General features: G+C 41.7%; 1 protein-coding gene across 1 annotated transcript; it reads left to right on the forward strand.

Moving 5' to 3' along the window:
- Positions 1 to 8,768: 8,768 nt before the first annotated feature.
- LOC136503409 (glutathione synthetase, chloroplastic-like) lies at positions 8,769 to 37,728 on the forward strand. The gene is made up of 12 exons (XM_066498497.1): positions 8,769 to 8,783; positions 9,100 to 9,269; positions 9,659 to 9,734; positions 9,837 to 9,967; positions 35,916 to 36,020; positions 36,086 to 36,166; positions 36,312 to 36,404; positions 36,599 to 36,644; positions 36,791 to 36,912; positions 37,113 to 37,252; positions 37,334 to 37,526; positions 37,605 to 37,728. Exons 1-12 carry the CDS (start codon positions 8,769 to 8,771, stop codon positions 37,726 to 37,728), a joined length of 1,296 nt encoding a protein of 431 aa, XP_066354594.1.
- The last annotated feature ends 34,361 nt before the right edge of the window (positions 37,729 to 72,089 follow it).

Genomic DNA, 72,089 nt, shown 5'->3' on the forward strand with positions numbered 1-72,089 from the left:
TTTATTCTTCATGGCTCACATCTGGAGTACAATCTAAAAATACTTGGCATCCTTGATGATCTTTAATATAGTTTGTTTCACACAATCTGCAAGAAGGGAAATCATCTCATTTTGAATTTTGTGCCCAAGATAATGATGATGAATCTCACTATTTTGAATCCGCTTAATATGGTCTTGCATCATAGGATCAAATTCACCCATCATTTCAACTGTGCCCAGAAAGTTACCATTGTTATCTTGATATAGTTTCTCATTTTTTCGTCAAAAAGCCAAATTATGTTTAGCAAGAAACTTGACAACAGAAACAATTCTTACTAAAACTTGTCTCCAACGCTCACTCTCCTTTGCAATTTCCCATTGCAAATCATCAATTGTTTTATTTTTGCTCAACCTCAGCCTAAGTTCATTCCAAGTATTCATGTTTGTTATATGCTCAACACTATTCTCATGTTGCTTGAGTCTAAGACTAAGATGTCTCCAGTCCCTCAATCCATCATGTGTGTAGGAGCCTTGTTGGGTGACGGGGCCCTTGGTGGGTGGCGGCTAGGGTTTAGGGAGGTGTGGGCAGGGGCATAGGGAGAGGGCGGCGGCGCTGAGGAGAGAGAGGAGAGTCGGCATAGGGAGAGGGAGAGGTAGGCTAAGCCTGAGGCTGTTCTTTCTTGATTCTCAATGATTACATTGCCTCTGTATTTATACTCCTAAGTAGACTTGTATCCCAAGTAATCTAATGAGGGAAGTCCTTATAGATACGGACTCCTCCCAATCTATCTAATCATAACGAATCCTATTCCTAGTCTCTTTCTTTTATTGAAGATCGTCCTGATATGGATAGTGAAGTCTATGTTGGAGACCGTTGATAAAGAGGTGGACTTGCTGCAGGTTGCTGGTGATGCCAATGCGTATTGCGTATGCGGTGATGGCGTCGATGTAGTCGTTCAAGTCATCGTTTTGTCAGGGAGGAGCGAGGTCACGCCGCGCAACCTGGTCTACGGGGGGGGGGCGAAGTCACGGATGAGGCACCGTGTGAAGGTTGCCCACTCAGTTGTTGGCACCTCCTTTGTCATGCAGATATACTAGCGTTGCACTGCGTCAGTCAAATGAAAAGTTGCGTACCAAACCTGTCCATCTACTAGTGTGTGCTGCATCCTGGAGATCTAGGGTAGTGGATTTGTAGAGCCGTAAAATGTTGGGGTCGTCAATCGAGCCACAACGATTGGCTGGCGTGGAGCTGGATGTGGCGTTGGTTCTGGGATCGAGTCCTGCGGCGGCGGAGTGGGCGCCCGCTGCACTGGTGGCCAGTCATCGTGTAGGAGGGGGCGCTGGGTAGCCGAGATCGTTGGGTGCGTCGAAGGGGTGGTTGGGCACCATCCCTACGAGGACGAGCCCATCCATGGCTGTGTCTCCGATACTGGAAGCAGGGCGTCTGCTACCTTGCCAATGATCTGCGGGGTGTTGGATTGGGGTTCCTCCATCTTGCTCTTGAGGTAGGATCTACCGGCTACGATCATGACATTCTTTGTTTCCGTAGCGAGATCATCATTGATGGCTTCACGGTCCAATCTAGCTTGGATGCCGGTGATGGCTGCGTCCTGGATGCGTGCTTGCTCGATGTCGTGTAGGCAGGTGTTGAGGTAGACGAGCTGCTGGTGCATCTCATCGAAGTTCTTGAGGAGTTTGTCAGCGAAGTCCTGGAGCGGTTGTTGTACAATGCGGTGGTGGAAGTCATGGATCGTCTAGTCTCCAGATACTAGGTGTAGGAGCCCTATTGGGAGAGGGGACCCTTGGTGGGTGGCGGCTAGGGTTTAGGGAGCTGTGGGCGGAGGCATAGGGAGGGGGCGACGGTGATGAGGAGAGAGAGGAGAGTCAGCGCAGGGAGAGAGGGAGGGAGGGGTAGGCTAAGCCTAATGCTGTTCTTTCTTGATTCTCAATGATTACATTACCTCTGTATTTATAGTCCTGATTAGACTTGTATCCTAAGTAATCTAATGAGGGAAGTCCTTATAGATATGGACTCCTCCGAATCTATCTAATCATAACCAATACTATTGCTAGTCTCTTTCCTTTATTGAAGATCCTCCTGATATGGATAGTGGAGCAGCGGGAGATCGCTTCTGCATGCGCGCCATCCCTTTGCAGTGCGCGCCCCCTTCAGGCGGTGCCGCTGCTCCCTTTAGCGGCTGGGCTAGGTGGGCCACGAGCCCCTCTTGGGCCCTCTATCGAGCGTATGACAATGTGCTAGCAAAGTTTTGGTCCGACTTGATTTGAACAATTTGTAGCAAAAACAAAAAACTTTGTCCAAATGTTTAGAGTAAACCAACCATTTTCTATCGACCACCTCACCATTGCTTAACTTTCTGGAATAGTAAGCATATGAAAAACGTCTATTAAGAGCATCTAAAGGGAACTCAAGATTCAATTCTCTCACCTCGGAGCGACCCACTCAGCTATGGCTGCAGCACCCACGAGTGCTTATCGCCCCTATCTTCCCATCCCCTCCCCTCCCTGTGCGGGTGGTTCTTGCAGTTGTTGCGGTGCCTCGTCCTATCGCGGTTCAGGCCGACGTGGCGAGCACAAGAGTGGAATCAACAACGATTTAGTGGAACACTGGAGTCCACAATGAGCTGCCTGGATTGTTTTCATTGTTTTCACTGCACCAAACAAAAAAACAAAACATGACAGCACATTCCCAATCTATGGCAACCTCAATCAGAGAATGTATGATCAGTCCGAATAGCATGAAGATCAGTAGCTCACACAGATGCTATATTTTCCCTGGAATATAGTGCCAGAGAAGAACAAATTGATCAAAGTATCAGTATACAGACTATCTCTTATCACATCTATCCTTTCCTTCCGTGTGATCCTCTTCATGGCAATCTCATTGTTCCTGCCGCAGGTTGAGATAATTAACTCAGTATTTAATTACTTTGAAATTTAATATATATTTTTTTGCAACCCATATTGTTGTAGTACCAAGAACATTAAAGTGCCAAGTCCAGTTATTCGAAGACCACACCATACTGGAATTCTAGACACCATGTTCAGAGCAAAAGCAGCTCCAATTTCTACAAAGAATAAGCCTACATCTTAGCTGTAAAGTAAATTCAACATGGACCAGTAAGAGGTGACGAGGGAAAATGAGAAGGCAGAGCCACAAGGAAAAGTTGAAAGCATGGTTAAGCAAGAGAAAGGAAGAGTACCTAGCAAGAGTTACAGAGCAACCGAGTTCCAACAGCTGTCATGCTAAACAAGGTCATTGCAAAATTTCTGCATAGAAACAAATGTATTCTACTGTCCTATAGAATGGACAATAACTAAACAGATCACTCAAACATGTGAAACCATGACTCCCAGTGTCATCTATCAGTAATGGACAATAACTAAACAGATCACTCAAACATGTGAAACCTTTGTTGACAGAATCAGGAATGACTGATGAAAATGACTTGTCTAGCGACACTAAGAGTGTTCAGAACCCAATGTCTGCAAAACAAGACAACCCCACATGTTCTGATATTCAACTGGAGAATGAAGTAGATAAGAAAGAAGAGAAGCAGCGTGCAAACACAGGCAGAGATGAAGTTTCTGCAGAGAATGTAGACAGTTCACATGTAAATCTGCAGAAAATCACGAGCTCTGAAGTAACATCTAATGAGCTAGCAACTCAAATTACTGAACCAGTTTGTGACACTCAGACAATTTTGGCCCATTAAAAGAAAATATCTGAAGAAAACTTTCCAACAGCAGTCAAAATTCAGGCTGATGGTCCAAACATGCAGATCAACCAAGATAAGCAAGATGAAACTGCTGACAACGAAACTGCAATGGAGCCAGAAAATTAGGGGAATCTAGTTTTTAGGAACACTAGGAAATTGGTACTGATCAAAAATCTCCTAAAGAGATTGATGAAGGGGACCAGCAACTTTAGGCCAAGAAAGAGATTCTGACCCAAGAAGATTTATCACGAGAAGATAAAGGACATAAAGAACAGTTTGATGAAGCAACGATGAAAATTGAAGCACCAGGAGCAGCATAGAACGCACATAAAAACACCGCTTGTTGTCTAGCGTGGGATCAAAGGCAAAGCACCAACTCGCAAAAGTGAAGAGAGCCATTGTAGGCAAGCCTGGACACACAAAACCAGAATCACCGAAGGCATAAAACTGCACTCCTATTCTACAGAGCAAGAGCAATGACATGTAAAACACAAAACCATACACGAACACACCTTCTATTATACAGACAATGAAGATCTATTCAGCAACAGATGCAGTATGAGAAGTTACCTCACCCTTTTTAATCCATCTTGTATTTTTACTCACAAATTATGCATTTGCAAATATAAAAATCTTCAGCGAATCAGAGAAAGATACTGCTGGTGCTTTGAGATGGCCCAATTTTTGCAGCCCACCTTACTAGCACTTGCTGCTCTGCCTAACCAGCCTTGAGAAGAGCGAGACCGGCCGGCAGGAGCAATGCATCGAACAAGTGGTGAGCACGAAAAAGAGGGGAGGGGTATGAACCTACCAGGTGGTTCAGGGATTCATTGCTGCCATGGATGAGGGTGGCGGCCTGTCCACGTTGGGATCATCGTGGCCCAGCGTGCCGAAGGCGATGTCGAGGCACTCACGGCTGATTTCCGCCGTTCCGCGACACCACCATGCTCCTCCTCCCCAGCTTCTCGTGGCACATCTCCTCTGCTCCTCCTTGGTGCAGCTCCTCCTTCGTGCAGCTTCTAGATTGGGTGGGGGCGGATTGGAGGCTTGGGACGGAGCATTGGTGGGATTCAGGTAGCGGCGACTGGGTTTGGGCGAGCGAAACTTTGAGAAAGGGGACGAGTTTTGGCTGGCCGTGTAGAGCTTTGGGTGGGGGTGCAAGGGACGAGTTTTGGCTGGCGGGACCTTGAAATTTCATTTCGCGAATTTAGTCACCGCAGGTATGGGTCCCGGAAAATTTCACCTTCCGCCTAGCAGTCCGAACTCTGTCGACTCCCGTCACCGCATTTTCAACTTAAAAGAAAATAAAAAAGCAAAAGCAAAAGCAAGGGGATTTCAAATAAAAATTTTATACAACTATCTAATTTGAAAAATGATTAACATAACCCTTCTTTCCATATAAGTTAAATTTTACTTTTTCTTCTCTGCCGACATGCCTTCTCAATTCTCATTATCATCTAATTTCTCAGTTAAGATAATAGTGTGCGTTCTTGCCTAGTGATTCAATAAATGCTTGAGAAGGTTCTTAACTACCTATTATAGTTCTTATTATTGAAAATTATACCCGTCATATAATGGAAACTAATTTAGTTATTTTATTTATCAGGATATAGGGGGCTCATCTTTGTTTTGCTCCAGGGCCACAAATATTTTTCATACATTGAGTCTGATCCAAATTTGTTTTTTTTAACTTGTGTTATTAACAATAAAAATATTAACTAACAAAGAAAATAAGTTCTAAAACATCTGCACATTTCATAAAAAAAGGTAATATATTTATCTCTGTAAATCTTGTTTGCTAGAAGTGGAAAGATTTGTTGAATTTGGGAGCCAAAAACATTCTGGTCACGAGATTTGCTTTCCGGTGTATTTTATTGTTTTATTAGGCCCATTGGACATATGTTTGTACGTATTTGAGTGTCCTGTCCTCAGCATCAAAAAATTTGGCCGCACTTTGGTTATAAAAAATTCATTTGTTTCGCTTTCACGCATGTGCTCCACGGGAGTTACGTTTCGCTTTTCACGCTTCGTTTGGTACCGGTGGATTAGAAACAAAGGGAGTCTAGTGATCTGACAGCGACACTGATGGGCTCACAGTGACATAATAATTGAACAGATAAAATACAACTTATAGCCCGGTACCACACGGCCACTGATTGGCTGACATCGACACAAATGAGCAGTTAAAATAAAAAATAATTCACAGGGGACAATAAAAATTCAACAAGAAAATAAATCTATTCACATAGTTCAAAACTACAAGGAAAAATAAAATAGACATTCTGGAACACGCCATGAAGAATAGTATAAAGCTTTACTTGGGACAATTTGGAAATGTAGGAGCATCGTATCTCTGGACAATCATTTTCCTCGAGCTCTTCACTTAGTACCCTAATTGATAACTCGAAAATCATCACCACGTACACGAGACCAAAAATCTAGTGCGAGAACCCATAGCAATCATGTGCTATCTTCCTTTGTATGGAATTATCCTTCACTGCAACAACAATCAAATGTAAGCATACCTTGACCATGCTTGGTTCCTTGACGGCAAAGTTAGACGTTTGAGCACGCTAACTCGGTAACAAAGTCCTTGCTCAAGCAGGAGAGCCGATTTGGCTCTCTCACGCAAGCAAGGTTCACTCGCTGATATCTTCTTCCTCTTTCCAAGGCACGCATGTGTCCAAGCTGAAATCTGGACCTTCACGGTAGCCACTAGTTTAGGTCATCTAGTTGCCAAAATCGATTTCTAACATCTCTGAAATCAAGCATGCAGGAGGGTAAAACGGGTTCTAACGCCTTCAAAATTGAGCACAAATGAAGTCTAATGGAGCTCTAATGCTACCAAATCAAATCCACGAGATGCCCTATTCGAGCATTGCCACCATGAGATCAAACTTCATTGTCAAAATCTAAAGGGTAAAGTACACTTTACAACCCTCAACTTGCGCCAAAGTTCGATTTTCAACCTTCAACTCTGAAACCGGTCAAGAAACACCCTCCAACTATCAAAACCGGACGAATTTGGTCCTCGGCCGGTTTCAAAAGCGGTTTTCTATTTTCAGGAGACGCCGAAATTTTAAATTATTTTTTTTAAGCATCTTAACGTCCTCAAATGAAAAAACTCAAAACTACAAAGTTGTAGATCTCATTGAGGTCTACAATTTATATATAAAAATTATCTTCATCCGACATCGTATCGAATGATTTTCTATTTTTTGAAATTTGAGTCTCATCACGCGACAAAATATGGTGCTAAAGTTTTATATTATTTTTTCGAGCATCTTACTTTCCTCAAATGAAAAAAATTAAAACTATAAAGTTGTAGATCTCATCGAGGTCTACAATTTACATATAAAAATTATCTTCATCCGATATCGTATTGAAGGGTTTTCTATTTTTTGAAATTTGAGTCTCATCACGCGACAAAACAGTTTTGTCGCGTGATGAGACTCAAATTTCAAAAAATAGAAAACCCTTCAATACGATGTCGGATGAAGATCATTTTTATATGTAAATTGTAGACCTCGATGAGATCTACAACTTTATAGTTTTAATTTGTTTCATTTAAGGATAGTAAGATGCTCGAAAAAATAATATAAAATTTCAGCACCATATTTTGTCGCGTGATGAGACTCAAATTTCAAAAAATAGAAAACTCTTCGATACGATGTCGGATGAAGATAATTTTTATATGTAAATTGTAGATCTCAATGAGATCTACAACTTTATAGTTTTAAGTTTTTTCATTTGAGGACGTTAAGATGCTCAAAAAAATAATTTAAAATTTCGGCGCCTCCCGAAAATAGAAAACCGCTTTTGAAACCGGCCGAGAACCAAATTCGTCCGGTTTTGATAGTTGGAGGGTGTTTCTTGGCCGGTTTCATAGTTGAAGGTTGAAAATCGAACTTTGGTGCAAGTTGAGGGTTGTAAAGTGTACTTTACCCAAATCTAAATCGCTTGATTGTCAACCGCAACTCATATTGAGCTCGTGTCTAAGACAAAAACTCGTGCTTCCCGAACTGAGATTTGATTGCCCCCACCAAAAATCAGTTTGTGATGCCCTAATCGGGATTTCCCACATTCACACCAAGCTCGTATTCTCTGAATGGAGTTCTCACATAACAATTTAGTTATGCACCTGCATCCACCAACACGGCCCCCTCTCCGCAACGAAGGCCCCTTGCATAATTTTTTCTGGGTCCGTGCCCTTCAGCAGGTGACGGATTTGGTTCTCGAGTCTGTGAATTAGCACCTACATTAGAGATGCGTCTGAAGTATATATTATAGACACGTTTTCTTCATCCACGTCTGTGGTATATGCTCCCTAAAGAGTAAAGATCTACATTTACCAAGTTAACACATCAGAGAGACATTTCAACAGGACTCGCATGTGGTCGAACATTAGAGACACGTTTTATCTCCACGTCACTGAACTGGGTGTCTTGTTAGCTTTTTGCTGTTTTGGAATAGTGCTTGTTGCTATGGCAAAATTTCTAAATTTTTTATACATGAAAAAGTTGAATTATTATATTGAAACATACATGGAGAATTTTTTTTATTTTTAACACTTTTTGTAAACTAATTTTAAATCTAACACTGTTTGTTTTTTTTTTCAAAACTAACACTTTTAGCCATGCCTATTGCCATGGCGCAGCGAAACGCCTGTGCCGCGTCATGCATGGTGGCAGGAGGATGACGTGGCGACGACCGGGGCTGCTGACCAGTGACGTGGCAGGGTCTGCCGCGCCACCGATCTTTTTTTCTTGGTGCTGTTCTTTTTTTCTTGGTGCTCCCTGTTCCTGACTACTACTGTCGTTTTCATCTGGAGGTTCACTGAAATTGGATCTCTCCGGACACTATTTTCAAATATGAAAATACTATTTCAGTTTTGATGTTGAGTGTAAGTTATGGTGCTAGATGGATGGCCACAACCTGACTATTTTCATGTATGAGAATCTTGGGAGGTAGAGAGGGCAATTATGATTCCCATTTGAAGGTTCTATATATTAGCTAAGATGCCGTAAAATAAAGGGGCGACTTATTTAGTACATGGTCGGCAGCTTGGTGCATGCCGGAGATGATGTCCTATATATATTTTAGAATAAATAAGAAAGAACTGTTGATGGAGTGTATTTTTCTTTTTTTGGCGATTGCACAATACAACTTAGACACTCACAACACACGCACACTCACCCCTATGAACGCACACACGTATACCCTAACCCCCTAAGAGCATCTTCGCCGACTGGGCTGGTAAATCCTGGAGGATATCTAAAAAATTGAGTCCTAAAAGTCTAGTTTGGAACATTTCAGTTGAATACAATTTTATAATTGTGATCATGGCAAATTGTATTGATTATCGACAAACCGTGTGTTGCAGAGATCTGGAAAAGCACCCGGTGTTGGTCTACTACACGCTCCATTTTCTCTTTTGCCAATGTCATTTCCAAAATTTTATTGGGATCAGGCGCTTGAGTTGGCTCCTCTTTTCAACGAGCTTGTTGATCGTGTGAGCTTGGATGGGGAGTTCTTGCAACAGACTTTGGCAAGGTTATTCTCTTATGGACTTAAATGGTTAATCCCAACAATAAAAAATCTGCATAAAATGATTTATCTGAAACGTCAAATAGTTCAGTAATGATGGATGAAACTTCAAAATTTTTTGAATTGGATATAAGTTCAGTGCCAAATCAAAACATGATTACTTTTACCTGTTTTTATGTGTCAATGAAGTGCATTTTTTAGGAGAACAATGTAATCATAAAGTAGTCAAAAGATGTAATAACCTAGCATGCATGCTTTGTTTCAAGTGCCTGAAAACTCTGAAAGTTACCTAAAAGCCACCCTTCTCCCAAATAAAAAGGCCTTGAAACTGTTCTTTTGAAGATAGCAACTCTTTCAGTGCTACTCTGATTACTTGGAACTCACAATTCTTTCAGGACGAAAGAGGTCGATTTATTCACTAAAAGGCTTTTAGATATTCACTCGGAGATGATGGAACTGAAGAAGGAGGAGGTAAACATGGCCTTTTTCAGTTGCATTCATCAATTAACAGAAATTATTAATCTCGCATTCTTGCTAACTTAACAAATGGTTAATTATGTATAAATCTTTCAGGAAATACGTTTAGGTCTTACCAGGTCAGACTACATGGTAGATGGAGAAACTGGCTTGCTTCTTCAAGTGGAGCTCAACACCATTTCTACATCTTCCAATGGCCTTGCTTGTGGTGTATCAGAGCTTCACAGGTCTAATAAGAGAAGAACATCAAACACTACGTGAAAAACGGTTTGTAGCAACGGTACAATTTTTTTTTGTAGGGGCGGCTCATGATGGAGCCGCCCCTACAGTGGCGTGCTCGGGAGCCCAAAGACCAGCCGCCCCTACAAATGGAACAGCAGGGGCGGCTGGTGATACGAGCCGCCCCTACAAATGGGTCTGATTTGTAGGGACAGCTCACTCACCAGCCGCCCCTAGTGTTTCTATTTGTAGGGGGTGGCCGGTGATTGAACCGCCCCTACAAATGCCCGGCGTATAATTACCTGCTATTTGTAGGGGCGACTCAATCATCAGGCGCCCCTACAAATGACCCACATATAAAAAAATCTGCAGCACCTTCTTCCTCCTCGGGTCACTCACTCCAACCCGTGAAAGAAAGGTGGGAAGACCTTGGGCACCTCCCAAAAATTGCTCTACTAAGGGGGAAGGTTTTGGTCTCAAATCCTTTGGTGGAGAGATTGTAGAAGGTAAGAAAATGCTATTCCACACTTTTTTTTTAAAGTTTTAATAGTTGGTTAGTGAGTAATTAGAGTTTTGTTTCTCTCTCTCTTCTATGGTGCTTGAGCTACTTATGAAATAAATTAGACCTAAGTTTTAAATGTACTAGGGTAAATTAGGTAGGGGAACAAGATCATACCCTTATTTGGCCCATGTTTCTTGATTTTAATGAACAATTAGTTAATTTTATGGATGTTTCATGTGCATGTAGATCTAGATCTAGGGTTTGTTTTTTTTATTAATTTTGTTTTTGTAAATTTATGTTTGATGAAATTGGACTAGGGTTTGTATGAAAGATATTGGGTAAAATATAATTGTTGCCTTTGAAATTGTTTATTGTAATCAACAAATATGTATTTTAATTATTTATGGATAAATGGGCCATTAATTAATTTTCCTCTACCATGGTGTGTTTGTATGCTTCATGTAATTATATTTGATTTATATTCATATATATCTGAAGTATATGCAATTATTCTCAAGTAATTATTAATTTGATTCATTTTTATATATATCTGAATAAGTAGTCATTTAATGTTTGTTTTGTTATTATTGTAAAAGATGGAGTACATGAACTCTTGGATGTATGGTTCGTTAAGGTTCAAGGCAGATTTCCGTGAAGAGGTGGATAAATTTATTGAAGCCATAAAGAAGCATGCAACGACATTGACAGAGAATAAGGATATAATTATTTATCCCTGTAAAGATTGCAAGAACCGTATGGCATGGACAGATGTGACTATTATCAGATCACATTTGATTATGCGAGGATTTGTTGAGGACTACACAGTGTGGATTCATCATGATGAAACAGTTATTGTTAACGACAAGGATGAGGAGGAATATGACGACAAAACCCTAGAATCCCTGTCCCAATATTCAGCAGAGGTTGATGCACGAATGGATTCCGAGTTTGGCAATGAACAAGGTGGTGATGCTGGTGGTTGGGATGGTAATGACGAAGGTGGTGCCAATAATGATGGTGGAGCATGTGTCAGGGATGGAGATGATTTGAAGGACATGATTCGAGCCCTTGGACCAGAGACTTTACTAAATAGCCCAAAAGGTCTAAAAATTTTGGAAAGTGTGACAAAAACATCGAAGGAGACTGTGTATGGTGTTGAAAAGGGTTGTCCGACACATTGGACATTGCTACGTTTTGTGCTTGAGCTACTCATCCTGAAGGCTAAGTACTGCTACTCAGACTATAGTTTCAATGATCTATTGCATCTCCTGTCATGGGTGCTGCCACAACCAAACTCAGTTCCCGCCAACACATACCAAGCGAAGAAGGTCATAAGTCCATTGACAATGGGGGTTGAAAAAAATCCATGCATGCCCCAACCACTGTATACTTTTTCATGGCGAAACGTTCAAGTCACTAGATAAATGTCCCCGGTGTGGGGCCAGCCGGTACAAGAACAATGACCTTTACGGTGGGGATAAAGCCTCCACGAGGAAACAGAGGAATAAGAAGGGTACAAAAAGGTGGTATAAGAATCTCAGCCCTAGAGGACACTCCATTAGGCAATGATGCAAAGCAGAGAAGAATTCCTGCCTTGGTAATGTGGTACCTGCCAGTGACCGACCGCTTGAGACGTATCTTCCTAAACCCTAAATAAGCCGCACTCATGACATTGTGGGATGATGAGCGCAAGGTGGATGATGATAATATTGCACACCCGGGTGATTATAGTCAGTGGCAAAGGTTCGATGAGAAGCACAAAGAATTCAGTGATGACCCAAGGAATGTACGATTTGGCTTGAGCACCGATGGAATGAATCCCTTCAATGAGAGGATGAGTGACCATAGCACTTGGCCAGTGATCTTGACCATGTACAACATCCCAATGTGGTTGTGTCAGAAGAGAAAGTACCTTCTCCTCACTATTCTTAATTCTGGCCCTAAACAACCAGGCATTGATATAGACGTGTTCCTCGAGCATTTGATGCAAGAAATGGAGAGGCTATGGAGCATAGGGAGCCGATGTACGATGCGTTCTGAAAGGACTTCATATGTAGAGCAATAATATTTATTACTACCAATGATTACTCTGCGCTATTTGCTTTGTCTGGATAGATCAAAGGGAAGACAGGATGCTTGGTTTGCTTGGATGGTACTACATGGGTGTACCTGGATGCATCCAAGAAGATAGTTTACCTAAGGAACCGACGCTTCTTAAGGACAAGTCACAAGTACCGCAGCAAATTGTTCTTTAGATTTTATGACAACACCCTGGAGATTGAACCCCCTCCGAAGAGATGTCATAACGGAGAACACGTGTACAGAATGGTGAAAAACATACGCGTCGTCTATGGAAAGAAGAGTCCAGATGGGACGAACAAAGATAGAAGCACACCTCCTGTCGAAGGCGTACCTTTCAAGAAACAATCAATCTTCTTTCAGTATCTGCCTTATTGTCCATACTTGAAGGTCCCCCATGCCATTGATGCTATGCATGTACAAAAAAATATCTTTGAGGGTCTCATTGCTACCTTGATGGACACAGGCAAGTCAAAGGATGGTCTGAAAGCACGAAAAGACATGGTGCAGCTAAACGTGATGCCACAGCTTCACCCGGTACCTGAGGCTAATGGAAAATACACTCTGCCCATGGCGTGCTTCAACCTAACACCAGACGAAAAGAGAGCTATATGCACTTTCCTAAGGGAGGTCAAAGTCCCGACTGGGTTTTCAGCAAATGTGAAGAAGCTAGTGTCGATGAAGGACTTGTCAATAACACACTACAAGGCTCACGATTGTCATGTGATGCTGACAGTGTTTCTACCTATTGCAATCAGGGCTATAAAGCCAGAGTTCTTGAAAATAGCCATCACCCACATGTGCTACTTCTTTTCGAAGATCTCACAGAAGATGATTAGCAAGCAAGAGCTGAGTTACCTACATGAATTTGTGGTGGAGACACAAAACTAACAAGAGATGTGTTTACCTCCTGCTTTTTTGATATAATGCCACATCTCATGATTCATATGGTTCATCAGATACAGGCAATGGGCCCTTGCTACTTGCATAAAATGTGGTCCTACGAGCGGTTCATGTCAGTTCTAAGTTAATACGTGCATAATCGAGCATACCCAGAGGGCTCCATGATAGAGGGTTATAGTACCGAAGAAGTCGTCGAGTACTGTCAAGAGTACCTAAAAGTACAGAAAGGGATTGGTAAACTCGATTCTCGTCAAAAGGGTAGGCTGGCTGGGAAGGGCACCAGTGGTAGAAAAGTGTTCATCGACCATTGAAAGTGCATCTAGCCCTTTAGTGGGTTTTGGTTGATTGAATGACAACGTGATTAAAGGACTAACCCGTTTGCTAAGTGTGAACAGGTAATAGGTTATCTCACAGGTACTTAATGAAAGCCAAAATGATGTGTTGTTGTATAAACAATCTAGTTCAAGCACAAGACAACAATGCAAATGGAATTCATGTGGAGGCTTATTTCTTGTGGGATTTCCATGTACTATGTGAAAGCAAGCTTATGATTATTAGTTAATGAGACATGAGGGATTGCATATGGAATGGTCTCATATTTGAAGCTTGCTAAATTAAAATGAAAAAGATAACAATACATATGAATGGATGATTCAACACAAGATGTGACTTGATGGCTTGAGATGGTGAAGATAGCAAGGAAAGGCTTCGAGGTACTAAGCAAGGGTGAAGGGCAAGCGACGGCTTGGCGGCCGAAGAACCTAGCTAGGGTGAAGAAGAAAGTACTTGCATTTAGTTGAGGTACTAATCAAGCTAAGATGGTCATATTGATGTGAAGAATCAAATCTATAATGAAGTATTTGATGGAAGTGACTTGATACATTTGGGGTTATTCAAATTTGATGAATGGAATCAAGTCACATGCTCAAGATGGCTATGCTCAAGTGAAAAGATCAACATCAACTTGTTAGCACCCTTACTTGATGAAGATTGGAAGGGACGGCATCAATTCAAAAGAAATCAACTCAAGTGGTATAAATTCATTTTTCCTTTGATCTTGAGTTTAATAGGTATGCCATACTATTAAGAGGGATGCATCATGTTGATAGATAATGTTTCATAAGTGCTCAAGCCAACCCATGTGAGGTTTGATTATTTGAGCGACAAAAGTGCTAACTAATTTCTTGCTGGTCTGGCAATACTGGACGTGTCCGGTATTCATACCAGACGTGTCCGGTATTTGTCCAGCAGCTATAAAATTGTTGTTCTCGGGTTGGTTCGTCGGGAGTTCCGACGTAGGTTGGGAGTTCCGACGGTCGGGAATCCCGGCATGGGTCGAGAGTTCCGACGTCTCGCACTTCAACAGACTTGGAGGTTACACTGTCCTGGTCATACCGGATGTGTCTGGTATTCATACCGAACGTGTCCGGTATGGATGACCAGAAGCCAATGGCTAGTTTTCAAAAGCCTTGAGGGTCGGGAGTTCCGATGTGAGTCGGGAGTTCTGACGGTCGGGAGTTCCGACATACGTCGGGAGTTCCGACACCTCACTAACTTTAACTCAGTTACATGTTTTTCAAAATTGCTGAGGGTCGGGGGTTCCGACTTGAGTCGGGAGTTCCGACGGTCGAAAGTCCCGGCATACTTCGGGAGTTCCGACGCCTCACAACATCACTGTAACTTAGTTACCGTTAGCGCAGTGTGAGTCATACCAGACGTGTCCGGTATTGCAACGGCTAGTTTTTCAAGGGGGCTATAAATACCCCCAAGCCTCCACCTTTGGAGGCTGCTGATTCTGCTAAGATAGACACACGTTTTTGAGCCTTGCCAACTCTCCTAAACCCTCTCTTAGTGAGTGTGTGATCCAAATTACAAAATCAATTTGTGGGTTAAGAGAGAATTTGAAAAAGAGAGCAAGCCACCACTTGAGCACTTGTGCATATTGTCAATCTCGTGATTCGCATTTGTTACTCTTGGACTCTTCGGTCCTAGACGGCTAGGCGTCGCCGGAGAGCAACCGAGAGATTGTGGTTGCTTCGGAAAGTTTGTAACGGTCGATTCCGCCGCCTCGGAATCAAATTAGTGGAAGGAGGAAAAGGAGTTGGAAAAGACTCCGGCTAGAGTGACCTTCGTGGTACCCTCTAGGGCTGACCTTCGCTGGGTCGCCCGCAGCCCCCTCAACGGAGAGTAGGACTCGAACGAGTCCGAACTTCGGTAAAACAAATATCATGTCTAAATTCGCATTTCATTTGATATTTGTGTTGCTCTAGCTGTTCTGCAGGTTCTCTGTGTATATTGTCATCTCCACTAGGTGCCTGCAGCTTGGTTTGAAGATAGAAATCGAAAGGAGCAAGTTCGGGGCTGATCTGCAGAAATCGTGTATACCGGACACGTCCGGTATTCATACCGGACACGTCCGGTATTTCCTGCCTGCACTGAAATATTTATTCTCTGTTCTAACTTGGTGTTGCAGGGTTGTAGCTTCTAGATATATTCTTTATACCTTGTTTTACTTTGTGGCTAACTTGCGAGGGGTGGTAGTACTCTTAATTTGGAGTTTCCATTTTGGAAACTCCCCTTTCTAATTGTTTCCGCATTTAAAGGTGTTAATTATCAGAAACGCCTATTCACCCCCCTCTAGGCGGCATCCTAGGTCCTTTCAATTGGTATCAGAGCGAGGTTCTCACCTAAAGCTTCACCGTCGTGAGAAAAGGATGTCGACGCCTATCGAGTTGGAGCCGGTGCTTCTCCAAAATGATGGTTCAAACTTTCTACCTTGGTCAATTAATGTACTCAATGCTTTTAGAGATATTAGTCCTCTTGTTGAGCATATTGTGGATGCAAGCATACCTCTTCCTATAGTTGATTGGAGCAACTACAAAAATTTATCAAAAGAGGAAGAGATATGCGTGCAACTCAATGCTCAAGCTATTAATGTCATTTTGAGTACATTAAGTGTAGAGGTTCAAGATGAGGCAATATTCAATGGACAACCACCTCCGGAGAGTGCTCATCTCATTTGGACTAGACTTTTTGATTTATATGGAAAATCCAAATGTGATGATGCACTTGAGATCGAGTCAATGGAAAGTATGTCCATTGTGTCTTCATACAGCGAAGAAGCCTCACAAGACCTCAAGAGTGCCGAGCCAGAGCAAGAAGTGCAAGCAGCGCATGACCTGTTGTCTGCCTGCATGTACCGGACATGTCCGGTATGCCTGCCGGACGTGTCCGGTATGGCCGAGGCAGCTGACCAGCAAGCAGCTGTTTGCAACGATGCTCAAGCCCGGTGGCAACCAAGTGATGAGTCAATCTCAGTATCTCATGATAGTCATCACTTGTGTCTCATGGCCAAGAAAAGCAAGAAGAATAGTAACAAGAAAGATCAAGAAAAGGAGAAGGCTCAAGTGGATGATCAAGATAAGAGTGATATTGAAGTTGAAGACAACTACAACCTTGATCATCTCAACCATAAAGACAAGTTCATCATCATGAAGATAGTTGAAAAGAATGATGAGCTTGAAGAAGAGATTGAGAAGCAAGAGCAATCGCTTCAAAATCAAGAAAAGTTTCTCATCTCCAAATTGCAAGAGCTAAAGGCAATAAATGAGAGGTATGAAAAATTGTTAATTGAGCATGCTTTAGTTACTAACTCCTCTTCTAGTGTTTCACAACTAGAGAAGGAAAACTTTGAGCTCAAGGCAAGGCTAGATGAACTATCAAGCAAGTATAATGAGCTACAAGCAAATTATGTTCATCTAAAGTGCTCTCATGAGGAAGTAGTAGAATCAAGCATCATGCTTGAGGTGGCTGATGAGGTTGTGATTACATCGGTAAAATTCTCTCAACCTCTCACACATCCGCTCACTAGTACACCATCTCAATTAAATATTTCTTGTACTAATGAATGTGCTCCTCAAGCAAGCCAATCTTCGATTGAGCTAAATCTTATAGAAAACATAGAGCTCAAAGAAGAAGTGCAAAGATTAAAGAAAGATGTGATTTGGTTGAAGGGTAAGGAGAAAGCACAACCTTCTCAAGATAACCGTGATAACATGGTGAAGAAGCTTGAGAAGGGTTCAAACCTTGCTTCCTCCAAAGCCCAACAAAAGAATCACATCTCAAGCAAGGCCAACACAACCAAGAGCAAGAAACATGGAAAAAGGATGTGCTATGGTTGTGGATTGTATGGACATGAGTGGGCTATGTGTCCACACAAGAGTTGGGCCGACAAGGTTGAAGCCGCCAATCAAAAGGCTTCTACCAAGGAGGCCAAGCAAGTGAAGAGTCATGGACAAAGTGCTTGTCTCATGAGCAAGAAATTGGGGCATCCTACCAAGAAATGCCCAATGTACAAAGAGGCAAGAAAGGAAACCCAAGTTGCAACTAGAAGATGCTATGGGTGTAATGAGATGGGCCACAAGGTTGATAGATGTCCATACAAGCAAAGCAAGCATAGAGCACACAAAGGCCGCATATGCTATGCTTGTAGAAGAAAGGGGCATCTAAGCTATGAATGCCCAAATGGTAAAACTCCTAAGCCAAACACATTTGTTTATAATGATATGCTTAGGAAGACCACAAATGGAGTTAGCACTAGTAAGGTGATGTGTTCACCACAAACTAATGCTAAAGCCATTTGGGTGCCTAAGCACTTATTGACTAACTCAAAAGGACCCAACAAGAGTTGGGTACCAAAGTGTGCTTAGGTTAATGATGTAGGTACTTGGTGATGAGATGAAGGTTTCGGGGTGGTTGAGCAAGCAATTTGATAATATTCACTCAATCTATCAACCAATTCTTATCATAATCCCTTATATGGCTGACCCGAAGCATAATTCAATAAATATATCATCTATTTCATCCTCATCATTGGTAACAAGTACCTAAACTTTATATCATAGCCACTTTGTTCGGTTTGTGTACAAAAGGTCACAAATAGACATATTTGTGAAATATTGAAAGTGGTTAATAAGTTTTACTTGATGTTTATCATATTTGCCATATGATGCCTTTATTAGCTCTCTAGTAGAGTAATTTATTTGTTGAGATGCAAGTATACAATAAATAAATATTACAGTTAAAACGAAGAATCACAAGCAGCAAATTAATTGGTTCTGTCTTGCACCTATCGGACGTGTCCGGTATTACTATCGGACGTGTCCGGTATGGCCAGGGACAGAAAGTCAGTGTTTCCGTCCTGTGTATTCCGGACGTGTCCGGTATACTACCGGACATGTCCGGTATTGCATGGACCAGAACACTAATTGTGTTGCAACTGAGTATTCGATCCATACATTTTTCATTATATCCCTAACATACTCAGAAGCTTGTGTTTTATCAAATCTAAGTGGATTGTGAGCATCTCTTAAACTCACTTTTAAATATGGCAATCTTATTTGGTTTATGGTCAAAATGAAAATTGGCTCTCAATTTCTTATCAGAATAAAAGTGCTTGTTGAAAGTCATTCAAAATACTTGAAGCACTTATTTAGGGGGAGCTAAATTTCTATTTTGCACCATTGTGGACTAACAAATTTATCTAGCACTCTTTGTAGTCCTTTGGATGAAAAATTGAATTTGTATCAAGCATGATTACTTGGCAATCAAGGTCAACATAAAGATTATCATGCCATGTATCTTCTTAGTGGTATTCTTGTGGGCTCAAGGCAAAGGTATGTTTTTACATACATGTATTGTAAGTGCATCTAAGGCCCTTTACATGTTAGAATGTGCATTTGTGTGACATAGGAGAGATGTTTTTCAAAACCCATAACTAGCATGTGTAGGTGGTGTGAATTTGAAAAACTATTTGAATCTTGGTCTTTGCGACCTAGCCCTGTCATGTGGTGATTATGGCTCTCCTTGATTGTTTGATCGGCTAATCACACATGACATGGTTTTTCTTAAGTCCACAATCTACTTTGTCTCACTTTATCTCTCTCAAGCAAGCAAATTATTGATTATGCCATATATTTGGAAAAGAGAAAATAAATTGATGGCATTCAATAAGAAAAGTGATAGTACTCGGTTTGGATCAAGATCATACACCTTTTTGGACTGAGCAACAACAGAGAAAGGGATTGGAAGAGTGAGAACACATTTTGGAATTATTTGGGCCAGCCCGCGTATACCGGACGTGTCCGGTATTCTACCGGACGTGTCCGGTATGAGCGGGACTATAAAAACAGAGCATACCCCTTCGGCCCAAACAGACTTGCCTCCTCCAAATCAACCAGCCGACGCCCTTCTTCCCACCTAGGGCGACCAAGGATTTCACCAAGGAAAAGAGAGAGAGGGAGATTGCATTGGAGAAGGCTTGGATCAAGGATTGAAGGCCCATGGATTTGGATTTCACATCGCTCTCTCTTCTCTCCTCTCAAGGTACCCTAATCACGGACCTCGTCCGATCTACTTGGTCAATACATGATTTGAAAATTCCTTCGGTCAATATGCTGCATTGGTGATGGAGAAGCAATGCCCAAAGTTTGGTATTAATCCGTGTTGGTTTGAATCAAGGAACCCTGGTTAGGGTTGCTGGTCGCCCATACCGGACGTGTCCGGTATGCTACCGGACGTGTCCGGTATGACCCAGCAGAGCAGGCTCTCTGCTTCCTTTGATTCAATGCTATCCTAGAATTGTTTATTAGGCACAGTTTCTTCTGTATCTATGTTTTGCAAACCTTGTGACAATGGTGTGTCGAGGTGATTGTAAAACCTTGGATAAAAGAATCTATGTCTAATTACAATTCAAGAATAAGCTATGGGCATGTATCTAAAATTCTTTGGAAATCTTTGGATACAGGACAGCAGCCATGAGTGGACGACAGGAGCCGAGGTCCAAGCACAGGCATGATCCAGCACTTGAGAAGTACAAGAAGGCGAGACAGGATATGCATCCTGGATTTCAGCCGACCAGCAGGAGGTCCACCAGGGCTGCCTCTAGTGCAGCAGCTCAGTATGCAGAGGGGATCCAGGAGCTCTTCTTCTGACACAGACACTGATGAGTTCAGAGTGGAGTCTAGAGATGAAAGAAAGAGGAAGAGCACTGATAGAGGATCAGATGGTGACAGCTCAGATGAGGAGCAGGAGATTGAGGAGGAGGAGTCAGTTCCTCCAGTTCAGCACCAGCCTGGTCAGGGGATGCATTATGGTCTTCTTGAGACACGTCTGCCCAATGTGCCCTCCTATGTTCCCAGAGTTGATTACAGAGGAAAGGGTATGACCAGGAGAGCTAGAGATGAGCGAAGGGTTGATCCGAGGGGCTTACCTAAGGTTCAGTACGATCACCGCTTCAGACAGCCTTTCACCTGGACTTCTACTCCAGTGTGATTCTCACCAGGAACCCTGTGATTGCCAGGTCTCAGTGGATTGACTGGCAGTACTGTTACAGAGTTGCAGAAGGCCTCAGTTGATCATGCCATTGCCATTTGCCAGCGCACTGGGGTTTATGAGATCATGGAGTTCCAGCATGACTGGAACACAGAGGTAGTAGCTCAGTTCTATGCTACTCTGTTTGTTGAGGAGGATGAGCGGCGGATGCACTGGATGCTTGAGGGCCTAGTGGTACAGTGTTGACTATGATGTTTTTGCCGCCCACCTTGGCTTCTCAGAGGATGATCTCCAGAGGGACAGGATCCACACCGAGCAGGTGTTACCCCCTGAGCAGCTCGCATATATGTATCCTCCTGGTGGTGAGAGAGGAGCTGTGGGGAAGGTTCTAGGTCTTCACCCTACCTACAGATACCTAGGACAGGATGTTCAGGAAGACTATTGACTGCAAGGGTGGAGACAAGGGCAACATTGCAGATTATTCCAGGAACCTACTCCACAGGATGGCACCTGATGCTCGGCCCTTCAGCGTGTTTGATTTTATTTGGTCCGAGATCAGGAGTGTTGGAGAGAGGCCCCTCAAGGGCTGTGGTTTTGCTCCTTATATCATGCATATGATTGAGCAGGTGACTAGGGCACACATTCGAGTATGATAAGATTCACAAGGCCCTAAAGATTATTGCAGATCTGCCTGAGACAGGGTTACCTCCAGCAGGACCAGGAGGAGCAGCAGCAGCACCAGAGGCAGATGCACCTGGGAGTGGTGCACCAGCAGGAGCTTCACCTTCACCACGTGCTCCTTCACATTCTACTTCACGCCGTGGCAGTCCTCCCTCGCCTATCCGCAGGCTTTTCAGCTCCATATTTGGGATGTGCCGTGACATCCAGACTAGGCAGCAGAAGGAGAGGGAGGCTAGGAGGAAGGACACTCGGACTTTGAAGCAAATTGCTTCTAATCTTGAGCTTGATCCTCCTAGATCTCCTCTATCAGATGAGGCAGCTAGTGAGCCTGAGACTGAGGAGCAGCAGCAGGCTAGATATGATAGAGAGTATGTTGAGTTCATACAGCGACAGCAGCAGCAGCAGGCACCTGAGCACCCTGACACTCTACCACTTCAGGCTCGTGTGCCTACTCACTCTCAGCCACGTCCCAGCACTGCCGACGACTATGCTATAGATTGGTGGAGTGACTTGACAGGTGGTGGCGGCTACTACGGCTCTGGTGGCTATCGACCCATCTGGTGCCGGTGGTTCTCGTCCGGCTGGTGTTACCCGCTCTGATGACGAAGATGCTGGGAGAGATGATGATGATGATGAGTGATGCCTAGAGATTAGTGACAGCTTGTAGCCCCTTTGTCCTTAGTATGTCATTGTTGGACCTTTGTGGTGATAGATGACAAAGGGGGAGAGAGACTGATTAAAGCTTCAGGATAGTTTCATTTGCTTATCTTTGTACCTGAAGATATGTACTGCAGGCTGTAGTTTGTTTTTGAGCTTCATTGATTATATCTTGTGAGAGATGAGACTTATGCTTTATCTATGTATCTCTTGAGACATGATCTTTATCTATATATCAGTGGTTTCTGGACTTGAGAAAATTTGTAATGAGTGCTATGTGTGAATTACATGTGTCCATATTTATTTTCATAAGGACTATGCATGCTAGAATGAAAATATTTGATGTGATGCCTTTATATTTATTCTTGTATGATATATCTTGTCATATGCATCACGGTTTCTCTTTGTCACACACACATGCACCCCACGGATGCAATGATTTAGGGGGAGTCTCCTATTTGTTTTAGTATGTGCAATTGACATTTGAGGTCATTTTGTGAATTCTAATCATAAGCACATATTAAGGGGGAGCCTCTCATAAATCATTGAACCCAAAAGTTTAAATGTTTATATCATTTTGTAAGCTTTAATCAAGTTGTCATCAATCACCAAAAAGGGGGAGATTGAAAGTGCATCTAGCCCTTTAGTGGGTTTTGGATGATTGAATGACAACGTGATTAAAGGACTAACCCATTTGCTAAGTGTGAACAGGTAATAGGTTATCTCACAGGTACTTAATGAAAGCCAAAATGATGTGTTGTTGTATAAACAATCTAGTTCAAGCACAAGACAACAATGCAAATGGAATTCATGTGAAGGCTTATTTCTTGTGGGATTTCCATGTACTATGTGAAAGCAAGCTCATGATTATTAGTTAATGAGACATGAGGGATTGCATATGGAATGGTCTCATATTTGAAGCTTGCTAAATTAAAATGAAAAAGATAACAATACATATGAATGGATGATTCAACACAAGATGTGACTTGATGGCTTGAGATGGTGAAGATAGCAAGGAAAGGCTTCGAGGTACTAAGCAAGGGTGAAGGGCAAGCGACGGCTTGGCGGCCGAAGAACCTAGCTAGGGTGAAGAAGAAAGTACTTGCATTTAGTTGAGGTACTAATCAAGCTAAGATGGTCATATTGATGTGAAGAATCAAATCTATAATGAAGTATTTGATGGAAGTGACTTGATACATTTGGGGTTATTCAAATTTGATGAATGGAATCAAGTCACATGCTCAAGATGGCTATGCTCAAGTGAAAAGATCAACATCAACTTGTTAGCACCCTTACTTGATGAAGATTGGAAGGGACGACATCAATTCAAAAGAAATCAACTCAAGTGGTATAAATTCATTTTTCCTTTGATCTTGAGTTTAATAGGTATGCCGTACTATTAAGAGGGATGCATCATGTTGATAGATAATGTTTCATAAGTGCTCAAGCCAACCCATGTGAGGTTTGATTATTTGAGCGACAAAAGTGCTAACTGATTTCTTGCTGGTCTGGCAATACCGGACGTGTCCGGTATTCATACCAGACGTGTCCGGTATTTGTCCAGCAGCTGTAAAATTGTTGTTCTCGGGTTGGTTCGTCGGGAGTTCCGACGTAGGTCGGGAGTTCCGACGGTCGGGAAGTCCCGGCATGGGTCGAGAGTTCCGACGTCTCGCACTTCAACAGACTTGGAGGTTTCACTGTCCTGGTCATACCGGACGTGTCCGGTATGGATGACCAGAAGCCAACGGCTAGTTTTCAAAAGCCTTGAGGGTTGGGAGTTCCGATGTGAGTCGGGAGTTCCGACGGTCGGGAGTTCCGACATACATCGGGAGTTCCGACACCTCAGTAACTTTAACTCAGTTACATGTTTTTCAAAATTGCTGAGGGTCGGGGGTTCCGACTTGAGTCGGGAGTTCCGACGGTCGGAAGTCCCGGCATACTTTGGGAGTTCCGACGCCTCACAACATCACTGTAACTTAGTTACCGTTAGCGCAGTGTGAGTCATACCGGATGTGTCCGGTATTGCAATGGCTATAAAACGGCTAGTTTTTCAAGGGGGCTATAAATACCCCCAAGCCTCCACCTTTGGAGGCTGCTGATTCTGCTAAGATAGACACACGTTTTTGAGCCTTGCCAACTCTCCTAAACCCTCTCTTAGTGAGTGTGTGATCCAAATTGCAAAATCAATTTGTGGGTTAAGAGAGAATTTGAAAAAGAGAGCAAGCCACCACTTGAGCACTTGTGCATATTGTCAATCTCGTGATTCGCATTTGTTACTCTTGGACTCTTCGGTCCTAGACGGCTAGGCGTCGCCGGAGAGCAACCGAGAGATTGTGGTTGCTTCGGAAAGTTTGTAACGGTCGATTCCGCCGCCTCGGAATCAAATTAGTGGAAGGAGGAAAAGGAGTTGGAAAAGACTCTGGCTAGAGTGACCTTCGTGGTACCCTCTAGGGCTGACCTTCGCTGGGTCGCCCGCAGCCCCCTCAACGGAGAGTAGGACTCGAACGAGTCCGAACTTCGGTAAAACAAATATCGTGTCTAAATTCGCATTTCATTTGATATTTGTGTTGCTCTAGCTGTTCTGCAGGTTCTCTGTGTATATTGTCATCTCCACTAGGTGCCTGCAGTTTGGTTTGAAGATAGAAATCGAAAGGAGCAAGTTCGGGGCTGATCTGCAGAAATCGTGTATACCGGACACGTCCGGTATTCATACCGGACACGTCCGGTATTTCCTACCTGCACTGAAAATATTTATTCTCTGTTCTAACTTGGTGTTGCAGGGTTGTAGCTTCTAGATATATTCTTTATACCTTGTTTACTTTGTGGCTAACTTGCGAGGGGTGGTAGTACTCTTAATTTGGAGTTTCCATTTTGGAAACTCCCCTTTCTAATTGTTTCCGCATTTAAAGGTGTTAATTATCAGAAACGCCTATTCACCCCCCTCTAGGCGGCATCCTAGGTCCTTTCAACCATGATTACAAAGAGGTGAGTCGGGCGCATTATAGTGTCTTGCAGAGTACACAACTGATGCAACCGTATATTGATGAACACTTGGCTATCATTATGGCATAGAGAAATGGTCGTTCAGAAGATTTGGTCATGAAACAGCATAAGCAATGACTAACTACATGGTTGAAGGACCAAAACATACCGCCTAGAGAAACCATAGACTCTATTACCATCAGTAGGATGGTGGAGGGGCCATTGAGACAAGTGACATTTGAAATGCTTATGACATCAATGGGTATACGTACTATACCCACGCAAAGGATAGTAAATATGTGAACCAAAACAGCGGCGTTTGAATAGAGGCTCTTGATGGATTGGAGAGAAAGATCCAATACTTTGGCATCATTGAAGAGATATGAGAACTTGACTATGGAAGGGATATAATGGTGACCCTGTTTCGATGCCGCTGGATCAAACAACACCAACTGAACGAGATCGGATTGAGAGTCCTGGACCTCGAGAATCTAGGCTACCAAGATGACCCTTGGGTGCTCGCTTCACGTGTCACACAAGTTTTCTATATGTCTGACCCACAAAGTAACCTTCCTAAAGAAGAAGACAAAGCACGTGGTTGTCTCCAAGAAACAACACATTATCAGAGTTGATGGTGTAGACGATGTTGAAGCTTACAATAACTACGATGAGATGCCACTATTCATAGACTTTCATAAGAAGATCAGTGTTGTGGAAAAGAACTTACCCAAAAACATATTGCCATGGGAACGAAAAGGTGTCAAGGGGAAAGTCATTACAGCGGGCTAGCTAGTTGTTGAACGTGGAGTGTTTGTGTAAGTGTGTGTTTGTAAGACTTCATTTATGCATGCGTCTGAGACTATATATTTATGTATGTGTGTGAGACTACATTTATGCATGTGTGTGAGACTACCCTTTGCAACATCCAGATGAATCTATTTCAATATCCACTCTATTACTGCTAAAACTTTATGAAATCACTTAACACTTTATGAAATGAAGAAATGGCCAAAATAAAAGTAGGATACAGTGATGTGTTCAACAACTTTTATATTCATCACCTTTATAGCTGAAATCATTTAGTGGTTGAAAATTAGGTTTGAAGCTGTCATTTTCTGAAATTCAAAATTTAAACTATTCAAATTTTGTCAAATAAAAAGATGACCAAAATAAAAGTTGTAGATAGTGATGTGTTCAACAACTTTTATATTCATCACCTTTACAGCTGAAATCATTTAGTGGTTGAAATTCAGGTTTGAAGCTATCATTTTCTAAAATTCAAATTTTAAATTGTTCAAAATTAGTGACAAAGATAGATGACTAGACTAAAATGATAGAGCATGATTTTAGAAAAATTTAGGAAAAAAAACCATAACATTTAGAGTTAGTATGAGGAAGAAAAACTAGTTACAAGTTTCAGCCACAGATTAAAAAGAGAAATCACACTTATGCAGCATTCATCATCACGAACAGTTGTGATTTTTTCTTTTTAATCTCTGGGTAAAATTTGTAACTAGTCTTTCTCCCCAAATACTAACACCAAATGTGATGATTTTTTTCCTAAAATTTTCTAAAATCATGCCCTATCAAATTACTATGTTGATTTGATCATTGTTTTCATTTGACAAAGTTTGAGCAATTCAAATTTTTAAATTTAAAAAAATAACAAGTTCTAACGAGATTTTCAACCATTAAATGATTTCAGCTGAAAGCGTGATGAATACCAAAGTTGTATAACTCATCAAGATCTACAACTTTTATTTTGGTCATTTCTTTATCTGACAAAGTGATAGTAAACATCGTTCACAAATTAACATGTCTCTCGTATAGTTCATGAAACTATGAGTCATATGTGAATTTGTGAATAATGTTTACTAATACTTTGTCACATGAATAAGTGACCAAAATAAAAGTTGTATATAGTGATGAGTTCAACAACTTTTATGTTCATGACTTTCTTATTTGAAACCATTTAAGGTTTCAAAATCTTATTTAAAGTTAACATTTATTAAAATTCAAATTTTGAACTGTTCAAATTTGGTTAAATGAAAAGATGACCAAAATATAAGTTGTACATCTTGATGAGTTCTACAACTTTGATGTTTACAAAAATTTTATTTATGGTCATTTAGTGTCCTAAAATTCTCTTTGTTGTTTTGAAATTCAAATTTTAAAAATTTAAAATATTATTTTTGTAAAGAAGAAAATATAAAATTATATCTATATATATATATATCATGAAATTGTTTAAATTTATATTTATTTATACATATATAGAATAATCAAAAAAGTGTTATATAAATTTACATTGCATTCTTTATATATAAATTACAAAATTATTAATTAAAATAAATTTAAAAATATCTGTAGGGGCGGCTTACTCAGGAACCGCCCCTACAAATCGATTTGTAGGGGTGACTGGATCAGGAACCGCCCCTAGAAATGACCTGTGGTATATAAGCAAGAGCTCCGTCCATCGTTCTAAGTCCTGGGCGCTTTCTTCCTCTCGGACGTCGGCAGGCTGCCGATTTTTTTTCTCCGCCGCCGCCGCCGTCTCTGTGGCCTACAACCACCTTCTCTGACATCCTCCATCCTCACCTAACTGCACCTCCATCCACCGTTCCCCAACCGCCGCCTTTCCGCAGGCCGCCGGGGCGGCTAGGGTTTGCCAGATTGAGCTCGTAGCGTCGGCCGCCCTGCCACCGCCCTATCTGGGACCTGTACCTCCGACCTCGCCGGCCCGCACGCGCTCTCTCTCCAACCTCGATGGCCCGAGGCAGCTAGGGTTTGAGCTCCGCCGGCTCGGCCACGTGCTCTAGCTAGTGTCCCCGCCACCGGCGCTCCCTCTCCGACCTCGACCACCGAACTCGCCGGCCTGCGTGCGCTCTCCGGCATCTACTTCTGTCGCCACCGCCTCCCTTGCTCTCTGGCATCCGCGCTCCTCCAACGACGGGCGGCCCGGCTACCCGTGCTCTCCGGCGTCCAGATCCCCGGCCACCGCGCACAGCCACCGGCGTCCCTCTCTGTCAGGTCTTCTACAGGTACTCCCAACCCCTTCTCCATTCCCCGGCCTTCCTAGCTGCAGATTATTTGTTGCCCTTAAATTTTTTTTGGCAACATGATTTTACCTACATTATACCATGCTAAATTTCCCAGCATTTCTGGGTGAATAGTTTAGCCTAAATAAAATAAATAACATAGTAAGCTGTTGTGGTGATTTATGGATTTTATAAGATAGATAACAACATAAAAATGCTATCGAAATTGGATTTGCTATTTTATGAATTTTCTATAATTAGTTACGCAATTTCAAGTTCTGCTAGTGGTTAAACCAATTTCTAAAATACTCAAATTCTTTAGCTTAGGCTTTTCTCACCTGGCCTAGACTATCCCTCACCCACTCCATCTCACTGACATACAGATCGCCAAAAGTTGTGCTAATTGAAACATAAACACTGTAAATCAAAACATAGCAGAGAAGCTTAACAAGCTCATACTTGGCAGCACTAGTACAAAAACAATTTGAGGAGAGCATCGCCTCTAGAAACCACACTAGTATACAAAAGTTTTATATGGGCTGCACTTTTTTTTTGTAGTGGCATTTTTGTGAGCTAGTACAAATAGCTCTAGTTATTGCCTTGGGGCCATCAAAGCATTATAAAAATGTGGGTTGTTGGCTTTATTCAAGACGCACTACAGCAGATGTATCCTAAAGCAGAGTCGGTACTTACTTCATATTTCTCAAAATCCCGAGTCATTACTGTGATTTTTCAGCATAAGTAACAATCTGTGGAGGGGTTGCTGGAATTGTGAATTGTAGCTACTGTAACTTAATTTTTGAATGAACTTCTGATTATCATTTTTAATGTTCTAGATGGTATTTTTCGATGATAATAATGATCTCATTAAGCAATATTGGGTAGAAGAGGAGTCGGCAATCGTGACCTCATTGTTGCTGAGCACTGTACTGTGGTCCATTCATAGGTCTGATTGATGTGATGAACTTTGCTTGTGAAACTATAGTTACGTTGAGACTACGTTTGCCTTGGGATGATACTTTATTTATATTTTTTGAAATTTGAATTTCATACGAGAATTGATTGATTGAATTTAGTAATTTGTATGAACTCCTAATATTTTGTTTGAACTGCGTCGTGTCAAACAGATAGAATTTATAGAGTATGTGTGGAAAAAAATAGCCCTACCTGTCGGATGTAGACCATATCCGAACTAAGAGAAAGGCCTTCCAGTTTCAACCTAGAAATATATGCTTGCAGCAGAACATTGATCTTTGCACTGGGTTCCTCCAAACTGTCTTTTACAGGAATTGGCACATGGTCCAAAAGCTTTGCCAGTTCCATTTTCTCATCTAGCCTAACACCTACATACTTAAATTCTTCACTCAGAGAAAATAGTCGACACAACTCGATAGCACCCATTGTAGGTTTCAGGTACTCATTGTATGTTGAAATAGTTCCATGGCTAATATAGTAATAACTGGCAATCCTTCCCAGGTCAGTAACTTGAAAGTATCCTATTTTCGTGTCATACTTTATTAGATTGTTCCTATCCAGTAGATTTGCAGCGGAATGTATCTGCAACACAACAAAAAAACAAAAGATCAAGAACAGAACAGGCAGAGATAGTATGATGTAACATAAACTATATCTATGCAATATCAAGAGGCAGAACTATATCTATGCAATATCAAGAGGCAGTAAAATCAATGATAGGTGGTAAAGACAATGTCATATTTTGATGTATCGAATTGAGCATCTTTTATGTTTAATAATTCGTAGTAGCAGCGCTTGATCTTCTTCCTTTGCTTACAAAGGGCACACACAATTTGTGTTAAGCCTACACAAGTATACTATGGAACCCATTGTGTAAACCACAAGTGCATGGTCTGAATCTGAAATAATCACTACAACACACAGCCTGCTACTGCTTGAGACTGATTGCATCCATTTATGCATCAGTTCGTCAACAAGCAAATCAGGCATAGTGAGCCAGCTTGTGAGTTGAGTAGCCCTACTATACTGATGCAAATATGTCATGACATTTCAACTTCCCTTAGTGGTCTGAATCTGAAATATGTCATGACATTTCAACTTCCCTTAGAATCTACAGCCTCCCTAGCTGCAAATTATTTGTTGCCCTTAGAATCAAACCCCTATTCTTCTCTAGAATGGCTTTCTTTGGCTATTTTCTCACATGTCTTCGATATTGTTAATTGTTGTAGTCTTTGTGTCATCTCTTAAGTTGGTCTTGTAGATTTTATTGAAATATTTCCATTAGCTTATATTTATTAGTGGTTTAGTTTTAGTAGTCTTTTTTTGTTCAGTTTCATTCATTTCCATTTTTGATGTGGCTGTGTGTGTTGACTGTGCTTTCATTTGTACTAGTGTGAACTATTTCAATTTTTTTTTGTTGAATCTCAATTTAGTTAATAACTTGAGCAGATGGCTGTGCAGAGCGTGCTGTGGGCTTTGCTTGCTTGGTCCCCTTGGTATGGCAGCTGTTGCTTTTTTTGGGAAGCAAGCAGCTACTTTTTTTTTGCCAAATCTCCCCTCTCCTCTATTTTTGCCACCTTTCCTATCCTCTATGTTTGGGAAGCAGCAGCTGCTTTTTTTACACCTTTTCCTCTCTATGTTTGTTAAGTAGCTATTGCTTTTTTTGCCAAATCTCCCCTCTCCTCTCCTCTCCTCTCCTTTGTTTTGCCGGTGATAAAATTGTCTAAGTCCATACATTATATGGAATATGAGCTGATGATCAAGAACTTGTGAGGAACTTGGCATCATTAGCAGCCACCCCTACATTACCTTCTCCTCTCTTCTTTGTTATGATGCCTTGATGCTCCAAGTTCATGATCAAATGATGATTGACACGTTTCTGAGGCCTCTACTACTGCTACTACTCATTTTTTGATATATTGTTATTTTATAGGACTACTTTGGTTTATAGACCTTTTATACCTTCTCGCGTACCTAAAGCACACTTTCTTGCATCTATTAGAACAAAGTGCGAAATAATATCGCAGACACCAGACAGTGCAGCCCGATGCTCCGATCATGATGAGCAGTCAACCTATGAGGAGCAAGCACTAGAGGACTAGCTTACTCAAGAGCAGTTCAATAACAAGTTAGAAAAGGATCTAGAAGTGATGCTTACTCAGGAGCAGTGTGACGAGGAGGAAGGAGGAGCAGAAGGAAGAGCAGGAGAGGCTGCTGAAGGCGAAGAAGAAGAGGATGATGATGATGATGACTCAGAAGAGGGATATGTAAGTCCCAATGATCCTTTCCCACGTGAAGCCAGAAGGAGGCCAATGGAGGAAGATTTGGACAAGGATTTTGACCCAAATGAGGAGGTAGGGATAAAGCCTTAGCTTATAAATTTTGCTAAAGCTTTGGCTGTGTTACCTCTGCTAACACTTTGACCAATCGTATATACAGGTCCCTCCTGAAACTCAGAAAAGACAACGTTGACGTCAACGACATCTCGCTGGACAAGACAAGACGAAGTAGAGGAAAGGAGAGCAGAGGCAACAGCCACAGAGATGGACATTGAGGCCTCTGCTCCACAACCTCAAGACACAACCACAACTACCAAGCCTAAGAGAAAACGAGGGGATAGAAAAGCAAATCAATATCCAGATAAGGCATGCTATGTGATAACGGAGGTCGGGCCAGCAGGGGAGATCCTTGAGCCGAAGGAATTAAGAGGACGATTCCATAATGCGATCAGGGCCATAGTTAACGATAAATTGAACCCAGCAATCCCTAACTGGAAAGAGGTACCAGAGAAGAAAAAGGATGAACTATGGGATAGGCAGCTGAAGCTCAATTTTAGATTTCCGGAGGGTAAGCACGAATTGGTAAAAAAATACTTTCAGGATGATGGGAGAGTCATTCCGACGTTGGAGGTCAGATCTCAACAAGAAGTATATCCAAAAGGGGTTAACTCCCTTCAATGAGTTTGGCAACATAACTCCTAGTCAATGGGAGGAGCTCGTGGCTCAGAAGACTTCACCGGAGGCATTAGAGCTCACTGCCCGTAACATCGAGCTGGCGAAGAGGAACAAACACCACCAACATCTAGGGCCCAGTGGCTACTATGCCAAGGAAGAGCAATTTAGGAAGATGGATGAAGAGGCCACAGCTGCTGGGAATATCGATGTGATGAATTTGAAGGTACACTCAAGGAATTGGATATATGTAAGGAGTACAGAATCATCCGACGATAATCTTAAGTTTGATAAGCCAGAGACCCAAGAGGCAGTATCAAGGATACTGAAATATGCTGAAGACAAGGAGAAGGGCTCATTCAATCCTTCCAGAGAGAGGGACGAGCTTAGCCTTGGCTTGGGAAACAAGGAGCACACAGGCCGCACCAGGGGGCTAGGGAAAAGGGCGACCTAGAAGCAAGCATTCAAAGAAGACAGGCATATGTACAAGAAACATGGTAGAGACTGGGAGACTAATCTTGATCTCCAAGTGAAGGCTCTAGTTGCAAAGGCGCTGGAGGAGCAAGGACTATCTATGGAGCCACGAATATTAATGATGCCACTGGGAGAACTGACATTAGTTGGCAGCCCTCCGAAAGTTCCTAGTAGCCAAGGTTCCACTGCAGCCACAACCCCTGTCGATCACATATGGGAACCAACTAGTTGTACCTTGGTGTTTCTCAATGGCCGGCAGAACATTGTGATGGAGGTGGCAACGGGTGTGGCACATCCTCCCGGTGGCTTACACCACAATAATAAGATACCGCTGAACTACACTAGGGTCGAGGTGCATACCGTGAAGCCTGAGTTCATGCAGTGGAGGATAAACTACGCAACTCTCGAGGGGCTAGTGTTACTCGGAGACGTTATGGGGCAGTTCATCCTCTAGCACAAATGAGACATTATATTGACTGCTTCTTCGCCGCATCCCCCTCTCCCAAATTTGGAGCGAGTTGTTGAGGTCAGGGAGATATTTTCACCGTCTCGTGACCACCAAATTCCTGAGATGCCACATTCTTCCCTGCCTCCTAGCGAGCATGTGCCTGATAAGCCACAACCTTCTCTAGCTCATACCGAGCAAGTGCATGATGAGATGCCATAGTCTTCTCAACAAGCACATCCGATACATGAACAATGAGTGCCTTCTGAAGAAGGTGATGCATAAGAAGATGAGGATGTGCCTAAATGGGAACTTCAAAAGAAGCATCCAATCACCATAAGACCAGTTTATGTTCCGATGAAAGACGTCTCCTCGGTGCACAAATGGTATTCCCATGACCAGTTCAAGCCTGAGAACCAAGTTAAAAAAGTCATATCACGGGGTTCTGAGGAGGCCGTCACTAGCAAACTCCACCAAACAGCAAAGCAATATCCAAATGTTGATGCCATCAAATGGTCAAAGGATTGCCTAAAAACATATGAAAGAGGCAAGCCCTTCCTACCAAACCGGGATATCCAATGCCGACCACTTGGAATGAGAAGGTTCCATGATTAGTACTTGCGTGTTCTCCCAACGAGCATAGACCTCGTACAAGCATGCTTCCCCACCGGCACATTTGGAAGCCCAGCAGAGAAAATTGTCTTTGACTTCAATGACATGCAGACATGCTTTCACCTCGAAGCAATAGAGATGAATCTAATTTGCACGTGGTGCCTGTAAGTCCTTGTTCTCCCAATATGATATGAATGTAATCTTTGAATTTTGTTGTAACTAACCCACGCCATGATTTGTAGAATGCAAGTGCACATTGTCAAACAAATGTCAAGTGTGAAAGCTAGGTATATAGACCCTCAAGCTATGGCACAAACAAATTTTAATTACCCTAAATAGTGGAAACTAGATGTCAAAGAGCTAGCTGCTGGAAAGACTCTTCGGGAGAAAGAGCACATCCGTACGGTGAAACTAAGGGAAGAGTCCCTTAAGGTTGCGGCATACATTGCCCTGGCTTTCAAAATTCTCCAACAGCACTCTACTATATGGCTACCATACAACTTCGAGTAAGTTCAACTCTATACTTAAAGCTTTGTTCGATATATTTTATTCGATGCAAAAGAGCTTATCTAGTTCTATGATTAAATCCATGCAGCAACCACTGGATTTGTATAGGCATCGATGTCGGGAGGAGCATAGCATGGGTCTTTGATTCAATAGATAGGGACCCGGTGACATACAAAGATTTCATATCGATTCTGAAGACGTATACATATCGACAATTCTCATTAGCTTATATGTTTGTATACATACTTGTAACGTTCACTTTTGGATACTAACAAGTTGTATTTGCTAAAATAAATCGAACAGGGTATTTAGGTTCTATGTCACTAAACATCACGGAAGACATGATCCAACAAGGAAGGAAAAGTTAGCTATAAAAACACTATGTGCGGTAAGTGTAACTTACTTCTTCAGTACTCCATTACATGGCTGTCAAAAGCATTACTTAATATTTTTATATGCAAAACACACAGTACCCCAAGCAGAAAGCCTAGGAGTGTACATTATGGATACTATGTATGTTCTATGATGAGTAACACCGGTGCCTACAGGAGACACACCTTAAGGGTAAGTTTGAACCTCTTCACCCGTAGTATAAAAACTTCGTACATGGTATGAAATACTAAACCAAAACTTGTTCTCTTGTAGTGGAAAGAAGAGAAAGAAATGAAAAAAGACCCATACAAGGATGACCAACTCTTAGAGCTCGTCGGCGACCTTTGCAACTTCATATTGAACTAGATTGTACACGTCAAAGGCACCTACCATGACCAAGAGTCTGACTTAGGTAGAAATCCTCAGTACCAACACCTTCGTGAGACCGAAAGGCTAGCTCTAGGCCATTGATAACAATGTGTATGGAATTTGACATTGGTTTTATCTTGTGAATTATGTCTATTTAATGATGGATTGTATATATTCTTGTGAATTAGACTTGTAATTGTAGTATATATAATACTCTTATGCTTGTAGTTTATATAATACTTTTGAGCGAACGCAGTTCGAAATGTTGGTCGCGAGGCGTTCGGTAGGACGTTGAGCGAACACGGCTCAGAACGTTGATTGCTCACTCGCAACGCGAACGCGGGAATACGCGGAAACAAACAGGGCGGTTCTGGTCGAATTTGAATTGTAAATTTAATTTTTTTTGCAGAAAAATGTACTATAGGGGCAGTTCTAGACATAACTGCCCCTACAAATAGGTATTATAGGGACGGTTGGTACTACAGCCGCCCCTACAAATCGATTAGTAGGGACGGCTGGTAACACTAGCTGCCCCTACTAATCGATTTGTAGGGACGGTCTGGGAACCGTCGCTACAAATGCATGATTTATAGATACGATTTGATAGGGGCAGCTGGCCAAACCGTCCCTACAAATGGTCTTGAGCCGCTCCTACAAATAATATCTGTAGTAGTGAAATTCTATTAAATTACAATCATGCATGTTTGGAATGACATAACATGATAAGTGCAAATTTGTCACTGATATAATTGAATGTGTCACGTCAAAGTCACAGAGCGATTTCCCCACCGTAAGCACATATAGTACATCATGGTTTGTTTGTCATCCTGGCTACAACCTTATGAAAGTCAACACAGTTATTCATTGATTTCACAATCAGGCAGACGGGAGTGAAAATATTCACTTGGATTAGAACTCTAAAAGTCTACACATCACCATTCACCAGAGTTCTATTTGATTGTGATTTTTAGTTGAAAGGTTTTGCCTTCTATTTTCTCATCATTTCCCTATTGCCAAAAGATAACTTGAATAGTAATGTGCAATTCGTTTCAAAAAATACTAATGTGCAATGTGCAGAAACCTGGTTAGGATGCACGAGAGGGAACTTGGTTTGGATCAAGCAAGTGTCCTTGAGCATGCTGAAGCGTTAGCTAGAGCATGGGCTGAGTACAACAATCCAAGGTTGCTATGACATGATGCAAAACAAGTCTTTAAGTCTTATAACTAACTAAAGTTTCTGTTATCAGTGCAGTAGTTCTGGTGGTTGTTCAACAAGAAGAGAGATATATGTATGACCAGTATTGGATCACTGTTGACCTGAAAGAAAGATATCCTTCAAATATAACCAAACATAACTTTTTTTGAGGATCTAATTTGATATGGAAAATTTAATAGCATTCAAACCTTTATAAATCCTGTATCTGAATCTAATACATATACACCAAGCAGTTAAATAAAAATCTCTCTCTTAACTCTGTTTCACATGTACGGGGTGAGAACTATCCGCAAAACTCTTGCGGCAATAGAAGCAGAAGGGAACCTCCAACCTGATGGAACACTAGTCATGTAAGTACGTTCTCTTTGTCTTCATGAAAATTTATATGGAATGTAAGATCGGATGATTGAAGTGACCTTCTTGATCAGCGGGCGCGCCTAGAATACGCTGTAATGTACTCTAAATATTTTGTGCTTTATGCAAATAAAGCAGGGGAAACCTATTTTCCAAAAAAAAAGTGACCATCTCAACTTTTTCAATGTAGAAATGGGTGCCCGGTTGCTCTTGTCTACTTTAGAGCAGAGCAGTACGTTTTCTAATCATTTCGATGTATGAACTATATCACCTTTACCTTCTGTTGGCTAAAACAATTGCCTTGGAATGCTGTTATCACAATGTGAAAAATAAACTGTAATTGAGGTTGTTGTGGTTCACAAAAGTATCACTCGATATGTAGGAATGGAGAGAAACAACTTTAATTGAGCGTTCTTCTGCAATAAAGTGCCCTTCAATATCATATCATCTTGTTGGGACAAAAAAGATTCAACAGGAACTGGCAAAGGAATACGTGCTTGAAAGGTAAGTTGTTTTGCTCTTTGCAGATGAACAAACAGATGAAATGGAATAAAAAAATCCTTCGATGAGAGATAATCCTTTATATTTCTGTAATTATCAACTATCAAAATAATATGTAGCAGCTATTCATTATGCCCGTCTAAGATTTCAGTCTTCATACAACAGTACTTCTTTTCCTCTTATCATCATGCACTTCTTACCAGGTTCTTTGACACCAAAGGTGACATAAAAAAAGTACGGCAATGCTTCGCAGGACTCTGGAACTTGGAAAATGATAGTATAGTAATGTCTGCTATTGAATCTCCAGAGTTGTTTGTCCTTAAACCCCACAGGGAGGGTGGAGGTATGGCCTCTGTCTGAAATGTGTAGTAGTCAAATTATTCTGCATTCATCACTGAATAGGTATGTGTAATGCCATGCACAGGGAATAATATTTACGGTGATAATCTCCGTGAAACATTGGTTCGTCTGCGAAAGGATGGAGGAATTGAGCTTGCAGCATACATCCTAATGCAAAGGATATTTCCACCAGCATCACCCTGCTATCTTGTTCCCGAGGGTACATGTGCCAAGGAAAACGCGGTTTCTGAATTTGGGGCTTTTGGAGCCTATCCGCGGTAACAAAATCATAAACAAACCACTCTAGTAGTTCATATAGTTGCATTGTCCAGTGAGAGTTTTATGGCTGAATGTAGGAACAAAGACAAGGTAATCATAAATGACCAGTGTGGTTATTTGATGAGAACAAAGGCAGCTACACTAAATGAAGGTGGTGTGGTTTCTGGATATGCTTTTTTGAACAGCATCTTCTTGACATGAGGAGGTAATAGATGGCTTCATTTAATATTTAAGTTGTTTACTTTTAGGAAAGGAAATATGCTAACACCATAGAATTTTTTTTACAAGGAAGCCTAAAAGTTTAATTTAGTTGCCATAGCATAGAGATCTAAAACGTGAGCATTATGCATAGAAAATTAAATCCCTTTTACCTATGACATGAAATGTTTAATTTTTATTTTGTATATCATTTAAGTTCTAGATGAATAATAATGCTCAAATTTTCTAGTTCCTTATCTATTACAATTGGACTAAACAAGCATATAGAAAATGCTCACATCTATTACTATAAAGTTTTATTATTAATCTGACTCTACTTAATGCATTCTAACAGCTTTATTTAGTTACAAACTGCAGATTGACATGCAGCTCTCCTTCGTCGTTCGATAAATTGTATAGTGTTAGAATTGGTCAATTGGAGACAGATGCTACCTGAGAAAACTGCTGGTGGAAGTTCAGCTTTTGCGACAGGAGATGAATACGCACCCTGTGTATTCTGACTGCAATAAAAGCATTTTTAAAAGAATGTCTGTAAAACCAATGCAATACAAAATAAATGGTTGATAATTTTTTTGAGATAAACAGATCAAGCTCTTGAAGGAAACTATGTTAGTAGCATATGGACCAAAACTTTGTTGCATTTGCCACCATACAGTAAACATACCTCAAAATGGTTTATGATGAACAATTTAACAACAATCGTGTCTTCTTGTTCCTTTTCTCCATGGCCAATCCCATTGTACCGTTACCCAAGACCGCCACTCACAACCTGACTTTGAAACGACTTCTGAAAATAGATACTTGATTATGATAGTACTACATATAGGTCACAGGAGTTTAGAGTATCTAGTACAAGATCGCCGGACTAGCCTGTATCGAGCCGCACCTCGCAGCCAGGAGCCCAGGACCCTAAGGCCAAGTAGTTCCAGCCTATCCTCTCCCACAGATGAGCACGAGTTCAAGAAGGCGCATGCAGGCACTGTGTTATGCCTTCTCGCCTTCGGAGCCACTTTGGGCCATGCAACTGAGCATTAGGCTTCCCAATGTGCTTGGGGGTAATTGGGCTTGGTATGTCTTGGACCACCTCTTCAATTCTAGAGCCATCAGTTGACGTCGGTGCTTCCATTGTCACCATCTTGTCCTTGATGCCAGTAGTACTGGAGGAGGGGAGGAAGGTGACATGGTGATGGCTCAGGGGTTTCCAATTCCACTTGCACATATGTTGGACACATATTTGAGTTGGCACATTTGAAAAAGGGGTTGAAACGGAGCTGAACACAGACTCTGGTGGGGCATCAGATTGTTTCGATGGGTCCACTCAGGGACCATCAGAATACAAGCTATGTAGTGAGGTTTCTATTAGTGCCTAGGGTTAGGCATCCGATTGTTACGATGGTTAACCCTAGGAAACCATCGAAATATGTGTTAGCTGTACCAGAGAGAGTGCATAGTCGTAGGTCATCGGATTGTTCTAATGCTCGGCATAGGAACATTCCGATGGCGAAGTTACATTTATAAAACTCTCTGCATAACCATTAGATTGAGAAGGAATTCATCCTATGGTTGACTGTAGCATGGCATCGGAGTATACTCTACCCTAGCCATTGGAGGAGCCCAATGGCTAGTTTCCTAAGTGGGCACTCGTGAGGCCAAAAATGAGTCCTCAAAAGGAAGCATCGGATATAAGCTACCACACCATTTTTCCATAGCCCATAATCAAATGGCAAGCTCTAGTACGCATCAGAACAATCTGATGCCTATGCAGAGTGCCTAGTCTGTAGGCCCACGGGCTAGTTGCTTGGAGGGGCTTATAAATAGGTGTTGGCCAGCTCTTGGTGACATCTCTTGGCATTCTAAGCAAAACAACACACTTGTGTTCATCCAAGAACACCTCTCACTCATCTCTTGACTTGTGCTTCATCCAAATTGAGATTGGGAGAGATCTAGTGCATTTGATTTGGAGTTTTGCATATGGTGGCACTAGTTCTTCTATTGGGCTGCGGATTTCTTGTTATTCTTGGTGGTTGCCGCCACCTAGATGGTTTGGAGCAGTTGTGGTCCTTGAGGAAGAGTTTGTGATTGTTCTTCGCCTCCAACCAGTGATACTGTGAGAGGTTTTGATCCCACCTTGTGGAGTGCAAAGGGGTACTCTAGTGGAATGCTCGTGGCCAGTTAGAGTGGACCATTTGATTAATTCTTGTGGCACCCAAATTATGGGTCTAGTTTGTCATGCTAGTTAGCACATGAATCATCACTTGGGGACTCACCACAATAAGGACATAGGCTGTAGACAAGCAACCAAATCTCATGGATAAATCTTGCGTCTATCACTTGCCCTCGTTGGTTTGCTCTCTACACACTTGTTCATTACTTTCCTTTACTTGCTAGTGTGTGGTAATTGTTTGTCTTGCAAGCTGGAGTAGCTAGGTTGTAGTTGTAGTGGTAACTAGTTTTTAGTTGCACTCTTTTAGTAGCTCTCTAGTGTAGCTTGTGCGGTGTTGTGCTCTAGTTTAGAACTCAAAGCTACTAGAATTGTGTAGAGGCTTGCTTTGGTGTTAGTAGAGCTAGAGCAAGTTGTGGATTTTAGGATCTCTTGTTATACTAATCACTTTACTCTAGTGTTGTGGTTTTGTAGAAAAAATTCATAGGCTATTCATCTCCCCCTATAGCCATCTAGATCCTATCAGTGGGTTATAGATTCTTAATCATAAAATTTGGAGTACCTGACATGTGTGTCGATGCAATCATGGTGTCTAGGGATGCTACATTCTGAGAATGAATTTCTTATGAAAGGTGATGAACTTGGTACATCGAGTCAAGAACCTGTAGGTTCCCATGTTCCATTTGTGCCGATTGAACACTTTGAGCAAACATCCGTGGAAAATCCTAAGGGGGATAATAATGAAGTTACTCGAAAGAGTAAGAGACAAAGGACTACAAAATCCTTTGGTGAGGACTACACTATATACCTCGTGGATGACACACCAAGAACCATTATAGAGGAATACTCTTCTCCTGACTCTAACTATTGGAAGGAAGCAGTAAGGAGAGAGATGGATTCTATTATGTCTAATTGAACTTGGGAGGTCAATGATCATCCTTATGGGTGAAGCTTGTAGCATGTAAATGGATTTTCAATAAAAGCTAAGGCCTGATGGTACTATTGAAATGTAGAAGGCAAGGCATGTGGCCAAAGGTTACACTACTACACTCGGACCTTTCACAGCCACGTTGTAACCCCCATCGCAGTAGCATTTCAGCCTCGACGGTAAGCTGTGGACAATGATGGTCATACCCTTCACCATCGTCATCTAGGTCTGACTGCAGTGTACACTAACACCGCCATATTGGCTTATGATCTGTCCGTGATTAGGTCCTTACTTCCATCGCATTGGAGCATGATTCGGCTATGGATGTACACTAACACCTCCACATTGGCAAGTGATCCGTCTATGTCGAGGCTATCAAAACCGTCGTGTGGGCACCTCAACCGCCTGTGTAGTGGTCACCAATACCGTCGCCTTGTACTTCAACCCGACTGTCAGCAGTGTGGGCTCACTGTTGCTTCGACATCCGAGACGCCTGTGTAGAGGTTAACACCACCATCGCTTCAACGTATGATCCGCCAGTACAAAGGTCATGGTCACCATCGCCTTGCACCAAGATCCGCCTTTGATGATCATTTAGTCAGTGTTGGGTTACTAAAGGATTCAGCGGTGATATACTTTTGATCCCTATCGCATCATACGTATAGCGACGATGGTGATAACAAAACAATGAACAACACTTACATCCGACGATAACAGAATTTCATCTGGTTTCACAATAGTTACTAATTTAGTTGGGCCCTTAATAGCTTCATGAACACAAAGCATATAGATATATAATCATTACATTCATAGATCATGTTCACAAACAAGAGTACTTTTTACAATAACAATGGACGCTACCATAAGATCTTTCTCAACTGATGTCCTAACACAAGCAATACATAGAGCATACTAAAAGTACTGATGTATACAAACTTACATAACGAAATGACATAGCTGTGCTCCTTCTATGTGGTACTCCTGTTTACAAGGCAAAATGAATATAATTAGTGCATCCTTCGGATTGGTAGCCAATGCACCATGGAACCCCTCTTATTCATATCTGATCCACAACCTGAACAAAGCAACAGAATTAATAATATTGAACATACCATTCCTTTAGTTAACAAGCCAAAATTGGCCTATACATACATAGAATAAAAATAACTCCCTACCGGAACAAAGACTGTCGTGATGACAAAATGCAGGAAATGCACCTTTATTGCTTTGCTAATGACTCCATGAATAAGGGAACATAAGGAAGATAGTAAGGCCTATTCATATGGAAACGCCCTCTTGATCCATAGAAGCGGATGACATGGGCATGGAGGACATGAACCTTTCTGCGGTCCATGTCATATGGAATCAATGTTCTATCCTTCCCAACAAGGAAAATGAAACTCCATTCTGGGTGAACTGTAATCACTTTGCACTTCTCATCACAAAGCTTAGAACCAACTTTAATATTCATGTGTCCAAACAGTTCCTCTGTGTCCACAACATGCTTCAAACTCTAGTTATTAGTACCATAGTCTTCAAGTATCCACACTAAAAACCAAGACCTATTGCGAAAATCAGCACATCACACATATAGGTGACCCTGAACTTGATGGATGAACATTTTAGCACCACCTAGTTCATGAATTGTCCTCCATGTCTTTCCCTCCATATCCACAACAACTATCGTAGAGTACTCAACCATGTCCATAAAACCATTAAGAAAAACACTTCTCAATTTTGAACGTAGAACAATACTACCCTCGCCCCATTCAAATTCCTTAAAGATCCTTGCTGCAGTTTTAGATGTGTAGATCTCCACAACTACGCACGCACTCTCCACCTCAACAAATTCAATCACATGGAAGTGCGAGGACGTTGGGTCGAAACCTAAGTGAGCTGACCAATAGAATGGATGTTACGTGGCAATACATGCATCGTAATCCAGCAGGCCTAGCACACCAGCAAAGGATGAGACCGCTGTAACAATTTGAGACTAGGACTTTTTGAATGGGGAAAGGCAAGAAGGACAAGGAGGGCCGTTCACCGGTGAAGCTGGTGAAGTGGCAATTGCCCTTCCACCAGTTGCCATAGATGAAGCCGACGATAGTCTGTGAAAGCTTCTTACGGTGATAGGAGTCAGAGATGACACGATTCTAGGAGCGACAGACACACTTGCAGTAGCACAAGGACTAGGCAGGGAGGTAGTGAAAGATGTCGGCAGGCACATCATCTGAGAGGCTATCCACTGCGTTCCTCATATTGGAGGCCTCCTTCATCTAGAAGGACACCACCAACCGAAGAGATGAGGCCACCCTGCCATGGAATTACATCAATAAACATTAGTAAGGAGATGTTTCAAGGAGAAGGGAAGACGATGCAAGTAAGGCCTTACTACACTTGCCTTTGGATCTGGTGGCGGTGAGCATGATTGGCAATGTCGGTGACAGCAGCAGCTCGTTCGCTGGTGGATCTGTGCGGGCAATCCAGCGATGTGCACTGGTGCGGAGCAAGAGCTGAGCAGTGCTGATGAGCAGGAGCGGCGATGACTGTTAGCATTTCTAAACGTAATCACCAAGTATGGAGATAGAATCCTTCCCCGACAACGGTGCTAGAAATGCTTGTTCGTATTTCTTAGCGTCATCACTAATGGTTAGCAATGCCACTAAGTAATAGCCTTGATAGTTCCTTAACAATTTTAGATATTTATCCGCAAGCGCACGGAGCTATCATTATAGCATTTCACCTGGAAGTATTAAGGTATCGTTATTTATATTTTTCCTAAGGAATGCATTTGATTAAGAGTCTAGTATGGATATGAACTTGAATAATAATGTTTGCAAGTGCACCAATGTTAATAACAGGGGTAAGAACGTTGATTTCAAGATAGTGGACACACACTTGGCATGCCTCAAAGGATAAAATTGAAAATAAAGAATAAAAGAATTATCCTAGTCAAGCAGGCATTGGTCTAGTATAGTCATACAAAGATTAGTTAATGATCATATAAGTTACATAATTAGTCTTAGGGCTAAGTGTTAAGCAAGTTGGGAGGCCATCGACTACCAGTCTGCTAGAAACCTGATGTGACAATTTAGACTCCTACGCCCCAGTCGAACATGGAGGGTTACAAGGGACGGACAGGGCTGTAACCACCTACTTCCTACCCCTCAACCATGGAAAGGGACAATGCATTCACCTGTCTCTCCATACCCAAGCACCATGCTTGCATATACAGAAACTACCCAAATCCCCCCGGGTCTCCGACCCTACGGATCGACAGATAAAGAACTTGGGCACACCTAACAGCACGATGAACCGCTACCTCAACTTTGCTCTAATTTCGATTATATAATTTATATGAGTGTTTAAGCATAAAGTTAAGTGTGCTACTTTCACGACACATAAACTATAGACTAGTTCATATATCAAGATTATAACATAATAACTATACTCTAGTTCATAAGTATGACAATAAATATCATATGAGAGCATAACTTTGGAAGAACTCATATCTCTATCATACCCAAAGGTCTCTTCTTCCAAGGAGCCAAGCTCTCCAAGGTAGCTTTGCCCTGCTCTAAAGCTACTAAAAAGTAAAGCTACTACTACTAGAGAGTGAGGTGTGTGAGGTGATGCTCAAGTGAAGTGTGTTGAGAGAGGGAGGGGTACCCCTCTATTTATACAAGAGAAAGGCGGTGCTTCTATCTATCTTTGGTGCAAAAGCATGGGATGCACCGCCTCAGCATGGGGGCATGCCACCACTAGAGCGAGGCACGGCTGAGTAGCGCTGGCAGGGGGTCATCTGCCCCTTGACTATTGCCACTCACCACCGCCTTTGTCTGGCAGGCCATGGGCTGGACATGGATCCCTGCTCCATGGTGTTTTGCCCGGTTTGCACTAAGTTGATCAGCGTCGGAAAGCGCCTTTCAGTGAATAATTCCATGTATTTATGTTTGTGACCTACAAAATAACATTATCCAAATACATGTGGAACTTGGTTAGTCATAAATGCATATGTGATCAAGATCGCTTATTTCTCCTCTTTTTATGTCTTAATTGGCGGTCGGATTCGATCGGTAATGACCACCAACAATGACAAATAGTAGCAATGAGGAAAAGAAAAGCTATGTGTGTGGGGGGAAGGAGGGGTGGGGGTTAGGGGGATGTTGGTGTAGGGGTTGCTTGCTCTCTGCATAATTTTAACGACACGCGGGAATTGAACTTTCATTAGTTCCACGCGGGAGGGTTCAAACACGAGACTAGAAATTTTGCAACTAAGCGGCGGTGAATGCACAGTACCATCACCGGTGGCTAGGTCCTATTACCACCCGGAGACCTCCATATGATACGGTGATGAACACTAAGGCACACAATCTAAATGTTTGACATTGAAACAAAGCAAAACTATGCACTTAGAAAACTAAGAAAAGCACAATTCTAGTACACAGATTGAAAGGAAGCCAACTTGAGTTCAATGGTGAATAATAAGGCACACAGATTTACATTGAAAGGAAGTTGTAACACGCACTTAGAAAACATAAGGAAAGCACAATGCTAGTACTCTCGGATTGAAAGGAATCCAACTTGAGTTGCATACATTCGTACCGAATAAGTAGGTGGACACTACCAAGCTAACAAGCATGTCGAAAGATAAAATGCAGATACTAATTAGGCCAACACTATGCAAAAGTTAAAAGGCCTTCATATGTACATCATTGGTTGCATAATTAATCATTCTCCATGCAGATCCTAGTTGACCTCCATGAGACCATTGTGAATCTCCATAAGATCCTGCAGATCATTATCGACCTCCATGGGATCATTGTTAATCACCAACTCATCCTAAGCCTTGACCACTACAACCATGTCCGCATCCATTGGTACACTTTCATTGAGCTCATCGACTTTGTACACAAAGCACTGATTTGGTGAACTGATACTAAGGACAATAAGGCTCACAAGCTACACTCCACGGATATACAAGGCCACAAACTCTAGAACAAGAAGATGTATTTTCATCTACAGATCCAACAAAAATACTGTAGCTAGGTTGGAGGAGAAGGAGTAGAGAGCATGAGAGAGCAATACAAAGGAATATAGAATCTGGTGAAGTAGCAGATCCAGTGTAGTTACCTTAGATCTGGATAGAGCAGAGAAGCAGGGACGATGCGTTGAAGATTTGTGCGCTGGCGAGGCTAGACGTGAAGGAGCAGTGAGGCACATGAGACACTGCCTCTCATCTAACGCTAGCAAGGTGAAGCAGAGCAAGGGAGCAGAGTGGGGAATGGATGGGAGGAAGGTGTGGTAGGACCGTAGGAGAGTGTATATACAGTTCAATAAATCGGTTGCCCCTATACTAGGGCCCAATGTCCAGAGAAGTCGAATGCCTCCAACACATCAATTGATACTTGGATCTACTATCATATATAGTTCAATAAATGGAACACCTAGTTAATCACCTTGCATTTAGTTCCACAATGGTTGTACAAAAGTGACGGATTTTAGTCCGATACATAAATTGATACTTGAATCTACTGCGGTGAACTAAGCAACTTGCCAGTAAACATACCAAGAAACAAGATAAGTGCAAAATTGGTGAAACAAGAACAGGAAGCACATTTCTTTCTCAAAGGTATGAAATCTCCCATCATCTTCATTGTAGCCCTGGCCATTTCTTCAATCTGTGGCGAAATCTCTTCTCCTCCTACAGATGTTCTTCATTTGTTATAACATTGGCCTCTGCCTTCAGCTCCCAAATCTTGTTATGTAAATTCAAAATCAAAGTACTTAGAAATTTTTAATATGGCGAATCGTGCCACTTAAAGAACGCGCAATCTAAGTCGGGCTATGAAAAACCAAATTACCATAAGTACTGCGGGATTTCAGCATTTGCATTGCGAAAACAGAATGACAAGAAAGAAATCAAGTTACATTATTTACGCTACAACATTTGTGGTACCAATGTCCTAGGTTTCCATCACTCCATGAATTCCACCGAGGCATCTTCGAGCCATAGCAACACAAAAGTGGTGGCTCATATGCGTAGGGGTGGTTGTCGACACGGCACGGGATGGGCGGCCACCTCCAGTTGTAGCCTCCTCCGCTGGAAGCTAGTGTTCTTCTTACGATGGCGCCCTGGGATGGTGCCAACCACTAGGAAGAGTTGGAGCTAGATGCAAGGCATGGAGCAGTTAGGGTTCAAAGTGTTGCACACTCTAAGTGAAGATGTCGGACTAGGTCTTTTGTCTACGCTTTGCCTCCCACCAAGGCTCCAAAACATTCTTCAAAACCCTCGCACTCTTGCCAAGATGAAATGCTATGTCACCGGTGGTTCAGGGTACTATCCACCTATAGAAGAAGGCCTATTTTGGATCCTTTGTGCTCATAGAGGTGTACACGTGGACCACAATCAAGACCAACTGATTCAATTAATAGTTCAACTGAAGTAATAGTTCAACGATTATGCAATACTCATACATACTAATCTAGAGGTTTCATCAGTATATATAAACTTCATTAACATAAAAGTTTCATAAATTCTAAGACTTAATATCGGATGGGTAGGCAGTTGGTAAAGTACTCAATTGGTTGATGCGGTCCTAAAAGCCAGAGGTAGTGAACCATAGTGAAGATGACATCATCTCCATCCACGGACATATTGTATCTATAAAGTATGTCTACTTCCTGTCCAGTCCTACAAAGCACAAAAATCTCTCCACAAACAGGGTCTTGAATGATTTTTGTCAAATTTTGTGGTCCGAGAAGGTGACAAACAAAACTAGGGTCCTAGTGAATGCTTTGTCCCCAAGTAGCAAACAACATCATCTAGGGTCCTAGTGCCACCCCTAGCCACCAAAATGAAAGGTTGCTTGCATTGAAATGGCTTCTTTCGAAGTAAGACATCTGTTGCAATGAAGAAATGCCTAATATGAACAAAACTGATACCGAACCCAAAACCAATTGGAACTAAATGCAAATAGGGGGGTGACCGAATCCATCTAACCTTCACGGGGCGTTGTCCATGATGACAATGCAAGGTGCTCAAGGTAGGGCAAGTATAGGTGATGGGTCAAAATGAAGATGAAGCAACAGGTGTGGAGAATGAAGATGAAGCAACAACGGGTGGGGAGAACTAATGGATTCGTATTGGGTTTTTTAGTTGGTTGAACCACCGCCAAGGTGCCGAAAGGACCCGAGGGTAGTTGGGAATGGGCCATGCGCTTCTAGGTTTGTTGCCAAATGAATGGTCCAGATTGATCGGCGGTGAGAATGGATGGCACGGGATAAGTTAAATAGTGTTCGTATTAAGCCGACTATTGCCCCACTAATCCAATGCTATAATATGGCGATTGTCAATGGTTAAACTGCTTTTAGATTCTCCTAGAAACAACCGCAAGCCTACATGATAGTTTTTTCCTTTTCATTCACAAATATACATAAAAATTAAAAAACATTCGTCGAGAGATCAAATCTGTGCACTGGCATTTGGAAGTAGTCTTGGAAAGAACTTGCTTTGCATTCATATAAAAAAGGTGGCATTGAAGAGATCTAGTCTGTGCAAATAGAATTCATCAAGAGATAAAATCCCTACTCCATTGTGTTTTGCCCAGTTTGCACTAAGTTGATGGGCGTCTCCCTTGTTCCTTTGCGCAAATCAGCGTCGAAAAGAGCCTTTCGGTGAATTATTCCATGTATTTGTATTTGTGACCTGCAAAATAATGTTATCCAAATACATGTGGAACTTTGTAAGTATTAAATGCATATGTGATCAAGATTGCTTATTTCTCCTCTTTTTGTGTCTTAATTGACGTTCGGATTTGATCGGTAATGACCACCAACAATGACAAATAGTAGCAATGAGGAAAAGATAAGCTATGTGTGTGGGGGGAGGGAGGGCGACGGTGGGGTGGGGGTGCGTGTAACACCCCAGTGTTAAGCATGGCATTTGGCACTTGCATTTCATGAGCACAAGCATCATCCAAGCATTCATGAACATGAGCATATGAAATTTCATCTCATTCTTATACATTATCGCATGAAATGTTGATTATATATATATGCTTATGCTTGTAATCATGTATGACCAATGTATGAAATGGTTGTAAGGTCACAACAATACCTTAGACACTTCTAGGATGGTAAATGGAACAACTTTTGTATTCATGACATGAACCAATTTTGCTTCTAGGTGTTGAGTTACCTTGGAATGCCATTTTCGTGATGCTAGTTTGACCAAAGTTGAACAATAGCTTAGATTGTTTGCATGGCTATGTGACCTAAATAAAAGTTGTAGTTCACATCAAGGGTAACAAACTTTATTTAAGCATCATGAGCCAACTCAGTGCCTAACTTAGTCAAATAGAGCTCACAAGTTTCAACTTAATGCTGTTTGTAACTTAGAAGATTTTTCTAAGTATGGAACTGGTTTTCAGTCTCAAAGTAGCCTACTTTAAAGCAAAGTTGTAGTACTCACATAGCTCTACAAATTCTATTAACGAATTTTCACTGATTTGCCATGGATTAGGATTTACAGGTGCGTGAAGACGCGCTGTCAGTCGCCCTGATGGCCGAATTTGAACGGAGCGCCGCGCACCATCGTGGCCGACTGGCGCCAGGACGCGTTCGTCGCATGGAGGCCATCCGCTGGTGATGGACCCACCAATCAGGCCGGAGTAGGCAGAAAAAGGCGCCACGTTGCGCTCGCTCACTCTCTCACGCTCACTCTCTCTGCCTTGCCTCGCTCTCGCCACGCCCGAGCGAAGCCGAGCACCGCACCATTGCCGCCGACCTCTGTCGTGCTCACGTGCCGCTTCCGCCACGCCATTGGTCAATCACTCGCACCCATAGCTCTGCCATTACCTCCTCCACCTCACCGACCCGCCATTGTCTTAGCTCGAGCCAAGGTAAAGGCCTACGGGCCATTGCCGTCGCCGCCATCACCATTCTCCGAGCTTGCCATGGCCAGCCCTATCCACCGCTCCTCCTACCTCTCTCTCTCTCTCTTGGTTCATCTTCGCTATAAACCCTAGAAGCCATAGCCATCGCTCATCGAGCCTCTATCGCATCGTCATTGCTGGAACACGAGCTGCACCACCATGAACCGAGAGCGCCACCACCATGCACGTCAACGTGGCCACGCTTGTTCGGTCGACGTTCTCTCTCGCAGTAGGCGTTAGGGTTTAGCCTTAGGATGGGGAAACTCACGGGGAAGATGGATGCACGCTTGCACCCTCTTTCCCATTGGAACATCACCATGCCGCCGCCATGCTCGCGCTGTCGTGCACGCGGCCAATCATCGCTGCCACTTCACCATGACTTGATCTGCGTTGTAGAGCTTCGCTAGGGTTTGTAGATGTCATAGCCGCACTCGCCTGAGCATGCCATCGCTAGAGATGGTCGGAGCACCACCGCTGAGCTGCCATGCTCGCCGACGAGGTAGCTCCGATGATCCTTCGACCAAACCTAGGGTACCCGTAGATGCGCGTGATGATGGGGAACACAACGGCGATGACCTCGCCGTCGGCGAGTTCTCACCGGTCAGAGCGCCGGCTCTACTCTGTGCACCTGTCAAGTGGGACTGGTTTGACCATGGGCCCCTACTGTCAGTCGCAGCAGATGTATAGACCGGGTGCACCTAACTATAGCGCCCGAGTAAATTTGATTTTCTTTATTTATTTCACAGATTTGGTTGCTAACTTGCAAAAATTATATCTAGAGCTAGGAGTGTCCAAATGGGGTGAACCAAATTTTGTTGGATTCATCTTGAAGTGTACTATTTGATAAAAATATGAAATCTGCTGCTTAGGGTATTTTTCTAGGAGAAATAAATTGAGCAATTTAAGTGCTTTTAAATTAGGTTATATCTTGTAAAATGCATAACTTGAGCTAGGAAGATGATAAAATTGTGATTCCAAATTTTATAGTCTTGTGTCAACATGCTCTAGCTAGGGAAAATACTAAACCTATAGTAGGCATAATTGAAATATGGTCTTCATATTTAATCCTAATTAATTGCTAGTTTTTAGTAAAATTAAATGGAGTAAAAATACATAACATATGATCATGCAAGTTTTTATTTAGTATTCTTGTGCTAGGAGGAAAGTAATAAAAATATTAAATATGTTGCTTGACACTTTTCACTATGCTAAACTATTTTTTGCTAAACTAAGCATATGTAGCTTGTCATTTTTATAGAGGTGGCTATACTTATCCAAATGGAACGCAAATCGTATAGTAGACTATAAGGGTCATTTGTAGGTTACTATCATTTTATTAGAATTTATTGAGTAATTGAAATATTTATCCTTTAAATCACCTTATTATATAAGGAAATTGATAAATGAATATAAATAAATTAGTTAGGCATAACCACGATGTTTTCTATTATGCTTATGATGCATATGATATATTGGTGCTATTAGTTAGGCTTATAAGTAATTGGTTATAGGCAGCTAGTTAATTATTGCTTTATAATTCAACTAGATGGCTACATGTATAGTTTCTGTTGTGGTAATAATTTCATGATGATAATGAATTTTTATGTAGAACTTGTTAATAACAAAGTTGTAGATAACTTACTTATCTACCTTGTGTTAAATTTTCATCATCATAGGCCTTATGTTTTGAGAATTATAGCTGTTAGAAGTCTGCTATTAGAAACACTTGTTCTCTGGACAGATCTAAAAGATGAAATTGTTTGGCCTAGATAACTACTGAATCACCTTAAGATGATTAAAATAAACTTATAGCCAGTTTCATAAGCTTTCCAGAAAGTCCACAACCATATTATTTATATGTGTATAACTCTAGTTATGGTCAAAACAAGTGGCTGATGTCTTGTAGTCCAGAAATGTTTTACGTAAGTGTTTGTTTTGTTACTAGAGAAGAGATATGCACCTACTCAGTAAAAGAAAATGTAAAATGTAACTTATTATCACCTTAATGCAATGTTGTTTAGAACACTTATGAGGATGCATTTCATCACACCATATCATATCATGCATGTCAGTATATATGCATTTGTGATATCTTATTTCATGCTCATGCATATAGGATCGTCCAAGGGGATCACTCTCTTAAAATTCAACGAAGAAGAAGAGGAACATCAGGAGGCACCTTAGCCCATAGCTCGAGAAGGCGAGGAGCAAGCTCTTAAGGACCTACCAGAGTGTCTGGATCATCGACCAACTTTTTTTCTCAAAGGCAAGCCCCGGAGCATTTTAAGCATCCCATGTTTTAAAAAATATCACTTGAGTCCTTTATGTTTGATGCATTAGGTTATAAGAGTTGAATTGGAAACACTTGGTGAATAGAACTACCTTGTCTAGATAAATATACCATTAACCCTGTGTAGGTCCAAGATCGAATATATGCTTAGCCATGCTTAGACCGGTAGAAGTCAGGTGATTTCCTATCACCTGCGAGATATAGGTGGATACCGGAGCATGATTGGCTATATTTGCTATCATGGAAAAGAACCATGGGGCAATGTAACTGGAGGTCGAATGGAGTCTATGCATAGGTTGGCTCATGTGATTCCATCTATGCCGATTAAGTACCGTACCGTTGTTGGAACTTCTGTTGAGACTGAACGCATGCCTCTCACTTAGCTGGCCGGATAACTCGTTCTGACTGTGAAGCCAAGTAGCTCAACTTAGGCCGGGCCCTATTCTATTAGAGTGCACACTCTGGATGGTAGTAAGGATGTACGGGGAGCCAGATGTGAGCCCAAGGGCAAGGTAGTCCTGATCGTCTTGGCAGCTAGTTGTCCCTAGTTGTGCGGCGCTGATCGAACCCATGAAATGTATACCTAAGTTGTACCAAAGGTGACCTAAGGTGACCGTTGATCTGGTCTGCCTGAGTTTGTGTTAGGAATAAATTCCTAGCTAGTTGAAATCGATTCGAATTGCCATCTCTCTCGGACAGTGAGAAACTTGGCTAGCTCCAACATCGTAGTAACTAGATTATGGAATGATGGTTATGGTGAACTTGGAATTTTTACACCGGCTATGGTTACTACTGTATGCTACTAAATGATATACCATATGTTTAGCATAGGTTAATTGCTAATCTAGAGATAAATAGCTATAATGAACTTGATGATCGAATTATAAATGTATAACTGAATTAGTAGCTTTTCATGCAAAATGTTGTCAAGCTAGCTCCACTTATAAAGCCTTGCATGATCCTTAGAGTCACTTTCTTTTTGGTTTATGATGGGTAAGTCTAGCTGAGTACCTTCTCGTACTCATGGTTTATTTCCCCCTTATTGCAGATGGTATAGTCTATCATGGCTACTGTAAGAACTGCTTCTATCCCACCATGGATGAGGAGTATCAAGGCATCTCTTGTTAATTCACTCTATCATGCTTTTGTGGTTGTGATCATGGAGTGGCACTATATTGGAACAATGATGTGAGGTGTTGGTTTTCAAACTTAATTGCTTCAATGACTATTTTATTTGAACATGGTTTGTAATAACTCTTAATCGTACTCTGATGTATGACATTGTATTTGTGAACTAATGTAACATGAGACATGTCTGTTGAATCATGTACGATCTTGATTGTATGTTGATGTTTAATCGAGACCCTTCGTGGTACTCGATGGACTACTGGGTTTATATGGGCTCCAGTATGATAGTGTGACCGCTTGCGGCCGCCATTGTAGTTGTGCTCTTATAAATTGGATGGTTCTACTACACCTGGCATCAAAGCAAGATTCAACATTAATTGCCACATGTGTATTTAAAACAAAGGTTTTTGTTTTCCAAAACCAGTTTTTAGAAACTTATAGCTATATATAGGTGTTTAAATATAAAGTTTGAATCTAGAGTGTGCTAGTGATCACTTCCTTTATGCCCAGTTAAGGATTTCAGGTAGCTAATTAAGTACTAACTTGGGGATTTTTATTTTCATCGTCCATACGGTGTGCTATTGTATGGATGTCATTTACTTGAGTGGTAATATATGGATCAAATGCCTCTACTCACAAGTTAAGATGATGAGTGGCACGACCGCAAGATGTGAGCATGCGGTCTAAGGGGAGAGGTAGCTTTGATACTAAAGTATATATATGTCTCATATATATACTCAGGTATTTAATTGTGGGTTAGCTTTGATACGGTTGTATATGCATATTTATATGTATATATGGACGTATTTACTTTCGGGTAGCTTTGATACGGAAGTATATATATATATATATGGAAATATTTAGATTGCAACCTAGAGCCCAGATTTTCATTTATGCATATATAATTGTGGGGTTGGGTTGAAATGAAATTCTTGTGCAGGTATGCTAATAGCGAAACGTGTAGCCCGACTAGTTATGTTATATATGAGAGAACACATGCATGCCATCGTGTATGCCATTAGAAGTTTAATTCTCCTAAGTTTGTGAGGACGTATGGAACGTGCATGCATCATGATAAATTATTATTCTCCCCTTATAAGTTTCTTATTTGATTAAGTAACCCTTTTCTATTATAACGTTGTTCTCATGAGAGTTGCACCATTTTGTTGGTATAGATGGCAGCATCAGCTGGGAGTGGGACCTTCCTGGAGATGTTTGGTACCCCTGCCCTGCTTTGGAGGGTCCTACATTTTGTGGGGTATGTCGAACCGCCCCTCTATTTCTAGAATGAAGAATACCTAGAGGGACAGCCATGGTATGAGGTGCAGCTAACCATACATGCTCGTACCTAAGCACCCATATGGCAGGAGTGGAAGGCGGATTTTGAAGGGAAAACTCCTTGGGAAGCTAGCCAAGTAGTCGCTTTTGCGGTGCTGAGTCAGATATATCAGCAGCACGGGGATGAGCTTACCGGCAGTGCCGCTGGTACTTTTCCTCGGGTGGATCCATCTATAGCAGTATGGGCACAGCGCAACCACAATGCGTTGATCTAAAACTGGGATGAGCGGGCAGATAGTTCTAGTCCCGCTGTGAGTGTCATGTTCACCGTGATGAAGATGTTCTATACTCATCAGGATACACGAGACTTCTGGTAGGAGTCCTATACCACTTGCAGGGCCAAGCTCATGACAGCTGAAGCTGCACATCATAAACTGAGGAAGCATGTGCGCAAGCACAAAAAGGTAGCAAGTGAGGCTCATTGGGACTCTAGTCAAGCTTATGTAGCATTGGGAAATCTCCACACTCAGATGGAACAGGTCGATCAGCAGAGAGCTGCTGCCCAAGAGGCAAGACTTGATAATTAGGCTATGCTAGCAGGACTCTCAGAGCAGCTGGAGGCCGCTCGTGCTGAGGCACTCACTGCTATGCGCCAGTGGATCTAAGAAATCAACCATGCAGCAATGGCAGAAGCAGCATGGAATAATGCTAAAGCCTTAGCCGCGTAGTAGGACTGAGTCGAAAGGGACTTGCGCCAGTAGCTTGTACATACCCAGAACATGGTGGTTGATCTTCAGCATGAGGTGCATGATTTGAACAACCAACTGCACCCGCTCCTTGATGAGGAAGAAGATCCAGCGATGTTAGTTGAAGATGACGGTTGGGAGGAAGAAGAAGTGGATCTAGAGGATAAGGATGATGCTATCTCCGACCTCGACAACGAGCACATAGAAGAGTAGAGCCATTTAGTGACTAGTTTGAAGCGCTAGTTGTATCCCTGCTATTTTCGTACTAGTGATGTAACTTCGGTGTAATATTGGTCCAAGGAGTGCCCCCATCCCAAGGAGGGTGACAATCAAAACCAAGGTAATTAGAAACAAGCCAATCCTAAGGCACGTCCTAGATACATGCATTACATAGTTGTGGAAGAAATCCCTGTGGGAGAACTTGTCACCGCTGGTATGTTTCTTGTTAACAAACATCTCGCCATTGTTTTATTTGATTCTAGAGCTTCTCATTCATTTATGAGCCAAACATTTGCATCTAAGCATGATCAAAAGATAATTAAGGTAGACAAGGGTGGTTATAGTATAAGTTCAGCGGCTACTATTTCTACAAATCAAATAGTGAGAGATGTGCTCATCTCTATGCAAGAGAGGGAGTACACTATGGATCTTATAGTATTGCCCGAACTAGCCATAGATGTGATGGATGAGCGGTCATGGAGTTCTTATTGACACTACCACTAGAACAATTATGTTGAGAGAACCAAAGGGGGGTAATGCTTTTCTAGTGCCACTTCCCCAGAGTTATGATCTTCAAAACTTATCTTGTGCTATCCAAGCCACTACTCTCTATGATATTCCAGTGGTTTGTGAATTTCCTGATGTATTTCCGGATGGAGTTGTCAGGTTTACCGCCTGATAGAGATGTGGAATTTAAGATTGAGTTAGTGCTAGGTACAGCACCCATCTCAAGAAGACCCTATAGGATGCCACCAAATAAGTTAGCCGAACTTAAAATCTAGTTACAAGAACTTTTGGACAAAGGTCTCATTCGACCTAGTTCATCTCCATGGGGTTGTCCAGCCTTGTTTGTAAAGAAGAAGGATAAATCATTGTGGATGTGTGTGGACTACAAGCCACTCAATGCTGTCACCATTAAGAACAAGTATTCTTTGCCCCATATCGATATTTTGTTTGATCAACTGGCAAAAGCAAAGGTATTCTCTAAGATTGACTTGAGGTCAGGCTATCATCAGATTAAGGTCAGGCCAGAAGATGTACCTAAGATAGCTTTCTCCACTAGGTATGGCTTGTATGAGTATTTAGTCATGTCTTTTGGACTGACAAATGTTCCTGCCTACTTCATGTATTTCATGAATTCGGTATTCATGCCTGAGCCCAACAAGTTCAAGGTCGTGTTTATCGTTGACATCCTGATTTACTCAAAGAATGAGGCAGATCATGCAGAGCATCTAAGAATTATCTTATCTAGATTGAGGGAGCATCAATTATATGCCAAATTTAGCAAATGTTAATTCTGGTTGAAGAAATTACCTTTCTTGGGTCATATCTTATCTAAAGACGGAATCTCTATAGACCCAACTAAAGTATAAGAGGTCATGGATTAGAAGGTCCTGACTTTGGTTCATAAGGTTTGGAGTTTTCTAGGGCTAGCAGGCTACTATCATCGTTTCATTTTGGATTTTTCAAGGATAGCTAAGCCCATGACCAGACTACTCCAAAAGGATGAAAAGTTTAATTGGAGTCTGGAGTGTGAAGCTGCTTTTCACACCCTACAGACCTTGCTAACTATAGCTCCTATTCTAGCACAACCCGACATTGAAAAGCCTTTTGATGTGTTCTATGATGCATCAGGTACAGGTTTAGGGTGTGTGCTCATGCAAGAAGGTCGAGTTATTGCCTATGCTTCTCAACAATTGAGAAAGCATGAAGTTAATTGTCTTACACATGATTTAGAGCTCACAGCAGTTGTTCACGCATTGAAGATATGGAGACATTACTTGTTGAGAAACGTGTGTCACATATACACTGATCACAAAAGTCTCAAATATATCTTCACTCAACCTGAGCTGAACATGAGGCAACATCGATGGTTAGAGCTAATCAAGGACTATAATTTAGAAGTGCACTACCATCCAGGAAAAAGCCAATGTTGTCGCAGATGCACTTAGTTAGAAATCTTATTATAACACCTTAGGAGCCTTATTAGAGGATGGATTTAATTTGTTACATCCTGCTATGCTACACAATATCACTGTTAGTTGCTCACTTGAGAGCAAGATCATAGAACTATAGCAGACAGATGTAGGTGTATTTCACATTAAGAGAAAGATGAAAGAATAGGAAACCAAACATTTTAGGTTGGATGAAAGAGGTGTGCTATGGTTCGAGGACCGATTTGTGGTACCAAAAGATCAAGAGCTTAGAAATCAAATTTTAGATGAAGCTCATTCATCCAAGTTGTCTATCCATCTGGGCAGTAGCAAAATGTACTAGGATTTGAAAACCCATTTCTAGTGGACCAAGATGAAGAAGGAAATTGCAGCCTCCGTTGCTAGGTGTGATGTTTGTAGCCAAGTGAAGGCAGATCATCTGAAACCTGGTGGATAGCTTCAGCCATTGTCCATCCTAGGCTGGAAATGGGAGGAAATAAGTATGGACTTCATTACAGGCTCCTGCTAACATAACAAGGTCACAATTCTATATGGGTCATTGTAGATCGCCTCACCAAGTTGGCACATTTTGTACCGGTTAACACAACGTATCACACTAGGAGGTATGCTGAGTTGTATGTTTCGTAGGTTGTGAGGCTACATGGAGTACCAAAGACCATAATCTTAGATCACGGACCATAGTTTATAGCTTATTTTTTGGAAGACTTGCACAAGGCCTTGGGAACCAAACTAATTAGAAGTTTAGCATATCATCCACAAACTTCTAGACAAACTGAGCGAGTGAGCCAAATCTTGGAAGATATGTTGAGAGCTTGTGTTATATACTCCAAGGGTTCATGGGAAAAATGGTTGCCTTTAGCTGAGTTCTCCTATAACAACAGTTATCAAGAGAGCATCAAGATGGCTCCTTTTGAGGCCTTGTACGGTCATAAATGTAGAACTCCTTTGAATTGGATTGAGCCCAGAGAAAGGAGGTACTATGACATAGATTTTGTCATAGAAGATAAAGAACAAGTATGTGTTATCCAACAGCACATGAAAGTAGCTTAGTCAAGACAAAAGAGTTATACTGATAAAAGGAGAAGATCACTAACCTTTGAAGTGGGAGACTATGTGTACTTAAAAGTTTCGCCCATGAAGGGAGTGCAGAGATTCGGAGTGAAAAGGAAGCTTGCGCCTAGATATGTAGGCCCGGACCAGATTATTGAGTGAAAGGGAAATGTCGCCTACAAGCTACAACTTCCCCTAGAAATGAGTGCTATATTCAATGTCTTCCATGTTTCTTAGTGAAAAAGATGTCTTCGCATACCTGAGGAAGCTATTGCACCCACCAACATTAAGCTCCAATAGGAATTGACCTATGAAGAGAAACCAATCTGAGTGCTAGAAGAAATAGAAAGAGTAACCTAGAGCAAGGTCATTAAGTTCTATAAGGTGGTGTGGAATAACCACAATGAACAAGATGCCACGTGGGAACAGGAGGATTATTTACGTGAGGTTTATCTCGCTTTTTATAAAGAATGGTAGGTCTTTCAAATCTCAGGATGAGATTTCTATAAGGGGGAGGGGCGGTAACACCCTAGTGTTAAGCATGGCATTTGTCACTTGTATTTCATGAGCATAAGCATCATCCAAGCATTCATGAACATGAGCATATGAAATTTCATCTCATTTTTATACATTATCGCATGAAATGTTGATTATATATATATACTTATGCTTGTAATCATGCATGACAAATGTATGAAATGGTTGTAAGGTCACAACAAAATCTTAGATACATCTAGGATGGTAAATGGAACAACTTTTGTATTCATGACATGAACCAACTTTGCTTCTAGGTGTTGGGTTACCTTGGAATGCCATTTTCGTGATGCTAGTTTGACCAAAGTTGAACAGTAGCTTAGATTATTTGCATGGCTATGTGACCTAAATAAAAGTTGTAGTTCACATCAAGGGTAACAAACTTTATTTAAGGGTCATGAGCTAACTCAGTGCCTAACTTAGTCAAATAGAGCTCACAAGTTTCAACTTAATGTTGTTTGTAACTTAGAAAATTTTTGTGTGGCACTGGTTTTCAGTTTCAAAGTAGCCTACTTTGGAGCATTGTAGTTTGAAAACCAGCTCGACTTAGACCATGCTCCTTAAAGCAAAGTTGTAGTACTCACATAGCTCTACAAATTCTATTAACCAAGTTTGCACTGATTCGCCACGGATTTGGAGTTATAGGCGTGTGAAGACGCGTTGTCAGTTGGCCTGATGGCCGAATTTGAACAGAGCGCCGTGCACCATCATGGCCGACCGGCACCTGGCCGCGTCCACCGCATGGAGGCCGTCCGTCGGTGATGGAGCCACTAGTCAGGCCAGAGCGGGCAGAAAAGGGTGCCGTGTCACGCTCGCTCACTCTCTCTGTCTCTCCTCGATCTCGCTCTTGCCGTGCCCGAGCGAAGCTGAGCGCCGCGCCATCGCCGCTGACCTCCACCGTGCTTGCACATCGCTGCCACCGCACTATTGCTCAATCACTCACGCCCACAGCTCTACCATCACCTCCTCCACCTCACCGACCCGCCATTGCCTTAGCTTGAGCCAAGGTAAAGGCCTATGGGCCATTGCTATCGCTGCCATGGCCATGAAGCGCTGCTGAGCTCCGAGCTCACCATGGCCAGCCCTATCCACCGCTCCTCCTACCTCTCTCTCTTGGTTCATCTTCAATGTAAACCCTAGAAGCCATAGCCGCTGCTCATAGAGCCACTATCACATTGTCAGTGCCGAAAAGCGAGCCACACTGCCATGAGCCGTGAGCCACCGCCACGCACGTCAATGTGGCCACGCCTGTCCAGTCGTTGTTCTCTCTCACAGTAGGCATTAGGGTTTAGCCTTAGGATGGGGAAACTCATGGGGAAGACGGATGCAGGCTTGCGCCCCCTTTCCCGCGTGGAACATCACCGTGCCACCGCCGTGATCGCGCCACCGTGCCACCATGCACATGGCCAAGCATCACCATCGCTTCACCGTGACCTGATCCGCACCATAGAGCTTCGCTAGGGTTTGTAGATGTCATAGCTGTGCTCGCCTGAGCAAGTCATCACCACCGCGCACCACCGTGAGCCACCATGGTCACCGGCGAGGTAGCTCCGATGATCCTCCGACCAACCCTAGGGTACCCATAGATGCGCGTGATGATGGGGAACACAACGACGGTGACCTCATCGCCGGTGACATCGCCATCGGCGAGTTCTCGCCAGTCAGAGCACTGCCTCTACTCTGTGCGCCTATCAGGTGGGGCCGGTTTGAACGTGGGCCCCCGCTGTCAGTCGTAGCGGGTGTATAGACCGGGTGCACCTAACTGTAGTGCCCGAGTAAATTTGATTTTCTTTATTTATTTCACAAATTTGGTTGCTAAATTGCAAAAATTATATCTAGAGCTAGGAGTATCCGAATGGGGTGAACCAAATTTTGTTGGAATCATCTTGAAGTGTACTATTTGATAAAAATATGAAATCTACTGCTTAGGGTATTTTTCTAGGAGAATTAAATTGAGCAATTTAAGTGCTTTTAAATTAGGTTATATCTTGTAAAATGCATAACTTGAGCTAGGAAGATGATAAATTTGTGATTCCAATTTTTCTAGTCTTGTGTTGACATGCTCTAGCTAGGAAAAATACTAAACCTACAATAGGCACACTTCAAATATGATCTTCATATTTAATGCTAATTGATTGCTAGTTTCTAGAGAAATTAAATGGGGTAAAAATACATAACATATGATCATGCAAATTTTTATACAATATTCTTTTGCTAGGAGGAAAGTAATAAAAATATTAAATATATTTCTTGACACTTTTCACTATGCTAAACTAATTGTTGCTAAACTAAGCTTATGTAGCTTGTCATTTTTATAGAGGTGGCTATACTTATCCAAATGGAACGCAAATTGTACAGTAGACTATAAGGGTCATTTGTAGGCTACTATCAATTTCTCAGCATTTATTGAGTAATTGAAATATTTATCCTTTAAATCATCTTATTATATAAGGAAATTGATAAATGAATATAAATAAATTAGTTAGGCATAACCATGATGTTTTCTATGATGCTTATGATGCATATGATCTGTTGGTGCTATTAGTTAGGCTTAGAAGTAATTGGTTATAGGCAGTTAGTTAATTATTGCTTTATAATTCAACTAGATGGCTACATGTATAGTTTCTATTATGGTAATAATTTCATGATGATAATGAATTTTTATGTGGAACATGTTAATAACAAAGTTGTAGATAACTTACTTATATGCCTTGTGTTTAATTTTCATAGTCATAGGCCTTATGTTTTGAGAATTATAGCTATTAGAAGTCTGCTGTCAGAAATTCTTGTTCTCTGGACTGATCTAAAAGATGAAATTGTTTGGCCTAGATAACTACTGAATCACCTTAAGATGATTAAAAGAAAGTTGTAGGTAATTTCATAATATTTCCATAAAGTCCACAACCATATTATTTACATGTGTACAACTCCAGTTATGGTCAAAACAAGTGGCTGATGTCTTGTAGTCCAGAAAATGTTTTACGTAAGTGTTTGTTTAGTTACTAGAGAAGAGATATGCACCTACTCAGTAAAAGAAAATGTAAAATGTACCTTGTTATCACCTTAATGCAATGCTGTTGAGAACACTTATAAGGATGCATTTCATCACACCATATCATATCATGCATGTCAGTATATATGCATTCGTGATATCTTATTTCATGCTCATGCATATAGGATGGTCCGAGAGGATCACTCTATTGGAATTCAATGAAGAAGAAGAGGAATATCAGGAGGCACCTTAGCCCATAGCTCCAGAAGGTGAGGAGCAAGGTCTTGAGGACCTACCCGAGTGCTCGGATCATCGACCAACTTCTTTTCTCAAAGGCAAGCCCCGGAGCATTTTAAGCCTCCCTTGTTTTACAAAATATCACTTGAGTCCTTTATGTTTGATGCATTAGGTTATAAGAGCTGAATTGGAAACACTTGATGCATAGAACTACCTTGTCTAGATAAATATACCTTTAACCTTGTGTAGGTCTAGGATCAAATATATGCTTAGGCATGCTTAGACCGGTAGAAGTCGGGTTATTTCCTATCACCTACGAGATATAGGTCGATAACGGAGCATGGTTGGCTATATTTGCTATCGTGGAAAAGAACCATGTGATAATGTAACTAGAGGTCAGACGGAGTCTATGCGTAGGTTGGCTCATGTGATTCTATTTGTGCCGATTAAGGACCCTACCATTGTTGAAACTTCTGTTGAGATTGAACACGTGCCTCTCACTTAGCTGGCCGAATAACTCGTTCCGGCCATGAAGCCGAGAAGCTGAACTCAGGCCAGGCCCCATTCTGTTAGAGTGCACACTCTAGATGGTAGTAAGGATGTGCGGGGAGCCAGATGTGAGCCCAAGGGCAGGGTAGTCCTAATCGTCCTCACAGCTGGTTGTCCCTGGTTGTGCGGCGTTAATCGAACCCACGAAATGTGTACCTGAGTTGTACCAAAGGTTACCTAAGGTGACCATTGATCTAGTCTGCCCAGGTTTGAGTTACTAATAAATTCTCAGCTAGTTCAAATTGATTCGAATCGCCGTCTTTCCCATACAGTGAGAAACTTGGCTACCTCTAGCATCGTAGTAACTGGATTATGGAATGATAGTTATGGTGAACTTGGAACTTTTACACCGGCTATGGTTACTACTATATGCTACTAAATGATATACCACATGTTTGGCATAGGTTAGTTTCTAATCTAGAGACGAATAGCTATAATTAACTTGATGACCAAATTATAAATGTATAACTGAATTAGTAGCATTTCATGCAAAATGTTGTCAAGCTAGCTCCACTTATAAAGCCTTGCATGATCCTTGTAGTCACTTTCTTTTTTGTTTATGACGAGTAAATCTAGCTGAGTACCTTCTCATACTCAGGGTTTATTTCCCACTTGTTGCAGATGGTACAATCTATCATGGCTACTATAAGAACTGCTTCTGTCCTACGGTGCCTCTCGTTAAATCCCTCTATCATGCTTTTGTGGTTGTGATCATGCTTCATGCCGGGGGGTGAGGGGTTAGTGGGGATGTTGGAGTAGGGGTTGCTTGCACTCTGCATAATTTTTACGGCACACGGGAATCGAACTTTCATCAGTTCCGCACAGGAGGGTTCAAACGTGAGATTGGAAATTTTGCAACTAAGCGGCGGTGAATGCACAGTACCATCACCAGCGACTAGGTCCTATTACCACTCGAAGACCTCCATATGATATGGTGATGAACACTAAGGCACACAATCTAAATGTTTGGCATTGAACAAAAGCAAAACTATGCACTTACAAAACTAAGAAAAGCACAATTCCAGTACTCAGATTGAAAGGATGCCAACTTGAGTTCGATGTTGAATAATAAGGCACATAGATTTACATTGAAAGGAAGCCATAACACGAACATAGAAAACATAAGGAAAGCACAATGCTAGTACTCTCAGATTGAAAGGAATCCAACTTGAGTTGCATACATTCATACCGAATAAGTAGGTGGACTCTACCAAGCTAACAAGCATGCCAAAAGCTAAAATGCAGATACTAATTAGGCCAACACTACGCAAAAGTTAAAAGGCCTTCATATGTACATCATTGGTTGCATAATTAATCATTCTCCATGCAGATCCTAGTCAACCTCCATGAGACCATTGTGAACTCCATAAGATCCTGCAGATCATTGTCGACCTCCACAGGATCATTGTCAATCTCCATGTCATCCCGAGACTTGACCACTACAACCCTATCCACATCCATTGGTACACTTTCATTTAGTTCTTCGACTTTGTTCACAAAGCACTGATTCGGTGAACCGATACTGAGGACAATAAGGCTCACAAGCTACACTCCATGGATATACAAGGCCACAAACTCTAGAACTAGAAGATGCATTTTCATCTACAGATCCAACAAAATTACTGTAGCTAGATTGGAGGTGAAGGAGCAGAGAGCATGAGAGAGCTATACAAAGGAATATAGAATCTGGTGAAGTAGCAGATCTAGTGTAGTTACCTTAGATTTGGATAGAGCAGAGAAGCAGGGACGATGCGCTAAAGATTTGTGCACTAGCGAGGTTGGAGGTGAAGGAGCAGTGAGCACATGAGACACTGCCTCTCGTCTAACACTAGCAGAGTGAAGTAGAGCAAGGGAGCAGAGTGGGGAATGGATGAAAGGAAGGTATGGTAGGATCGTAAGAGAGTGTATATATAGTTCAACAAATTGGTTGCCCCTATACTAGGGCCCAATGTCCAGAGAAGTAGGATGCCTCCAACACATCAATTGATACTTGGATCTACTATCATATATAGTTCAATAAATGGAACACCTAGTTAATCACCTTACATTTAGTTTCACAATGGTTGTACAAAAGTGATAGATTTCAGTCCGATACATAAATTGATACTTGAATCTACTACGGTGAACTAAGAAATTTGCCAATGAACATACCAAGAAATAAAGTAAGTACAAAATAGGTGAAACAAGAATAGGAAGCACATTTCTTTCTCAAAGGTACAAAATCTTCCATCATCTTCATTGTAGCCCTAGCCATTTCTTCAATCTATGGCATAATCTCTTCCTCCTATAGATGTTCTTCATTTGTTGTAACATTGGCCTCCGCCTTCAGCTCCCAAATCTTGTTACATAAATTCAAAATCGAAGTACTCAGAAATTTTCCATATGACGGATCGTGCCACTTAAAGAACCCACAATCTAAGTCGGGCTATGAAAAAACCAAATTACCATAAGTACAACAGGATTTTAGCATTTGCATTGCTAAAATAGAATGAATAAGAAAGAAATTGAGTTGCATTATTTGCCCTGCAACATTTATGGTACCAATGTCCTTGGTTTCCATGACTCCATGAAATCCACCGAGGCATCTTCGAGCCATAGCGACACAAAAGTGATGGCTCATATGCATAGGGGTGGTTCTCGACATGACATGGGGTGGGCGGCCACCTCCTATTGTAGCCTCCTTCACTGGAAGCTGGTGTTCTTCTTGTGATGGTGCCCTGGGATGGTGCCGACCACTGGGAAGAATTGGAGCTAGATGCAGCCATGGAGCAGTCAGGGTACAAAGTGTTGCACACTCTGAGTGAAGAGGTTGGCCTAGGTCTTTTGTCTATGCTTTTGCCTCCTGCCAAGGTGCCAAAACATCCTTCAAAATACTCACACTCGCACCAAGATGAAATGATGTGTCATCGGCGGTTAAGGGTACTATCCGCCTATAGAATAAGGACTATTTTGGATCCTCTATGCTCATAAAGGTCTACACGTGGACCACAATCAAGACTAACTAATTCAATTAACAGTTCAACCAAAGTAATAATTCAATGATTATGCGGTACTCATACATACTAATCCAGAGGTTTCATCAGTACATATAAACTTCATTAACATAAAAGTTTCACAAATTCTAAGACTTAATATCGGATGGGCATGCAGTTGCTAAGGTACTCAATTGGTTGATGCGATCTCAAAAGCCAGAGGTAGTGAACCATAGTGAAGATGATAACATCTCCATCCATGGACATATTGTATCTATAAAGTATGTCTACTTCCTATCTAGTCCTGCAAAGCACAAAAATCTCTCCACAAATAGGGTCTTGAACGATTCTTGTCAAATTTTGTGGTCCGAGAAGGGGACGAACAAAACTGGGTTCCTAGTGAATGCTTTGTCCCCATGTAGCAAACAACATCATATGGGGTCCTATGCAATATTGCTCACATTGAAATGGCTTCTTCCAAAGTAAGACATCTGTTGCAATGAAGAAATTCCTAATATGAACAAAATTGATACCAAACCCAAAACCAATTGGAACCAAATGCAAACAGGGGGGTGACTGAATCCATTTAACCTTCATGGGGTGTTGTCCATGACAAAAATGCAAGGTGCTCGAGGTAGGGCAAGTATAGGCGATGGGTCAAAATGAAGATGAAGCAACGGGTGGAGAGAATGAAGATGAAGCAACAACGTGTGGGGAGAACTAATGGATTCATGTTGGGGTTTTTTAGTTGGTTGAACCACCACCGAGGTGTCGATAGGACCCGAGGGCAGTTGGGAATGGGCTAGGCGCTTCAAGGTTTGTTGCCAAATGAACAGTCTAGATTGATTGGTAGAGAGAATGGATGGCACGAGATAAGTTAAATAGTGTCCGTATTAAGCTGACCATTGCCCCACTAATCCAATGCTATAATACATCGATTGTCAGCGGTTAAACTGCTTTTAGATTCTCCTAGAAACAACCACAACCATACATGATAGTTTTTTCCCTTTTCATTCACAATTATACAAAAAAATTAAAAAACATTCGTCAAGAGATCAAGTCCATGCACTGGCATTTGGAAGTTGTATTAGAAAGAACTTGCTTTGCATTCCATATAAAAAAAGGTGGCATTGAAGAGATCAAATCTGTGCAAATAGAATTTTTCTCATTGATTGATTATATATAACTAACATATAGATACAATTTGGATGAGTATATGATTGTACTCGTCTGAAAGCATAATAACTAACCTAAACTATTAAAACTACTCATACTAACTATAAACTACTTAATCTAACACTTGGGAGGAGGCGAGGTGAAGTCAGAGTCAGAGTCGGAGTCATTGGAGTCGTCTTCGGCGTCGGCATCGGCATCATCCTTGTCCTCCTCCTCTAGGTCCTCCTTCTGGAGCTCCACGAAGGACTATAATCAGACATCCCATCATTGGAGGAGACATTCTCCTTGGAGGAGTGGTGGGAAGGAAAATCATCCTCGCTGGATGATGGGTTGCTTGGAAACTTGATGGGGTTGTCCGACATTTTCTTTGTAGATTGGAAGAGAAGGGGATGATCGATAAACAAGAGGGGTCATTCCAGAGGGCACCGGGCCTGAAGTATATGTAGAGCAATGGGTACGCGGCTCTTAAGCTTTAGGCGGCGAAAGTAATGGTGATTTGACGGCCTTGGAAGTTGAGGCAATTCAACACTCACGCTGAATTTACCGCATGTTGACCAAACGCTACTTTAGGGCTAGCGAGCAAAATGCATATCCTAGTCGGCCCAGCTTTTCATGCGATGTAGGAAATGCAGCCCCAATACCACTGCTGCATCTATCGTTAACCCATCGGTGGTAGAAGTCTGAACTGTCGATTTTAGTCCTAGGAGGCCTCGCTATCGTTCCAACCGACGGTGCAAGTATCACAGTATCGCTTTTATCGCTACGGCGGTGAAAGTGGCGACAGTGATAAATCAATTTATAGTAGTGTTACACCAAGAAAGAAGGTGAGGACTTCTTTGATACTTATTCACTAGTGGACCAGTTGATCATATTCAAGTACTACTTGCCCGGGCCGCTTCTCATGGTCTTATCATTCATCTAATGGACATTAAGACAACTTTCCTATATGTAGAGTTGGAGGAAGAGATCTGCGTGGATCAGCCTAACTGGTTTGTGGTAGAAGGTCAAGAATGAAAGGTTTGCAAGTTAGTGAAGTCTTTGTATGGCCTAAAACAAGCACCTAAGTAATGGCATGAAAAAGTTTGACAAAGCTATGACATCCATTCGCTTGTTGCAAACTAAGCTGACAAATGTGTGAACAATCGCTATGGTGGGGGAGAAGGAGTTATTCTATGTTTGTATGTCAATGACTTACTGATCTTTGGGATCAACCCCAATGTGATTGAGGAGGTCAAGGACTTTCTGGCCAAAAGCTTTGACACAAAAGATTTGGGAGTGGCTGATCTGATTCTATACACTAAGCTACTCAGAGAAGAAAATGGTGGGTTACACAAGTGCAATACCATTATGTGGAGAAGGCCATAGTCGCTTTGGTTATATTGACTGCAAGCCTATTTCTACTTTGTCCAAGTTTTCAACATTGGTAATGAAGATCAATGTATCGCACATTTGGAATCAGAAGGGTAACACACGAGATATAGATTTATACTGGTTCGTATGCGGTATCCTCCTTCTAGTTTGGAGTATATCTCTTATTCTCATGTGCTCGTGGACATGTGGTCTACCCAAAGCACAAGGTATCCTTCCTTAATATCTATCACAAAGGTTGCCTTGCAGAATATGTATTGTCTGTCCACTAATGTTTGTTTCTATATGAAAAATGTCTGAAAAACAAATATAGTCGTGAGTTAGTTCAGTACTACCAAATGACAGGATCTCAAAGCTATATTGGTCAATGCAATGTCATGGTAAGATAAATCGCTGCATCTTTACAAACTTTTATGATTTTTAGTTGATAGTGGAGCTTGTATGTGTCCCGAATGTCCACTAGCAGCTTGTATGTGTCTAGAGTGGTAGAATATTCAGAACTGTTGTCTAATTTTCAAACTTTGCTTTGGTGGTGTGTGAGCTAAAATCACCCATATTCAGGATCTTGTTGGCTAGGCTAGTTATCATAAATATGTTTTAGTTGATACTTATCTAAAATTGCAGGATAGTAGCATGCACATTTCTTAGAGAACTTGCTGCCCTATTTATTTAAAAATTGATGTTCTGTTGGAATGCAAAAATTTTAGAGAACTTGTTGGATGGTCCACTTAAATTTAGGACATCCATTCAAAATTTAGAACTTTCATTTCATTTTTTGCTATTTATAGAACTTGCTGCCCTCCTTATTTAATGTAACCCATTTCCCCTAGAACTAAGCGAATTTTTGGTACAAGCTAAGCTGCTACCCTGCTACCTTAGGATATAAATGTGTAAATGTTAATGTTGATGCTACTGTACTACTGCTGTTGCGCTAATGCTATTGTGCTGCCGCTGCTGCTACTGTGTTGCTATTGCTGCTGCTATGTTGCTAACGCTGCTGTGCTGCTATGCTGCCGCTACTTGGTCCTTGAATTATACATGTAGTAGATAATGCTGCTGTTGTCCCAGTCACAACTATCTAATTTAGTACAAGTCTAAGCGTTAGGGAGTGATGCTGCTTTCCTTAAATGATGTGTTCATTGTCAATAATGGCTTGTTCAGTTCATCTCTAGCCCAAAGGGATTAAAGGGGATTTTTTAGTTGCTACTATTCATTAAACTCTTCACACATGCTTTCAGTTATTTACTTTTTCTATTTGTATGTAATTTCAGAAGCAAACCAAATTTAAGGATGCTCCACCAACTGCCAACTGCGATTGATATTTTCATGGACACCCACTGTAGTAGCAAGTCAGGTTTTAATTAATGAGAACACGAAGGATGCCATTGTGAGTTTCTTTCCCTATCTTCTTACTATGATGAACAACACAGAATACATCATTGCATACATATGTTCTAGACACACAACTAGCATAAAAGGATCCATTCCATATACATCATTTCATTTCTTCCACCAGGTTGCATTCCATATAGACATCATTACATATGTATTGTTCTGGACACATACATAACTAGCATAGAAATCTAAATTTTTTGTGTCACTATTGCTAGGCTCAAATAGAGGCCTATGTTGCTCAACCAACAAAAGAAGGCAAAGATCTAAAGACTCCTATTCAAGCTGTAGCTCATGTGCCCAAATCAACTTTTCTTCGCAATGTTAGCATGCAGTCCACAGAGATGAAGAGAAATGCCAAAGATGCTGCAATGAATGACCATGTACATGAGCTTTTGAGTGAATTGCAAGCTGAGAAGATGGGATTAGCAGGACTGCGATCATAGGTGGCTGATCTATAGAAGCAAGTAGAGAACCAAAAAGAGGCAGCAAGGAGGAATGAAGAAGGAACTGAGAAGTTGAAGCAGCGAGGAAACAAAATCCAAGGCCTCCTTTGCTCCTTGTTTGGCTACAAGTTTGCATCACCTCATGCTCAGCAGTAAGCTCTCATACCCAATTAGGCTCTAGTTGATATTTTGGTGACATCTATGTCTGCGAGGCTAAGGAAGCTATTTTGGTGATACTGAACTTGTGGCCGCTGTGCTGCTGCTGCTGTGCTTGTGGCCGTTGTGCTGCTGCTATACGTGCTGCTACTGCTGATGTGTTGCAGCTGCTCCTGATGTTCAAATTTGAGACTTGAGACTCTAGATGTGTATTGAATTGCTGGATGGATGTAATGATATTGCATTTTAAGACTTCCAAAATGTGAAATGCGTGTGATACTGCAACCATTCGTGGAGATGTTGATTAATTTGAATCGGATTTATTGTATAGGCTGATAAAATAATATGGATGCAATTGTATGTGCTGAAATATTGTATATTGTATATAGGCTGAATTGTGTGTGGTCTGGATTGCATGGGCTGAAAAAATATGGGCTGAATTGTGTGGGCTAAAAAATGGGCTAAAATATGTGGGCTGCAAAAAATATATGGGCTGAATTGCGCAGGCTAAAAAAATATATGGGTTGAATTGGTGTGGGCTAAAATGAGTATGGGCTGCCATTATAAAAAAATATTTGCAAAAAAATGAAAATGAAATATTGCGCCATCCAGCAATAGCCCCAAAAATATTTGTGGCCCACGAGCTACGTGGGCTTTAGCAGGCCAAATTTCATTTTGTGACTTTTTCTTTTCTGCCATGTCAGCTGCCACGTGGCAAGGCCTTGGATTTTGTGACAACAAACCAATGTCATATACTTGGGACAGTAAATATACAGATGTCACATAATAAATTTGTGAGGGTGGCTTTTGATGCTTGGATTTTGGTCAACTGATTGTCATAAATCTTAAATTGTGAATTAAATTTCATATATTATGACATAATAGAATGCCAAAATGCCACACATTTGTTAGAGGTGTTACAAGGGGTTGTTGTGTGCTTGCAAGGTACTAATTGGGTGCTCCCTACCTTGCCTTATATATTGTGAGGGGTAGGGTTACATCTATGATGATCAGTTTACATATATGTTTTCTAGTCGGTTACATGGAAATAATAACAGAATAGCTATCATATCATGCATCCTAGTTGGGCCAAACTCCTAATGCCATTCCTTGATCACCAAGTCTGGTAGCGAACATGATTTTGGGTGAGCCTCATCTTCGCCAGCCTAAGCCCATCCCGATGGTATTGGGTTGTTGACGGTAAAATATCACATTTTCATATACTCAAAATATTGTCAATAGGCTCAGAATAAAAGGAAGATAAGCAGATCATGAGTATATTTTATCAAATAACCAAGTTCCACAAGTATATGGAGTATTTTCCATAGGACATAGCAAAATGGAGAATAGAGTTATGGGTTGGCCACCCCTATGCATCCAACTACCCCTCAATCCTACCATGATCCAAGAAGCACACTGCCTAGCAATTTCAGACATTGGATCAACTTTGTGCTTCTCTAGATGGCTCAGGATGAAGTCACATAGATTGAAGGGCCCATAACTCTACAAATCGACATGAACAGTGGCCCCACAAGGTGTAAACCCACTCAAGATAGCACCAACAAGAACCCCACCAGAGGGGGTGGTCCTAGCTGTCAGTGGGGGGGTCAGTCAACCCCCCTTGGTCACCTAACGCCCTAGTTTGCTCCACCTCCTTTGACCAACTTCCTACAAAAAAGCACACTTGTGGGACATCTCCACCATTAATTTGAAGTCAGTTTGATCATGTGGTTGAGGTGAAGAGCACATGGATCCATTGGTCCACCTCTAAATCACTATAAATAGGGGCTCACACCTCCCTCTCCATTCATGACTCAAAGCATCAAGTGA

This window comes from Miscanthus floridulus, chromosome 14 (genome assembly GCF_019320115.1).
Source record: "Miscanthus floridulus cultivar M001 chromosome 14, ASM1932011v1, whole genome shotgun sequence".
Taxonomy (NCBI): Eukaryota; Viridiplantae; Streptophyta; class Magnoliopsida; order Poales; family Poaceae; genus Miscanthus; species Miscanthus floridulus.

Bases quoted from the DNA above. Each gene is read 5' to 3' on its own strand.
- LOC136503409 (XM_066498497.1), top strand. The intron at 9,270-9,658 runs GTTATTCTCTTA...CAATTCTTTCAG, and splicing joins TTGCAACAGACTTTGGCAAG to GACGAAAGAGGTCGATTTAT. The intron at 37,527-37,604 runs GTAACAAAATCA...GGCTGAATGTAG, and splicing joins GCTTTTGGAGCCTATCCGCG to GAACAAAGACAAGGTAATCA.